The sequence below is a fragment of the Hibiscus syriacus genome, unplaced genomic scaffold (assembly GCF_006381635.1).
Source record: "Hibiscus syriacus cultivar Baekdansim isolate YM2019G1 unplaced genomic scaffold, ASM638163v2 tig00116959_pilon, whole genome shotgun sequence".
Lineage (NCBI taxonomy): Eukaryota > Viridiplantae > Streptophyta > Magnoliopsida > Malvales > Malvaceae > Hibiscus > Hibiscus syriacus.
The window spans coordinates 1,482,890-1,554,978 of record NW_024063485.1 but is presented as its reverse complement, the minus strand read 5'-3'; the positions used below and the strand labels follow the sequence as shown (position 1 = coordinate 1,554,978).

Genomic DNA, 72,089 nt, shown 5'->3' with positions numbered 1-72,089 from the left:
TTAAGGCAGCTCCACTATCGAACAAAATCAGGAAATGGCAATTCACTCACCAGTCACGGATAGCTGCCCAAATTAAAAGAGGTGAACTGCAAACGGGCGACCAGATAGATTCTTCACCATAAATCTCGGATCAAATCATTTTATGGCATTCTATTGATCAAGGGGGACAACTTGTTACATATCTGGAGATAACCTTTGAAAACCACCAGTCCTTCGGCAGTTGAAAGCCCTAAACAGACGTCTCCACCCATTGGAATTGTTAAAGGATCCTAACCCCCGAGAATGAGAGCATAAACGAGACCTTTAAATAAGATTTCTGACAGAACCATGTGATCTATTAGAGAGAAATCTGAGATCTAATTATCAGATCTATTTAACATGTTGAACTATAAATAGTCATAACACCTTTATATATGGCATTGTCAGTTGAAGGCTACTATCAAGCTCGTTTCTGAGATTTTAATGGCTTGGGGTGAACATATAAATAAGACCCCTAATAGCAAGTATTGAAAAATTGAATCATAAGAACAAGTAAAACTAAATAAATTTGCTTGTAAATTATTTTTTATTACGTTTGATAAACTATCTAATAAATACATCGAATTTTAAATAGAAAACATCAAAAAAAAATTATTAAACACCCAACTACTCACACAAAACAAATATGATTATTTTTAAAAGGGTACATGTTAGATTTTAACATTTTCCATCTTGTAAAAAATTAATAAAAGAATAATTAAGTGAAAAGTAAAAACAATAATTTAAAAATTCCACCTCAGTGTCGTCGTCAAATTTTTAATGGTGGGTAATAAAAAAAAGTAACAAAATGTAACGTTAAGTATGATTTAAAAAATAGATTACCAAAATAGAAATAATATAATAGGTGAGTGACTAAATAAATAATTTATTCTTATAAACTATATGTGAATTTATAATTTTGGGCCATGGACAAGTGCCCCTCGTGCCCTTGCTGCCCTGACCACTATGAACACCCTTCAACTATAATTGTACATGGGTTGAAGACCTTCTTCTTCAACATACCCTTCATTATACTTTTAACTCTTTCACATAGAAACATCGATCAACAACCTTCTTCTCACATATTGTGATTCTCCTTTCAAATCAAAAAATATCAACCGCCAACGACCGATGAAACTAATATTTTGCCATCAACACCTATCACAGTTTATTTATTTTTATATGTAAATTCTTAACTATAATTAGTCGAAGAATCATGAAAGCACACAACCTAATTCGTTTTATTAATGTAGAAAATATGGGAATATTCAGTCGGCTATAGACAGTAGTTTTGTTCAATATCATACTTCTTATGTGGTTCAATGCCGTAATTACCTACCAGTTTGTTGACAACTCGTCTTCTTTATTTATAATACTACAAGCCAGGCAGGTTCTTCCCACATCATTGGCTTTTTCTGTCCTTAAGTTCCAGTTTTTCGTAAAAAAAAATGGGGGATTCATCATTGATGATTGCTCTCTTGGTGTAGCCTTTGTTTGTTTTGATGGTCTTTCCTATTGTTGGGTTCATTTTGTTCCTGGTTGTCTTTTCTGTTTGAGAATGGCTTTCGTCGACAAATGAAGTCCCTATGAGACGCCATTCAAAATAGAACACGTACACGAAAATAACGTATCAACGCACTATAAAGAAACACAGCTGAGAAAAGTAGGAGTTGCCATCGAGTAATATAAGCAAACTCATACTGTTTATCTATAAACAGTCACTGTATGCCAAGTAAAATTTCTCAAGCAAAAAGTATACAGAAAAGTGATCCAAAATGGAAGGAGTTGTCAACAGTTTCCTCGTAACGTTTTCCCTCTTGGCTTTGGCTTCCATGTTAGCCTCCGCCTCGGACCCTAGCTCTCTCCAGGACTTCTGCCTAACCCTCAATGGCACAAACCACAATGGTAATGTGGTACACCCTACATTTTCTAAATAGATATATATGTTTCTTTTTTCACTGACCTTGTACATTATTTGCTTTTACTTCAGTGTTTGTAAATGGGAACTTCTGCAAGGACCCAAAGCTTGTCACTGCAGATGACTTCTTTTCAGGACTCGATAATGCTGGAAACACATCGAATGCAGTGGGATCAAGAGTCACTACTACTGTCAATGCTGATCAAATACTGGGACTTGACAAACTGGGGATATCCCTGGTTCGAATTGACTATGCACCTAATGGTGGCCTAACTCCTCACACTCACCCTCGGGCCACCGAGGTCCTAGTCGTGACCAAGGGTAAACTTTACGTCGACTTTGTCACATCCAATCCTGATAATCATTTATTCGCCAAAGTAAGACGGGAAGAAGTGTTTGTTTTTCTGGTCTGTCTCATTCATTTCCAATTCAATATCGGGAATACTGACGCCGTTGCCTTTGCCGGTCTTAGCAGCCAAAACCCAGGGGTTGCAACCATTGGTAGTAGTGTCTGGGTCTAACCCACCTATCAATCCTGATGTTCTTCCTAAAGCCTTCAGAGTGGATAAGAAGGTGGTGGAATTTCTCCAGACCCAGTTCTGATCCAATCACATGAAGCTGCTTTGAGTTTATTTGGTTTTACTATCTCTAATGTACCTCTCATCTGCCTATGTTTATCTTTGACCTTTTTTTTTAAAGTTCATAATTCAGTAGTGTCATTTTCTTCTCTTTTATTCATTTATTCGACTCCCATATTTCATATATATATTTAAGAGAAAATTACAAGATTAAATATCTAATCACTTTAATTAAGATATAATCACTGAAAATTAACTACCGTTGGACCTTTGACGTATTATTAGCGTAGTGCAATAAATTTATAAAATTAAAAAGAATAAACTACACCAAATAATCACTAATATTCAAGTGAGTTTTTATTTTTCCCACTAAAATTTCAAAAATAATAAATTGATCACTAAAATATCAAATAGGTCATTAAACAATGATTTTATATCTAATTTACCCAAAATCTTTCCAATTTTCTCCAATTTTTATATATGCATTTTAATTTTCTAAAAGTAAAACTTTAAAATTAACTTTTTTAGACATGAAACAATCAAACATGAAACTAACTTTTCTAATTATATTACATTTTTTGAATTTAATGAGAAAAAATATATAAAACGTAAACGAAAATGATCAATTTACCCCATATTTAAATAGGGTTACTAGACTATGATCCAAGGATAAAGTTATGACCTTAGTACAAGCTAAAAAGAGAAATCTGATTATGAAAATCGTTATAATGCGATCATTATGCTGCGATCACAATCTAATATTATGATTTGTTATTTTATGTTAGAAATATGAAAGATATACGATGTGTTTTTTCTTTAGGTTGGTGTGTAGGTGTGCTGTCTTTAATCAACAGCTATAATGGCAAAATATTGCCAACCTTGAACTATTCCAATGATGTATAGTACAGTTGTTGAAGAATGTACCTATCCAAAAAAAAATACAAAAATCTAAAGTCATCAGTAGATAAAGAGGAATAGGCCTACCTAGGGATGTTGGGGGGGGGGGGAACATAGATTCCACAGTCACTGCTAGAAGAATATAGATCTACAATTTTAAACAAAACAAAAACCGGGAATTAGTTGCTACCTCTCATGGAAGATGACAACTGTTGCACCAGCTTTCAACCTGCAACAAGCTAGATAGAGTGAAGACGACCTGTTATTATGATTGTGAGCTGTTCCCATCCATCCACGTGATTGCCATTCATTGAACCAGTAAATAACCTGGTAAATAGAATATATGATAGAATAGAACCACAAACAGATTATATATATTTCCCACCTTTAAGCATGTATCTCATTTCCATTGTGATTAAATCACTCTAAAACAATCTCTTTATCCTACAAGGACCACTTTTGTTCTTCTTCCACTATATCATCATTCTTTTATCTACAATTCCCGTTTCGTTCCTATCTATCATAAGGGAAATCAAAGTCAGTCTCAGTGATTTTGAAGTGCTGCGGCTGCTGCCCTGAGCAATGCAGGTTCCACATTTTGAAGTATGACCTTTCCAGATTCCGCACCTGTCATCGTTTATAACTCAAATCGTCAAGCATTCATAACAATAGCCATGCAAAAATATAATAATCTGCAGTGTTGATTAAGCTTTACCCAGCGTGCTGTGTCGAAAAGGGGGCAAGTTAAACGAGCAGCCTTGAGTTTATTGGTAAGAACATGAAGCTTCTGTCTGTTTAATGCCAATGTCACAGCCCTTTCTTCGTATTCCTTCATACTGTAAACGGGGGGAAGAAATTTCAATAACATAATATCGCCGCATACAAATACGAATATACCTAATCGCCAAGGGCAATGTTAAACACCTACCTGTTTACAATCATCTCCTCCCCCAAACCAGTAGCCAAACAAAGCGAACCAGCAACCCTTGTAGCCATTTTCTCGAGAGGAAGAGTCACCATAGGTAAGCCAGCCCATAACACATCCGTGCCGGTAGTATGTGCATTGCATAAAGGGCTATAAAGAAGAGTAATGTAACCATCATTACGTAGCTGCAGATAACAATAACGGTATTAAACAGAGAGAGAAGGGAAGACGAGACTTACGTGTCAAGACAGAGATCAGCTAAAGCACTGCGCCTGATATGTTCATGTTTCATTGCAACATCTGTGAAAATTATTTGCTCTGGCTGTACCCCTTGTGCAACAGCATCTGAAATGAAGATCAACATTAATAAAAATATATATAAAATATATAAAAAGGAAATATTTGAAGGCTTTGTTCTTAAAAGAAAACATAAATGAAGAACCTACATTCTTGCAGCCTCATTTCTCCAGCAGCTGGGAATCTGAGGAGCCAAAGTGCACTATCTGGTACACGCTTAAGAATATTACACCTGAATGGTAAAAGAAGCGTGTAAGTTCAATGATGAAATATGGATATTAAATTCATTTAACCCAGGGATCACCAGCATATTACCAAGTATTAAAGATTTCAGGATCCATTTTATACAATTGGTTGAAACATGCAAAAATAAATTTATCTTCAGGAAGGCCATAATCAGAACGCTTGTGCTGATAATTTGGATTCAACACATCACGATTTTTCTGCAAACGTTAAAATTATAAAATCAGGTCTTTACTGTCATAAGAGTCTACTTCCACTGAATAGATTCTGTTTTACATAACAATTAAAGAAAAGGGGAAAAAAAGAACTGACCTGCTTATAATCATTCACAAAATAGCAATGAGGGAGATGGACAAGTTTCTCAGAATAAATATGTGCATAGCGCAAAGGTGAAACAAACTGAAAACAAAGGAATCGCAGGTTAGACAAAGAACATATGCATCATTGGAGGTTTAGTTTACCTCGAGCACCAATTATTACCTCATCAGTGACCAAGTAATCAATGTAATCTGCCCCAGTAGTCCCAGGGAATCCCATATATGAAACTTGTATAGGTGCCGGTTGCATGGCAAAAATTTCATTCCTTGCACCCTGTATTATTGAGCATAAATTATTTCATATCAGAATTTCACAAAGTGGATAATTTAGAAATGTAAAAATATAACACTTTTTAGCACATTATGCTATTAATAAGACAACCCCAAAAAATTACAAAGAAAAGAATTTCGATTTATTTTTAATTATCATATCATAGTATCATAAATCAATATAGCAAGCCACTGAAAATAAAATTAGGTTCGTCAAAGAATGAGAAAATCGAGCATAACCTTAGTATAACCATTCAGGTTGATAAGAATTTGTATTCCGTCATTGTTAATCATCTTGGCAATCACATCTGATGTCATGGCAGAGACATCTATAAAATGCTCAGCTTCAGATTGGATACGCTGTCTCCATTCAGTGCCATCATTTTGACTCAAGGCATAGCAAAATACCTGCAAACACACCACGCTTACATGTTAATCATGGCCAGAAACTTTTAGCATAACAAGATTACCCTCCCCCAAAAAAGGTAAAGAGAACAACCTCTACATTCTCTCTATCGTGCATGCCAAATACTGATCCCATGAGGTGTGACAAGGGGTGATTGCCGAAGTCACTGCTCACATAACCAACCTTTAGCCTCTGATTTCCATCATCATTCTTAATAGGAATTGGAGCAGGAAGGTTAAAAGGAGGAAGAGCAAAACGTGATGCAATCAAGGAGGAATAAGCAGCATATTTACGGCTGCAAGGGAAGAAATGTTACTGTAAATCTCTAGATTACAACAGCAAAAATACATACAGTGATATGAAAAGATGTTTATACCTTATTTCAAGTGCAAGCATTGGATCAATGGGATATGCTATAGCATGGAAAGGTTGCACACTAGGAAGAACAGACATCTGACATAAAGGATTTTTGTGGTTAATTGCATTGCCGAAAAAAGATAAAATGAATAACATGCATATCAATACTCACATTAATCTGCCTTCGGATAATAGCCTCAACTTCAGTAAACATTTTATCACGATCCTCCCAGCTGCACAAACTCTGAAAATATAAAATCAAATTAGATAGTTGATCCCAATTCAATATGTTTCTCAGCGAAAAGCAAGTTCATCCACGTAGTTATTTTGAAGACCAAGTTCCAAAGTAAATTCCAATCTTGGCCACAGTTCACTCAATAAGTGATTAACTCTTACGAGAGACAAGTATACAGTCAGAATATGATCACCTAAAGAGGTTGAATGCCAAGAAAGAAATTGGCACATCCCAGAAATGCTTCCTACTACTACATAAAATGTTACCTCGTACATGTAAATGTAGCTTTTTCCTAGATTTGAATTCAAAAGTGCACTAAAATTCAAGCCATAATACCTGTAATGTATGTAGGAGGTTACAAGTAGCTTCAGGAAAATCTGGTCGAAGAAGCAATGCCTGCTTATAGCTTGTGACAGCAGCCACCACATGCCCACTGTATTCAAATTTACAGTTAAACCAAACTAAGAATCACTAAATTGCTAGTAAAATGCATTTCCTTCACCCCAAAAAGAAAGAATCTTAAATATGTCATAAAATTTAATCTGACAAGGTAGGATCAGGAAGCACCACATTCGTTTTTCGTCATTTTGGATGAAAACCACACATAATTTTTTCCATATTCTTTCTAACAAAAAAAAATAATTCCATATTCTGAAATCTGAACTATAATGGTTCAATTAAAGACTATACAAAGTGCAATCAACTATAGAAGGATGATGATTCATACTGAAGTTATATTGACATTTAACACCTAGCACAGGGAATGCAAAAAATTAAAATGACAAAAACCTTCACCAAGCAAGGAATGTGAATGTAAACCAATGAGGTGTTATTATTCATTAGCAAAGGGCATGGGTCATAAAGCCAAAAGATATTGCTATAAGCTCAGAAAATAATTCCAAACAAAATCTTAATCAAGGCAAACAAACTCCTTGAGAACCCTTTAAACAAAAATGGGTGGGTGCCAAGGAATGTGACCATTAAAAGAAATTATGGAAACAAAAAAGGTACCTATCTTTATAAGCAGAAGCCAGATTTGCATGGGCCTCAGCCATATTTGGTCTGATATTAATAGCGCAAATATAATCTTGAATTGCTTCACTCACTCTACCAATCTCCTTGTAAGTGTTACCCCTATTTACAAGTCCATCAGCTGCCAATGGATCAATCCGCAAAACCTCATTGTAACAAGATATAGCTTCCATGTAATTTCCCTACAGAATCAATAAATACTCCATAAATATAGAGGCAAAAGGGGCACTATTTAACATCCATTTAGTGTGAAAAGAAAAAACAGAAAATAAAACACCATAGAACCTGTTGCTTATAGATTACTGCAAGGTTATTGAATGGAGCAGATAACCCTGTTGTGACAGCCAATGTAGCCTTATAGTAAGAAGCAGCAGCAGCAACCATGTTCCTGAGAATTCCAAAAAAATCTTGGTAAGAATAACATTCACTAAAAACTCATCACAAGCTGAATCTTAATCTTCAAGGATAGCGTACCATTCCATATATATGTTCCCAAGGTTGGTAAGTGCTTGTGGATGGTTGGGTTGCAATGTGAGACATTGCTTCACCAGCGGAAAAAAAATGGTATGTTTTCAATAACAGTAAATGAGAAATAAAGCTTAGATAGCAGAAAAAACCTACATTATAGCATTGAATTGCCTCGTCGACACGACCCACGTCTTTCAATGCATTTCCCTTCAAGACAATAATTAAATGCAAATTCAAGTTAGCAAACAAAAAGTGTAAAAGAATTACTTCAATCTGATACAAATTCAGAAAACCAACCAAATTATTGTAAGCTTCCACAAATCTTTGATCATATGCAATAGCTTGCTTATAATGGAAGATCGCCAAGTCCAGCTGTCCTCTCTCATAGTATGTACTAGCCAGATTCCCTGCACCAGTCACAAGACTTGTTACCCCGGTGACATAAATTAAGAATATCTTTAACATGTAATAAAGGCTCAGATATCCCTAATCACAAAAATTGGTAGACAAGTATTGGATCATAGTAAGGTCTATAAATCACACTTTATCATGTTGGCTGGGACTCAAACTTCCAAAGATGCAGTGACTTTGAGGTTAATATGTAAGAGAGAGAGAGAGAGAGAGAGAAATCAAAAGATGAAAGGAGAAACTACTGCAGAAAACAAATCACAGTTTCAAAGTAAAATAAAATAGGTCTTATTGACTTTACTCATTTATCTGAACACAACAGTTGAAATAAAACACACACACACATCAGCAATCAAGCAGCCCATTGCAATTCAACTGACCCACATAAAGAGAAAATATAGAGGATTCATGTGGTTTAACAGCACTTACCCAAAGCTATTGGATTGTTCGGCCGAGTCTGAACAGCTTGCTGATAATAGACAATAGCCTCCTGAGGCATTGCCAAAGCCTGGAAAAAGTAAAAATGATATCTTGTTTTTCTCCAATACAGAAGCACCAGTTCAAACACTTTGCAGCAACCCAACATTACAATCACAAGGCAAGAGGGCTTACCTTATAAATGTTCCCAATATTTAAATAGGCATCAGGAAACATGGGTTTGTGTTTAACAGCTTCCTGCCATTTGAAATTTACAAAATTAAATCAATATAAAATGGTTTCTAGAATTGAAAACAAGAGAGCAGAAAAGGGTAGATATATCTCATACAATTTGTCAAAAAACAATTAGCACATGAAACAATGTGCAAGCAAGAAGAAAAATGAAAATTACAGCATTTGAAAAAGAAAAACACCATCAAAAGAAATGATGGAAACAAGATTTAACATACCTTGTAATACTGAAGGGCTCGATTTAGGTCGCCTGAATCCATGAAAAGACCAGCAAGATTTGACCATGCAATAGCAAACGTCGGCTGTATCCGTAGAGCCTCAAGATAGCAACTGTATGCCTGCACAAAATGTTAGATTCTGACAATTCGAGGCTTTTGAACATGGAAGTTACAACAAGAGCAACCATCATCTGAGCCCCTGGCCTGAAGAAAACAACTTGATGTCTGTATAGAACTGTGATATCAAGACGATTCCACACATGAATTACGTCCATCAGTAACTTAACTGATAAAGACAGTAAAAAATCATCTAGGAAGGATGATTTCCACTAACATTTCGTTCTGGCAGGATGGTAAGAATCTAGGCCAGGTTTAACCCAGCAATGAGCATACACACTCATGCAGGGCAAAAGATTAGACAACTTCATCCAAAAGATGGATAGAATGAGATCCGACCAAAATTCTAATTGCAGATGTTCAACATTGGAGTTGCCAAGGGCATGAATGCATCAGTTAAATAATTCAGCCCGGAAATTCACATATATACTACTACTTATGTTGTTGGTTATCAAACACTATAAACATTTAATCCTTCACACTTACTTCTTGAACCAGACCTTGAGCCTTCATTAGATTTCCAAGGTTACTATGAGCATCAACCTGTAGGGTAATCAAAAGATATTTGTCAGAATATCTTATTGAAATGTGACATGATCCGGTTGTTAAGAAAGTAACCAAAACAAGAAATTGAAATGTAGAACTTCCTGTTAATTTGAAAATTAGAACATTTAATTGGATTAAAATAACATATAACGTTGGAAATCCTAAAATTAAGGATAAATTACTCACCTTATTCCTAGAAGTTCCCTTGTACAATAGGATCTAATCTTAGTCTCTAATTCTTAGGGAGTTACTGATTTTTAGGGATCGTTTCCTTATTTATACTTAGACTACTCTATAAAGGTTGTAAAACTATTTAGTAAAAAATAACAACCTTCTTTCTAAGTTTGTTCATAGCATCAGAGCTATAGGAATCATTTGATCATGCTCCTTTCGTCTTTATCTTCTTGTCCTTCTCGTTAATATTTCCTACCTCTTCGATTGAATCCATTTTCCATGGGTGCCAATGAAACTCTATCCGAAACTGAAAACCTCACAAATGACTCAGACTTTTAACCAAGGAACCTCTCAAGGTGACCTTAATTCCTCCCTCATAATCACAAATCATCGTCTAGATGGAAAAAATTTCCTGCAATGGTCTCAATCGGTCATTACGATAATTTGTGGCCGTGGCAAATTAGGTTACATCAATGGAGAAATTTCTCGATCAACCCCAACAGATCCGACTTACGCGACTTGGGAACTCAACAACTCGATTGTAATGGCTTGGCTAATTAACTCAATGGAAGGCCATATAAATCCCACCTATCTCTTCTTCAAAAAGTGCAAAAGGCGTGGGATGCAATCAAAGAAAACTAATCGGGTCTGGGAAACGCCTCCCAAGTATTCGAGATATCACCTTTGTTTAGAATGAACCATACTTTGCAGCATCTCATCTTCATGAGGAGACTCTCAATGAAGATGAGACCCTCAATACTCTTCTCATTATACCTCAGGATCCTGCCTCTACTATCACAAACAAACCTAACAACCCAACAGTCACTGTAATTCCAGATTTAGGAATTGTTTCTCCTGTGCAACAGCAAGAAATTAGCATAATTAATCACACCACTGAAGAACAAAACCAACCTGATCCAGGAAGGAAGCAAGAACAGGCCCCAGAACTTCGGGATTACTCCCGACGACTTTATTCTCCTGAAACTGAAACAGCAATGCCAATTTCATCCCCAGCCGAGGACTGTTCTGAAACAGAAGTATCACCTCCATCACCATCCATCTTCTAATTACAATTCGAAATGGAACAAGGAGTTGTACTCAACACCCTATTTCTCGGTTTGTGTCCTATAAAAACTTATCTAAGTCTTATAAAGTCTGTGTCTAATGTTGATACTGTAGAAGTTCCGAAAAACATAGAAGAAGCTCTTAAATCAACTAAGTAGAGGCAAGATGTGATGGAAGGCTCTCAAAGACAATGAAATGTGGGAAGTCTCAGATTTACCAAGTGGTAAGAAGACCGTGGGATGCAACTGGACCTTAACTACAAAATTTAAACCCGATGGGAATATTGACCGATACAAGGCTCGGCTTGTGGCTAAGGGCTTTACTCAAACCTATGGCGTTGACTACAACAAAACGTTTGCACCAGTTGCCAAGCTAAACACCATTCAAGATCTCCTATTCCTTGTTGCCAACTTGGATTGGCCCTTGACCCAATTAGACGTAAAAAAACGCTTTCCTCAATGCATAATTAAATGAGGAAGTGCACATGGACTTCCCACCCGGGTTTGAAGAGAGCAAAGGCCAAGTGTGTAAGTTAAAGAAGTCCTTATATGGACTAAAGCAATCTCCAAGGGCGTGGTTCAACCGATTTGCAAAGCTATGACTAGTAGAAGTTACATTCAAGGACAGGCTGACCACACCATGTTTTACAAACACTCGAAAAGTGGAAAATGTTGCATTCTCATTGTCTATGTGGACTATATAATAATATTAACAAGGGATGATTCAAGCGAAATTGAAAGGCTAAAAGATTTTCTTAGTGTTGAATTCGAACTTAAGGACTTGGGGAATCTTAGATACTTTCTTGGAATGGAGGTAGCAAGGTCTAAGGCAAGTATTTCCATCTACCAAAGAAAAGTATGTTCTCAATCTTCTTTCTGAAGTTGGTTTGTTGGGATGCAAACCAGTCAAAACTCCTATGGAATTCAATCTTAAATTGGGAACTGATCAGGATGGAGAAGAAATCGATTGGGGGAGATATCAACGACTCGTAGGGAGACTTATCTACCTATCTCACACTCGTCTAGACATAGCTTTCGGTGTGAGTGTTATTAGCCAGTATATGCATGCTCTAAGGGAGAAACATTTGGAAGTTGCGTACAGGATATTAAGGTATCTCAAAGGGACTCCGGATAAAGGCTTGCACTTCAAGAAAACTGCCAAGCGAAGTGTAGAAGTATACACTAATGCAGACTGGGCAGGTGTTGTTAATGACAGAAGTTCTACAAGTGGTTGTTGTAGTTCTTTTTAGGATAACCTCGTAATATGGAGAAGTAAAAAACAGTTTGTTGTAGAACGCAACAGTGCAGAGGAAGAGTATCGAGCACTATCCCATAGTATATGCGAAGGAATTTGGATACAACGACTACCGGGATAACTAAAAGTGTCCTATACCAAACCTATAAAAATGCATTGTTACAACCAGGCAGCTGTCAGCATAGCACATAATCTTGTTCACCACGATCGCAACAAACATGTGGAAATTGATCGACGCTTCATCAAAGAAAAAATTAACTCGAGAGAGGTTTGTGTTACCTACCTACCTACGAGACAACAAGTTGCAGACTTGTTGACCAAAAGCTTGATCAAAAACATGTTTGAATAAATTATTGGCAAGCTAGGTTTGATAAATATCTACAATCCAACTTGAGGGGAGTGTTGGAATTCCTAAAATTATGGATAAATTACTTACCTTATTCCTAGGAGTTCCCTTGTACAGTAGGATCTAATCTTAGTCTCTAATTCTTAGGGTGTTACAGATTTTTATGGATTGTTAAACTATTTAGTATAAAATACAACTTTCTTTCTAAGTTTGTTCATATAATCAGATCAAAGTATACCAAATGAGGATTTAATTGCAGAGCCTGACGGCAACACTGAGCAGCCTCATTAAATCTTCTCTTCCGCATGTAAGCACTAGTTAAATTTGACCATGCATCAGCGAAGTTAGGTCGAAGCTGCACCGATACAAGTTCAAACAAAGATCGGCAAACTAACAAAAGATTTCACTTGAAAATGAGGTAGACAATACACTATTAACAAAAAGCAATTTGTATAACCATATACAAACCTCAATTGCAATCATATAGTACCGAATGGCAACATCAGTATCGCCTTTTTCCTACATATTAGGGCAAAATACATCTTTGTCAGTTCTTCAAAAATCTTACTTTTTAAAACTCTACTTTTAAAATATTGATATAAAGATTAATAAGTACCTTCCAAGCATTTGCCATGTTCCCATAACACTCAGCAAAGCGAGGCTCAATTCGAAGGGCTTCTTCATTTTTGGCAATGCACATGTCATAATCATGCAACTGAAGCATAGACAATGGGATCATAAAACTACAAAATCAGTATTCTATAAAAAAGAAAATGAAAAAGAGGACCAAAAGGGAGACTTTTTTAACCTGATAATAAATAGCACCCAAAAGGAGTAAATTATCGGTACGAAGTGGGTTTTGGTCATAAACAGCATTGCTATGACCCAATGCTTGTTTGTAGTTTCCAGATTTGTATAATTGATGAGCTAGAGCCAACTGCACATCTTCATTAACTGCACCAAGATCAAACCAACAGCGGCAGAAACAATTAAGAAAAGCATGGTCTATTATTTATGGTAGCCATTTTATAACAACTCTAAAGGCCTAAAATCATTACTTGTATTTTAATTTTAAACAATTACAACATACGTATGTATAATGACGATAATACAACGAAACCCTAAAATTTTAAATTTATGCATCAAAATACGACTTTAAAAAAGGTAAACGCAAATCTAACTGAAAATACATTATAGTATTAAACACAAAGTTAAGATACGAAATTCGAAAACCAGGCTTTTAAAAGGAAAGGTAACAAATACGGAAATCCCAAAAATACAAAATATTAATTTTAAAAACAACGAAGAAGACGAACCTTCAAGTGAATCACGTCCATTGTGAGGCACGATACCGAGGGAAGAAGCCGGATCCAGCTTGACCCCATAAAAGGCAGCTTTTCCGGGAACCACCGAGGAAGCGTCGGAGATAACATCAGTACGATTGACGACGACGCTTCCGTAGGAGGAAGCCCTAGAGATCCCGACTCCGTTGCGCAGCGACAACATCACCGATCCCCCTCCTTCAACAAAAACCAATCATAAAAAAGGGTAAAAACAAAAAGAGCGATGAAAATCGATCAGATCGAAAGGGTGAGAATGAAGCGTTATCCTCTCCTTCCTTCGTTCCTCAATCTCTCTTACGGAGCTTTTGTTTCTTCTTCTTCTTTTCAGAGAAAAAGTAGTATTATAACAATGTAAAGAAAGAGGGGACAAATCAGAAGCGTACAAGTCGGGGAGAGAGGAGATCCGTTAGGTTATACGCGGATAACCAGAAGATTCGTCTGCTACTGACACGTATCTCTGTGCTTGGGCACTCGCCAGATTGTCTTTTGACTTTTGTTTTCCCTTCACCCCACCACCACTAATCTTCTTATTCATAATATTTCTAAATTCTAATCTTTCTTCAAATACCACTCTTATTACTCATTTATATTATTAATGTTTTAATTTTATTAATTTTAACATTGATATTTATATTTAACTGTAATAATATCACTCCTGCATTAATCTATTAATGAGATCATAACATGTAATTTTTATGCCGTAACAATAATGACGTGGCTCAATCATTAAAATGACATCGTTTCGAAGTAATTGTTTTGATGTTCAAAAAATCTAAAATGATATCGTTTTATTAGAGTCATTTGATAAAAATTGTTTCCCATGAGATTTAAAGTAGATTTATTCATAAACCATTGCTAAACAATCAACCACCTTGTTAACTTAATAATTGTTGTATTCTTAACAAAATTAATATATATGTTAAACAGTAATTATATACTTTCATCTTTCTCGTCAATACAAATTCAAATACGCTTCAGTGATGTTAACAAAATACTTGATGAAATGTCAAGCTCATGATCTTTCAACTTTATAAATATCTAACTATCATTACTGACGTCTTACTGAAATTCAAAACTTTTAAATATAACAATTATCTCTTAATAACTGAGATCATTTGATTTATAAATATTAAAAAATATTAAAAACATAATAATTATTATAGAATATTGTTGATATATATAATATATAAGTATGTTAGAAAAATTGTCTTTATGCAACTATATAAGCTACTTTAATGGCTAAAAGGATTATTGATATCTTTAGATGTCATAAGTTCAAGCATCAGAGATTGTAAAATATATGTCATGTATTGACATTCACTACTAATATTATAAGAAGAAATTTACAAATAATCATTAAATTATATTAAAATTATTATTTTAGATACTAAGCTTTCAAAACTTCCATAATGAGCATTAAACTTTAGATTTTGTTACAAAATGAACACAATACCATTAATTGTCATTAGATAGGTGATGTGGCATTTTAAATTAATGAAAAATAACTCATTTGACCCTTTAATTGTAACTAAAATTTCATTTTAGTGTTAATTTTAATTGAAATAATTGTATTAAATCGTTTGAATTGAAAATAAATAAAGTAAATATTATTTTATTGACATATTATAGATATTGAGTTTGTATCATATAAATTATTTGATACGTTATTAAAAGTTAATGATTATTTTGATTATTTATTTAAATATGGATGTATGATGAACTAAAAAAATTCATAACATTATATTTTGGGTAAAATGCACAAAAAGTCCTTGAACTTTTAGGGCGCTTGCATTTTGGTCACCCAACTTTTAAAACTTGCAATACAATCACCGAATTTTTAGTTCGTTTTCAGTAGTCCCTTACATTACATCATGTTAGTTTTATACACATTACCTCCCGTTATATTCTTATTCTTTTTCTTCTTCTTCCTCCTCCCATTTATCTAATTCTCGATTAGTAAAGGCAAAAAGGCACCCAAGGTCCTTGTACTTTAAAAAAATAGTTTGGCCCTCGTCCTTTTTTTTCTTAATCAATGTGACCCTCCAACTCTAACAAAAAACTCAATGTGATCATTTGACCAACGTTTTTCGTCGTTAACCAACAGAACCATTATTTTTTGCTAACGTGACATGTTAACTTGCCCAACTCACCCTTTTAATGTTGTTAGAAATTGGGTAAATTACACAATTTATCATTTAACTATCTCCTCTCTTCTATTTTGGTCACTAAACTTTAAAAGTATTCAATTTAATTAATCAACTTTTGAATTACTCATATTTTAATCACAATAACTTATTTATTATTATTTATATATGATGTGACATTTATTAATATATGATTAAAATAATATTAATCTCTTTTTTCAATCTACACGTTTCAATCTCTCTTTGATTTCTCTTTTTCCTGTGTACATAAACCTCACAAATCCCCTCTCAAACCCCTATTTTCTGTGCCCCTCTTTTTCTTTCTCTATTTCCACCATAATTTTATATTTCCTCCACATAAAGAAGAATAAGAAACACAACAATGGTGAAGTTCTCAAAGGAGCTTAAAGCTCAATTAATCCCAGAATGGAAAGACGCCTTTGTAAACTACTGGCAACTCAAGATACATGTAAAGAAGATCAAGTTCTCCGGGAACACTAAACAACCTCCCTCATCGCATGAACATGAAATCTTCAGTCGCTCCATTTTCGACCCGATTCACTTCATCGCCATGAAAGTAGCTTCGTGTTCATCCAAAAACAAAACTAATGAGATCATCTAGGTGATTACAAAACCAGCAAAAATGGGGTTTTCCTTGGCTTTACAATAAGCTTATTCGACACGATACTTGCTTGAATTGACAACTATCGATCAACGCCTGATGCTGACCAAGCACGTGCATGTGGAGAAAGATGTTGATGTGGTTGTCTAGGTCATAGTACCTAATGACGTGGCACTATCATGTTCGATTTTTTAAAATAAAAATATAAAATATTATTATTAATATTTAATTATTTATTACCAATTATAAGTAACTTTGATTGGCGTTGGTTTAAAGGAAATATTAAAACTTTAATGGTGTTGGTTTGAAGGAAATATTAAAACCCATTATTGGGAGAGAATTTGAACTTGGGTCTACGGTGTGAAATGACAAGGATTTTACCGTCATACCAAGCTACGTGCTTGTTTAATTAATGAAACAAATAGTATTTAATAAATACTTAAATCTGAATTTCAAATTTAAGTATCTCCTCTACATTAAGTTAAAACCCTAGCCAAAGATCAGACATTGAAGCATAGAACGACCTAACAGCAGAACTGGAAGCCAAAGAAATTGAAGAAACTGAAGCAGTACCTGAAACATTGTCCGATCACACATCTCAAAGAGTTGAAACCTTTCTCAAAGATGATGACAGTTTAACTAATACTTTCACGGAAGAGAAATTGGAGGAGAAACTTCAAGGTTCTACCCGCACAATTTTTTTCGAGGATGACGAGATCAGAACTGCATCCCCAACTGAGAAGATACAAGATATGCAGAATGATGGTGGAACAAAATATCGGAGAAGATTCTTTAAACACAAACACAACAGAAGAGGTACTGCATCAGGAGGATGAAGCTCTTGCAGAAGATAACATTGACAATGTTTCTACTCCAAATATCCTGTCAGAGAAGCCCGAGGAGAAAATTCAAAATCCTGCTGTCACATTACCGTCCGAGGAGCATAAGCACGAAACAATCAATGAAGTTGACAAAACTGAAATGAAAAATGGAGATTCCCACAGAGAGGAGGCTGTAGAAGAGAGAATCACAGAAAACGATGAGACAAGAAAATCACCATGAAAGGTGTGAATATATCGGGCAGTCCGCCGTCGAATCTCTACGGGTTATCTCTCTCGTCACAGGAACCGTCACTCAACATTTGAATCTCTAAGGTTGGGAATCTGAAACTGCCGTTGAAACAGCCCGAGCACAAGTCGCAGCTCTCATCGGAGCTTTCCCTAAAGAAATTATCTTCACCTCCGGCGCCACCGAATCGAACAACATCTCAGTCAAGGACGTAATGCTTTTTTATGAAGAAAAAGAAGAGCCATGTCATCACGACTAAAACGGAGCACTGGATTCTTGCCGGCATCTTCAAGAGGAAGATTTCGAGGTAACTTATTGCTTGTTGGGTCTGATGCGCTTATTGATTTAGATAAATTAAGAAAAGAAATCTGGCCGGATACCAGTTTAGTTTCTGTTATGGCTGTTAATAATGAAATAGGTGTGGTTCATCCTATTGAAGAAATTGGTGAGTTGACAATGAAGGAAATGGAGTATGACGAGAAGAGGATCAAAAGTTTGCAAGAAAGGTTGTTGAATGGGATTAGGGATAAGATTGTTGGGGTGGCTTTGAATGGGAGTATGAAACAAACAGTTTTTAAATTTGCAATTCAAATTTAAGTACTTTTTAAATACTATTTGTTTCATTACTTAACCAAGTAAGGAGTTTGGTCTAATGGTAAAATCCTTGTCATTTCATACTTTAGACCCAGGTTTGAATTGTAACATCCCAAACATCGTGTCAGTGACTAAAATGTAAGAATATAAAGTTTGATGGTTTAATTTGAATTAATCGATTAGTTCAAGGACTAATGTTGAAAATTTGTGTTCAGAACTAGTTAACAAAGATGGAATAATGGAAGGGAAAAGAGGTCTTTTAGTAGGAAATGAATTTAAAATTCATTTGTAAAAGATATTTTAAGCTTTGGAAAATGAAAAAGAGGATATTCTGGAAGCTTGGCTCAATTTCTTCTCTTTCTCTTCCTGTAACTCCATAGATAAGGAGAGTTACTTTTAAGTTGTTTGTTTCTTGAAATTTTAAGTTGATTTTTGGTCTTTGGGTGATACATAAGCTTAAGGAAAGCTTATGATTGTTTAAAACTAAAAGATGAGTGAATTATTGATAAATTTGTGAAATGGGGTTTTAAGGGATTTATTGATATGGTTTAGTTATTGGATTTCTAGTGATAAATTTGACTTGTCAAGGGTCTAATTAAGAAGTTAAAAATATTAGAAATGATTAAGAATATGTTTGAAATATGGTATGATCTTTATTTTTTAAGAATTCCATAAAGAAATTTTGATATTATAAGAGGATTATTGGATATAAGTTGATTAGGATAAGTGTTAATGAGTTTGAGGAGCTGAATGGAGCTAAGGGTAAGAAGTTTATACAAATTTGGGGAAAAATTCGAAGTGAACTAAATGAAATCTGGGAAAGGGTATCGGTACTGGAAGAACATTATCGATACTATAGTGTTAAATCGAAGGAAATAGGTTGAATTTGATGAACAATATCGGTACTGATTAAATTAGTATCGATACTGAAGTGGGGTATCGATAACAATAGTAAGGTATCGATATTATTATTAAGTATGAAATTCCAGAATACCAAAATGGTATCGATACCGAATTGGGTATTGGTAGCACATAAGAAAAGTATCGATAATGTAGGAGGAGTACACATATTAATGCATCTGAAATTTAAAATGAGAGTTTTAGTTTTGTTTTTGTAAATACTAATTGGTTATACGTTAATGTAAAGTGGTATTGATTTTGGGATATATCTACATGTAGATTTGGATAAGAAGTGTATCGATCAAAGTGATATACCAAAGTGATTTAGCGAATGAATAAAATGATCCATTTAGGACTTCATTGAGGCAAAGGTAAGTGCAACTCATTTGTTTTATATTAGATTCGATGACGGCTTGCGATAAGCCAACTTCAGAGTTTTCGATCGAAAACGGTTTTACTTCTGTTATGCAATATTTTACTATATTTTATTCAAGTTATATTTCTTAATTTATGTTTCGATTTTTCTATGTACATGATTATGAAAATATGATATGTGAATATGCATACGAAAATGCTCGATGTGAAAGTTCCTATGTGAACAAGGCAAACTCTGAATAATGATATGAGAAATAATTTTATGGTTAAAAGCCCAAGTTATATATATGAGAATTAGAGGTATAATTGATATTCCAAGAGTCGAGGGTTCTATATGGTCCTCCCGGACAAAACTATGTGGTCATTCGGGACAAAACTATGTGGTCCATTGGGATAATCCTGTGTGGTCATTCGAGACAAATATGTCACACTTCGGTGCAATTTATGTGAGCAGTGGTGATTGGATTAGTGCACAACCTCATTGTACTGAAATACCTAAAATTCTCAGTAGTATGTATTGGGCCAGTAAAAAAATAAAACAAATTTATATAAATCGAATAATGTATAAAAGTATACAATCTTGTTATGAAATGCAAAATTTGAATCCCTTATGTAATGTTTCTATGAAATGAAAAAGAATTTATTTTATAATGTTTTATCTTACTTGTACTTGCCTCACTAAGTCAATGACTTAGCGTATGATTGTTTCACACATAGGTTCGAAGAAAGCATAAGATTAAACTAGGAAATGACAACATACCCTTGACGAGGATCAGATCAGAACAATTTAAACGTAGGTTCTATATTTTGTAATTTTTTGGCATGTATCATAATGTTTTAAATTGTAATGCTCTTATTCGTTTTGTATTCATACAACTTTATATTTATGTAAATGATCAAATGATGTATTTTCAGTTTGAACTTTTAATAGAAATTTTATTAGAAGAGTTTCACCACTAAAATACGATTTAGAGTTTAAATTTTGTATATATTTTTCAAGAGAATATGTTTTGAAATGTTGATGTGACACCTCGGATTCGTATCCAGGTTGGGTATGAGTTAAGGGTGTTACATTTATTGGTATCAGAGCTAAGGTTTAATTGATTTTAAGTTCGAAATGATGTCGTTTTTGTTTTAAAAAGTGTACATGCCAACTAAAAATTTAAAATCTCTGATATGATAAAGAAATTAGTATGTTGTCCTTACTAATAGAATAATGATTTGATCTTAATAGATGTCGGACTATGAGGACTCTCGAAGTGAAGCGGGAGATAGGAATGAGGGTAGTAGTAATTCACCTACCACAAGTAGGTAGGGTGAGGAACAAGCGCTTCAAGGAGTGTATGTATAAGATCAAGGGACCTTTTCCCATACGTTGGATGCGATTCTGACGCATTTCCAACCATCTGTTGCCTCAACTACTTAAATGAATGTGGCTAATGAGCTAAAAAGACTGGGAGCACTTGAATTTAAAGGAGAAGCCAATGAGGGCCCCGTTGCTGCTAATCTGTGGCTAAATGATATTAAGATTATGCCAGAGAGTCTCAATTATTTTGAAATGGAGAAGCTGATGGGGTAGTTCCATTACTACTAGGACAAGAAAGAATAAAGTGGACTAATGTGACGATGCGAGCTACAAGGGACCAGGTGATATATGGTCATTTTTTCTGGAAGAGTTTAAGAGCGAGTACATTGGTGATCAATTCATTTGTCAGATGAAACAAGAATTTATGAGTTTGGAGAAAAGGAATAAAACTGTGTATAAGTACGAGAGTAAGTTGAACAAGCTGAGCAGATTTGCAACATAGTTGGTCCCTACGAAAAAAGACTCATGTGATTGGTTCGTTGAGGGTTTGTGCCATCAATTAAAAGAGATGTTGTTAGCACTGAACAATTGTTCATTCCAAGAGGTAGTGAATAGAGCCAAATCCTTGGAGCCATCTCAAAATGAGATATTTGACCTCATACTAGAACAGAGTCAGCTGCATCCTCAGGTAGAGGATCCAATCTTAGAAAATTTAGACAGACTCAATCAGTGGAATCGGGAGTGGAAAAGTCAAATCAATGTTAGCATTGTGGTAAACAACATAGTGACATATGTCAAAGAGTTTCTGGAGCATGTTTTAAGTGTGGGGAGACAAAATATTTTATTCGGGAGTGCCCAATGATGGCCGGAAAGCCTACACAAATCGAGAGATCTACTACTGCACCTTTGAGAGGTAAAAGACGAGGTCGAGGAAGGAATCAGTCCGAGTTGACCACTCAACTTGAAGTGCGCTCTACTGCACGAGTGTAAAACCTTAAGACTAGTGAAGATTATGATGATCTTGAAATCATCGCAGGAACTTTTCAGTTAGTTGGTAAAATTATTTTAGTTTTGATTGATATGGGATCAAATTACTCTTACGTTAGTAGTAAACTGGTAAATGATTTGAGAATTCGATTAGAACATATTAGTAGTGAGGTGATTATGACTAACACATTTGACGATTTCAAGGTTATCTTGGGAATGGATTGATTGTATCATTATCACACCAATGTTGATTGTCAATTAAAGTGAGTTGTTTTGAGAAGTCCCAATGGATCGGAAGTCAGAGTAGTCAGCAAGAGACTCAATCCCTTAGCTAATGTGATATTCGTAGTATCAGCTAAGAAGCTAATGTTACAAGGGTGTCAAGCTTTCATTGCCAATGTGATAGATATTCGAACCAATGAGAGAAAATTAGAAGACATTCTGACTGTTCGAGACCTTCTCAAAGTATTTCCTAAGGAATTACCAAGATTACCTCTAGACAGGGAGGTCAAGTTTCAAATTAAGATCTTGCCAGGATTAGCACCAATTTCGATAGCCCCTTATCGAATGACCCTGAAAGAACTGAGTGAGTTAAAGATTCAGTTGCAAGAGCTTTTGGATAAAGGATTTATTAGACCCAGTGTATCGCCTGGAGGTGCGTCGATACTATTTGTAAAGAAGAAATATGGTTTGATGCATCTTTGCATTGATTATCGACAACTCAATAAGGTGACCATAAAGAATAAGTATAATCTCCCAAGAATCGACGAATTGTTTGATCAGTTAAAGGAAACTTCAGTATTTTATAAGATTGATTTGCGTTCTGGTTATCACCAGTTGAAGATTCAAGAGAGGGAGGTTGCAAAGACAACTTTTAGGATGAGGTATGATCATTATGAATTCCTAGTAATGCAGTTTGGGTTAACTAATGCACCTGTCGCGTTTACGGATCTTATGAATAGAGTGTTTCAGCCCTATCTTAATCAGTTCATAGTTGTCTTCATTGACGATATCTTGTATATTCAAAGGCACATGAGGAACATAACACTCATCTATGGGTGATTCTTCAAACGCTACGAGACAAGAGACTTTAAGCTAAACTGTCTAAGTGTGAGTTTTGGCTATCAAAAGTAACGTTTCTTGGACATGTGGTTTTTGCATAGGGGATTTGGGTGGATCCTCATAAGATAAAAACTGTATTAGATTGTGAAATTTCGAAGAATGTATCAGAAGTTCAGAGTTTCCTAGGTCTTACAGGTTATTATCGAAGGTTTGCTAAGAAGTTCTCGATGATAACTTTGCCTTTGACCAAGTTGTTAAGAAAATATGTGCTTTTTTCTTGGACCCCTGAATGTCAAAAGAGTTTTGAAGCATTGAAGAAAATTTTAACGGAAGCTCTGGTATTGGTCCAACCAGAATTTGGTAATGATTATGTGGTTTTCAGTGACGCATCCCATAATGGCTTGGGATGCGTATTGATGCAGGAAGGTAAAGTGGTGGCTTATGTATCGAGGTAATTGAAATCGCACGAGAGAAACTATCTGAAGCATGACTTGGAGTTGGATGCAATAGTGTTTGCTCTGAAGATATGGCGTCACTACTTATATGGTGAGCGTTACTACATCTACATGGATAATAAGAGTTTAAAGTATTTGATGACTCAAAAAGAGCTAAACTTAAGACAACGAAGATGGATTGAGCTTCTCAATGATTATGATGTGGTAATTGATTTCCACCCCAGGAAAGTAAATGTGGTAGCTGATACTCTGAGTCAGAAGACGTTTTCAGCTTTGCAAGCCTTAGATACATGATTTTCATTAAGTAGAGATGATATCTTATTTGCAGAGTTAAAGCTTAAGTCGAGGTTACTGGGTCAAATTAAAGATGTACAAGGTAAAGATGATAAATATTTGGAAAGAAGGGAGCAAGTGAGAAATGAGGAGAATAAGGATTTTGAAATTAAACTTGATGGCAATTTATATTATCGTGAGAGGCTTGTTATTCCAGATGATGAGGAATGACTTGTTGTTAGAAGCTCATTATAGTTCGTTGACTATGCACCCTAGCGGAAGCAAGATGTATATGGATCTTAAAAGTCGTTATTGGTGGCCAAGAATGAAAAGAAGGATTACAGGATTTGTGTCCAAGTGTTTGACATGTCAACAAGTAAAAGCTGAACATCAGGTTCCTTCGGGTTTGCTGCAACCAACCTCCATTCCTCAGTGGAAATGGGAAAATGTTACAATGGATTTTGTAACGAGATTACCTTTGACTACGAATAAAAGAGACTCAATCTGGGTGATAGTTGACCGATTAACCAAGTCAGTACATTTCATTTCTGTTCGAGTTGATTTCTCTATGGACAAGTATGATAAATTGTACATCAAAGAGATTGTTCGACTTCATGGTGTGCTTGCTTCTATAATATCCGACCGAGATCCACGATTCACTTCAAGATTTTGGAAGACTTTACACGGAGCTTTAGAAACTCGATTGAACTTTAGTACATCCTTTGACCCTCAAACAGATGGATAATTTGAATAGACTATCCAAATCCTAGAAGATATGCTAAGGGCATGTGTTATCGAGTTCAAAGGATCTTAGTAGAAGTATTTGCCTCTTGCAGAGTTTGCCTACAACAACAATTATTAGTTGAGCATTAAGATGACTCCTTATGAAGCTTTATACAGGAGAAAGTGTCATACACCACTAAATTGGTACGAGCTTAAGGATCGGGACGTTCTTGGTCCAAACTTGATCAATAAGGTAGAAGAGAAAGTTCAAGTGATCCAACATAATCTCAAAGTGGCATTCGATAGGCAGAAGTCATATGTCATTTAAAGAGAAAAGAATTGAGTTTGAAGTTGGAGACAAAGTATTTTTTTAAAGTCTCTCCTTGGAAGAAAATGTTACGTTTTGGCTAAAAAGGAAAACTTATCCCTAGATTTGTTGGCCCATACAAGATTGTTAAAAGAGTTGGACTGGTAGCATAGCAGTTAGCTTTGCCACTAGTGATGGAAAAAATCCACAATGTCTTTCACGTGTCTATGCTTCGGAGATATCGATTAGATCATTCGCACATCATAACACCATATGAAATAAAAGTTCAATCTGACCTAACCTACGAGGAAGAACCAATACAGATTTTAGCATATGAAATCAGGCAGCTAAGGAACAATACGATTCCATTAGTTAAAGTTCTCTGGAGAAATCACAAAGTATATGAAGCAACATGGGAGCGTGAAGAATATATGAGACGATAATTTCCCCACCTCTTTGCGTAGCGAAAAATTTGAGGACGAAATTTTTTAAGGGGGAGATTTGTAACACCCCAAACATCGGGTCAGTGACTAAAGTATAAGAATATAAAGTTTGATGGTTTAATTTGAATTAATCGATTAGTTCAAGGACTAATATTAGAAATTGTGTTTGGGACTGATTAGCAAATATGGAATAATGGAAAAGCAAAGAGGTCTTTTAGCATTAAATGAATTTAAAATTCATTTGTAAAAGATATTTTAATCTTTGGAAAATGAGAAAGAGGATATTCTGGAAGCTTGGCTCACTTTCTTCTCATTCACTTCTCATAACTCCATAGATAAGGTGAGTTACTTTTAAGTTGTTTGTTTCTTGAAATTTTAAGTTGGTTTTTGGTCTTTGGGGTGATACATAAGCTTAAGGAAAGCTTATGGTTGTTTAAAACTAAGAGATGGGTGAATTATTGATGAATTTGTGAAATGAGGTTTTAAGGGATTTATTGATATGGTTTAGTTATGGGATTTCTAGTGATAAATTTGACTTGTCAAGGGTCTAATTAAGAAGTTATAAGTATTATAAAGGATTAAAAACATGTTTGAAATATGGTATGATTTTTAGATTTTAAGAATTCCTTAAAGAAATTTGGATGTTATAAGAGGATTATTGGATATAAGTTTATTAGGATAAGTGTTAGTGAGTTTGAGGAGTTGAATGGAGCAAAGGGTGAGAAGTTTAGACGAATTTGGGGGAAAATTCGAAGTGAACTAAATGAAATCTGGGCAAGGGTATCGGTGCTGGAAGAACAATACTGATAATATAGTGTTAAATCGAAGGAAATATGTTGAATTTGATGAACAATATCGGTACTAATTGAATTAGTATCTATACTGAAGTGGGGTATCGATACCAATAGTAAGGTATCGATACTATTATTAAGTATGAAATTCCAGAATGTCAAAATGGTATCGATACCGAAGTGGGTACCGGTACCATAGAAGAGATGTATCGAAACTATAGGAGGAGTACCTATACTAATGCGTCTGAAATTTAAAGTGAGAGATTTAGTTTTGTTTTTGTAAATACTAATTGGTTATACGTTAATGTAAAGTTGTATTGATTTTGGGATATATCTACGTGTAGATTTGGATCAGAAGCATATCGATCAAAGTGATATACCATAGTGATTTAGCGAATGAATAAAAGGATTCGTTTAGGACTTTAGTGAGGCAAAGGTGAGTGCAACTCATTTGTTTTATATTAGATTTGAGGACAGCTTGCGATAATCCAACCTTAGAGTTTTTGGTCGAAAACCGTTTTACTTCTTTTATGCAATATTTTACTATATTTTATTCAAGTTATATTTCTTAATTAATTTATGTTTCGATTTTTCGATGTACATGATTATGAAAATATGATATGTGAGTATGCATACGAAAATGCTCGATATGAAAGTGCCTATGTGAACAAGACAAACTCTGAATAATGATATGAGAAATAATTATGTGGTTAAAAGCCCAAGATATATATATGAGAATTAGAGGTATAGTTGACATGCCAAGAGTCGAGGGTTTTATGTGGTCCTTCGGGAAAAAAACTATGCGGTCATTCGGGACAAAACTATGTGGTCCTTCGGGACAATCCTATGTGGTCCTTCGGGACAATCCTATGTGGTCCTTCGGGACAAATATGTGGCACTTCGGTGCAATTTATGTGAGCAGTGGTGACTGCATTAGTGCACAACCACATTGTACTCAAATACCTAAAATTCTCAGTAGTATGCATTGGGCTAGTAAAAAAACAAATTTATATAAATCGAACAATGTATAAAAGTATACAATCTTGTTATGAAATGAAAAATTTGAATCCCTTATGAAATGTTTCTATGAAATAAAAAAAGAATTTATTTTATAATGTTTTATCTTACTCGTATTTGCCTCACTAAGTCAACGATTTAACGAGTGATTGTTTCTTACGTAGGTTCGAAGAAAGCAGAAGATTAAGCTAGGAAATGACAACATACCCTTGACGAGTATCAGATCAAAACAATTTAAACGTATGTTCTATATTTTGTAATTTATTTTGGCATGTATCATAACGTTTTAAATTGTAATGCTCTGATCCATTTTGTAATTATACAACTTTATATTTATCTAAATTATCGAATGATGTATTTTCAGTTTGAACTTTTAATAGAAATTTTATTAGAAGAATTTCACCACTAAATTATGATTTAGAGTTTAAATTTTGTATACATTTTTCAAGAGAATATGTTTTGAAAAGTTGATGTGACACATCGGATTCGTATTTGGGTCCGGTACGAGTTGGGGATGTTATATTTATGAATCCTTGCATAATGAGCTCTTAATATTTCCTTTAAACCAACACCAATAAGAGAGTTACATGTATCACTCTCTAATTGGTAATAAATAATTAAATATAAATATCAAGAATAATATTCTTATTTTTAAAAAAATATAATATGGCAGTGCCACGTCATCAGGTACCATGATCTGAATAGCTACGTCAACATCTCCCTCCGCGTGTATGTGTTTGGTCAGCATTAGATGTTGACTGTCAGTTGACTAACGATTTTAATATGGGTTGTTTAACCCAAAATTAAACGTTGAGTGGTCAAATGTTCTAAAAAAACAATTCGCATAAGTTTGACACTATTATCAAACATTTAGGGTTATTTTATTGTATTATGCCTTTTCAATAACCGTAACAACCTTGCTGCACTGAAAGAGGAAAATCCTTGGGCATTGAAAGCTGCAGCAAGCCCAGCTCGCTTGGTCTTCGAATCTTTGGAAGGATTTTACCTTTCAGAAGTGCCAAATGCAGATGGAAAAAAAGATTCAAATCTACTGCGGATTAGGCGAACCTGTATTATGTTGATGAAATGTCTTAGCATCTTGCTATCTAATTTGAATATGGTTTATGTTTCTCTAACCTAAGAAGATATTAAAGACCAAGCAAAATTAATTTCCGAGGAATGGAAACCGAAGTTGGATTCGCTTAACATGGATGCTAGTAATGGTAACTCTTTGGAAGCTCATTTTTCTGCTGCTTCGCGCCACTTTCGGTGTTGGTTCTGACTTCAATGAAGAACTTCCGAGACTGATACCAATAGTCTCTCGTCGTCGACAGGCAGCTGATCTCTGTCGTTCCCTTGGCTTGTCTGAGAAAATGGGAAGCGTAATTGAAGTTCTCGTGAATAGTGGAAGACAGATTGATGCAGTTAACCTGGCTTTTGCATTTGAGCTGACACAACAGTTTTCACTTGTACCTTTGCTGAAATCCTACTTGAAGGATGCAAGAAAAGCCGATTCACCTGTCAAGCTTGGAAATGCCTCCCCCACTGCCCAGGTGTGATCTTTATCCCACTTCTTCTAGGTGATTGGCTTGCCTAATATGGACTGAATATACTCAGTTGAACATTAACCGAATGAATGAAATACCGTCTTCTGAGTTTTCAGAATGAAGTTAGTGAGAGAGAGTTGACCGCACTAAAAGATGTGATCAAGTGCATTGAGGAGCATAATCTCGAGGAGCAATACCCTGTCGATCCATTTAAAAAGGAGGAGGAGGAGATATAAATTAACGAGAGGTAACTTCAAGGACCGTATTAGAAACAAATTAAAAATTCAGTGATTGTATTGTAAGTTTTAAAAGTTGGATGCCCAAAATATAAGTACCCTAAAAGTTTAGAGACTATTTTTTTATACTTTACCCTTATATTTTTTAAAAAATATTTTTAATTTAAAAAAATAAATTGTTATTATATATATATATATTGAAAATTTTTGATTTTTTTTATTTTCTTTGAAATTATTACTTAAATATGTTGAAATATATATATATATATATATATATATATATATATATATATATATTTATATATATATAAAATTTTAGTTATACTTGAGGGGTCAAATAAGATATTTTTATTGGTTTAACATGCTACATCACCCCTTTAACAATATTTAATATACCTTATTCATTTTTTTAATAAAGAATAATGTTTAAGGTCTATTTTATAACTTTTTAAAATATAATGATAAATAATATTATTTTAGCAAAATTTAATGACCGTTTGTGAATTTTATCCTATTAAAATATTAGTGATGCATATCAGTGTGTGTCATGCATTGTAGATTCATTCTATTTGTAAAGTATTTATATAATATATTTTATAAGATTTAGTTTCTTTTATTTTAATATCCAATATTTCCAAATATATATTTTTAGTTTGCAATCAATTTTCTTTCAGTAAATAACTTGATGTGTTCTTTTCTTTCTAAAATATGATACTAATCATAGTATTATTAATGAAATTAATAAAAGTATTAACATCATAACATATAATACTGTTTTAAAAAATATCAATAGTATTGAACTTACAAGTAGGTAGAATTAATTAATCCGTTAGAAGTCACTTTGTATAAATATGTGATGCTTTGTAAGTTAACATTAAAGTGAATGAGATGGATGAAATTCTTTAGGGGTGTTTGGTTCAAGGATTGTGGGATTCCCATGGGATGAGAATCCCACATTCCCATGTTTGGTTGGCTGGGAATCTCATTCCCGATAATGTTTTATTACTAATAGTAGATTTTTTTGGGTATATTACCGGGAATGTCATTAGCTCCCTTCCCTTAGGTATTGTAACATTACCGACGTTTTGGACTAAAATGCCCTTAAATTTTTATTTTTTTCAAAAATATCCTTCTTATGTCATTGAATAATAAAAATTCTACGAATGTTAAATTACAAATTTATCCTTAAATTATTTTAGATTTACAAAAAAAAAAGTCTATAATTAAAATTTTATATGAAGTTCAGGGGTTAAAAAAATTTTACCCTTTCATTAAACCCTTTTTATATTTTTAATTTTGTAAAAAAAATTATAAATATTATGAATTTAATTTTTAAAAAAAATATATATATAAATATTTTACAATTTGTAATATTATACAAATATATAATAAGGACAATTTGGTCAAATATACATTCCAATAATCTTTATTCCTTTAACCAAACATGATAATCTTACATTCCTGCTAAATCAACCAAACACAAAATACAACATTCCCAGTAATCTTATTCTCTGGTAATGTTTTATTCCCACTGGTAATCTTACATTCCGTGAACCAAACGTACCCTTATACTCTTGTTTTTATATTTTTTAATATGGTATCAGTTGTGTAATCATCTTTTTCTCATTCATAATCTTTTGGGTAAACTACGCATTTAGTACCTAAAGTTTCACTTTTGGTACGTTTATGAACTTTCAATTTTTACAAAATTATACTTAAAGTTTAATTTTTGTGTCATTTTAATACTCGTCGTTAATTTTTTGTTTCATTTTAGTACCCCTTTGTTAAATTTTTATTTCATTTTAGTACCTAAACTTTTAACATCGGGTACTAAAATGAAACAAAAAGTTAATTTTATGTACAATTTTGAAAAAAAATTAATTTTTTTGTACTAAAACAGAACGAAAGTGATAGATTAAGTACAAATTGTATAGTTTACCCTAATGTTTTTTTGGCCAATTGCGTTTTCTAGTCCGACCAAAGTATTATTGTAATTATATATAGAAATAGTTGACCTTCAAAGCAAAGGTTTATTTGTTTAGTCGATTAGAGCGTTGTGTTAACAATGCGCAGGCCGCAGGTTCAAAACCTGCATTGGCCAAATATCTCTTTGTTTACCAAACGACGCCGTTTCATTTTTTTTTATCTATCAAGTAGTAAGTTTGTTGAAATCGATTCTTATTTCAGAGATCCGAATTGTATCATTTTTTTTGGAAAACCTTTTAGTGACTAAAGACCGTAAAAATTGTGTTTGTGTGGTAATATTAATTCCTATAAATTACTACTTCGTTGTATATATATTATAATTAATTTATTAAATTTATATTTTCATAAAAGTAATTAATAAAAAATAAACTGATATATATATAATATAATTAAAGTTAATTAAACCGATATAAAATATATAAATTGCCATGTTTGAAAATGGAAATTAACCAAATTTTAAATTTTAAGGGGCTGGTCACGACTTCTGGAGCTTGGGTTTCTGAGTTTGACGAGATACAACATGTGGCAAAGGAATATTTCTCTACTTTGTACACGTCGTCACAGCCACAACCGGTTGCTCAGATTCTGGATAACATTACTCCGGTGATAACCATTTCCATGAATGAAACTCCTACGGCTCCTTATTCACGTGAAGAAATACATGCCGCTTTCTTACAAATTCACCCCCAACAAAGCCCCGGGGATTGATGGCCTCCCTGGAAGCTTCTATCGAGCATTTTGGTCGACGATTGGTGAGGAAGTGATAGATCTTTGCCTCGAGGTAACTTCTGGACACAGGTCCCCGGCTGAAGTCAATAAAACAGTTTTTGTGTTGATCCCAAAGGTATTCGATCCCACCCATATGAAACAATAGAGGCCAGTGATTACAAAATTGTGCCACAAAATTGTAGCCAAAGTTATTGTCTATGTTGCACTGATACGGATACGGAGACGGATACGGGGACGGGACTAGGACAGAAAACGATAATTTCTAAAATTACATGGTACGGGGACGGCAATGGTACGTCATATAAAATAATTTTAAAATTATAAATAGATGTAAAAAATTATAAATAAAGTCAAATATCAAGACTCAAACCACAATATTAAGTTTAGAACAATAAAATCCATAAGCAAATCACAATATTAAAATGTCAAATCTCAAGATTCAAACCATAATGTTAACTCTAAAATAATAAAATCCATAATTAAACCATAATATTAAAGTGTCAAATCTTAAGACTGAAACCATAATATTAAGTATAGAAAAATATTAAACGCCGTTAACTATTTAATGGTCAAATGACAAAAACCACTCAATATAATACGTTAAGTGAGAAAACTGTAAAAACTTAAAGTACAATGAATTAAATATGAGAGAGAGTAAAATATAATTACCAAATTTATAATTTACTCTTATTTTATATGTTTTAAAATAATTGTTGATAATCTAATATTTATTTCACATCAAATAAATAAACCCTAAAAAGGGGTGAATTCACGAGATAATGTTCTCGATTTTTTTTTTCACGATATGGTGCACATCCCAGATTAATTGTTGAAATGGGGTGAATTCTACAGTGATGCCATAGGACGCCATGCAATCCAGGCGATCTTGTAGGACGCCATGCAATCCAGGCGACATACGGGAACATACGGTTCTCCCCATGCATACGAGCCAATGGTTCTCCCCATGCATACGAGCCATACGAGCCAATGGTTCTCCCCATGCATACGAGCCATACGAGTGCGAGCCATGCGAGGTGGCCATGCAGTGGAATAGAGAGGAGGTTCTCCCCATGCATACGAGCCATACGAGCCGATGGTTCTCCCCATGCATACGAGCCATACGAGTGCGAGCCATGCGAGGTGGCCATGCAGTGGAATAGAGAGGTCGTTCTCCCCATGCGAGGTCCCCATGCATACGAGCCATACGAGTGCGAGCCATGCGAGGTGGCCATGCAGTGGAATAGAGAGGTCGCCATGCAGCCTAGGCGACCTTGTAGGTCGCCATGTAGTCCCGGCGACCTTGTAGGTCGCCATGTACTCCCGGCGACCTTATAGGTCGCCATGTAGTCCCGGCGCCATTCCCATCGTCCATTCCCATCATCCATTCACATGCAGCCCCATCATCCATTCACATGCAGCCATATAGATTCCTTCACGTGTGCATGCTGCATGCCTACGGCTCCCAATGAAACCATGTGAACCATTGCTGCATGCATGTGAAATAATTGGTACAATAATTGAAGCTGCAATTGTACAATTATTGGTGAAATAATTAAGGCAGTCGGTTGGTGAAATAATTGAGGCAGCCGGTTATAAAAGAAAGAAAGAAAGGGAGAAGAGATTGTAGAAGAAAGGGAGAAGTGATTGCAGCCGAGAAAGAAAGAAAGGGAGAAAGGAAAGAAAGAAAGAAGAAAGGGAGAAAGGAAGGTAAGAAGAATTCGAAAGGGAGATAAGGTAAATTTTTTGTATTTAAATTAGTTTATTATTATAAATGTTTAATTTGTTAGTTTAGGGTTTAAGGTAAAACAAAAAGCAGCTAATTAGTTTGTTAGTTTAGGGTTATATGATTGTTAGTTTAAGTTATAGTATACATAAATTAAAAAATATTTAATTAGTATATGTTTGATAGTTATATAGTTAAAAAATAATTAATTAGTTTGTATTGTTAATAGTTAGTTATATAAAAAAATTATTTAATTAGTTTGTGTTAGTTAAATAGTTAAGTTATATTTGTTTGTTGAATTTATATTATATAAAAAATTAGTTAGTAAGTTTATTAGTAGTATATTATAATGAAAAAATAGTTTATTAGTTAGTTTTAGTTATATAGAAGAATATTTTATTAGTTGTTCAAGGGTTTAGCGTTTACGTTTAACTTATATTTTAAAAAGTTTAGTTTGTTAGTTTATTAGTTTATTATATTATAAGCTATTATATTAAGTTTAGTGTTGTAAATTAGTTAGTTAGTTTATATTAGATTATATTAAATGATTTTTTAAATATTGTTGTTTAATTTTTTTTACAGATTCATTCCAATGGCTGACCAAATTCCACTGTTGAGGCTTGACAATGAACATATTTCAAGTCATTTGGGAATAATGGTGAATAAAATATTTGTTTAATGAATTATAATTAATAAATATTTGAATATTATTTTATGATTGTGATAATTTTTTGAAATATTTAATTGTAGGAGGACGAGCAGCGAGTCCTTCGTCTTCGACTACATAAAGTGCCCAGCCACACCCACTAATAGAAGAAAATTTGCAAGAGGCTGGATTTTGGTATATCACATTTGTGCGAGATTACAAGTTGGTCCCAGGTTTGATCAGTGCGTTGATTGAACGTTGGAGACCAGAAACGCACACGTTTCATTTGCCGTGTGGCGAATGCACGATAACTTTGGAGGATGTGGCAATGCAACTCGGGGTCCAAACTAATGGGATGCCGGTGGTAATGTCACATGAGTTTAATAAGGTGGAACAACTTTGCAACTTGTTTCTTGGGAAAGCGCCCGTACCACCAGAGTGTAAAGGGTGGCGGGTGAGGTTGTCATGGTTGAAGAATGAATTTCAACTTCAATCAAATAGTACGGAGCACGAAATTATATGCAACACGAGCGTATATATTACAATTGATTGGGGGAATTTTGATGCCTGATAAATCCGGTAGTTATGTTCACACTCAGTATCTTCTTTTTTTAACAAATTTGAGAATTGTAGGCAATATAGCTGGGGTTCGGCGATATTGGCGTTCTTGTATCGTGAGATGTGCAAGGCGTCATTAGTCGTGAATGATAATAATACAGTAGAAATCGGTGGATGTCTATTGCTGCTACAATCATGGGCTTGGCATAGACTTCCGTTTTTGACACCGATTAGTCGGACTGCGGTTGACTTTCCACTTGCCGGAAGGTAATATGAATCCTCTATTTTAATATAAAATATTAATTAAAAAATATTTATTTGATTAAAATTATTGAACAAAATGTCTGTATTTTGTTTTGATTGATATACAGATGGAGGCATAAAATTGAAGGCACAGGGTTGGTGCACATTAAAGACAGTTGAAGATCGACATTAAGGCCAAAAAGGAGGTATGCATAATTTGTATTTTTTATTATTTAAATTAACTATATTATCTGATTTAAATAAATTTTATTGTTTTTGTAATTTTACAGTTTAATTGGAGACCATACATGAATGAAGAATTATTTGCGTTGATACCGCACGATATTTTAGATGGGTTTCAATATTGGTGTGCTGTTACACCATTGATCAATTTTGCTTTTGTTGAGATCCAATTTGGGGATAGAGTGCTGAGGCAATTCCACTTCCACCAACCTATTCCGCGGAGTCCATGGGATCATGACCTCCTCCAAAACTTAGATGGTCGTCGTCCAGTGAATTGGGTTGAGACGCATGACGAACTGCACAGATTTGATGGTCGTCGTAAAGAAAGCGTTAATTGGGTTGAGAAGCATGCAACCTACATTAATGCTTGGAACATAGGGCTTCATTCATGCCAACTCTTGACGCCATTCAAGACGACGACTTTAATTTTGAGACTTCGGCTTACCTTGCTTATTTTTGGATAATGGAAAGCCGTTCCTCACAACAATAGTAGAGGCGACAATTTTTGAGGTTTAAGAAAAGATTTGGTAAAGCTGAATACTCTCTACCGAGTGGGAGTGGGAGTTCATCTCTACAAACTGAAGCGGAAATGACCGATGTGGATAATAGCGCACCACAATCGTTGCATCACGCATTTGATGATTCTACTGGCCCGGCATACATACCAGAGTTTGTGCAGCCTGAGGCACCCATCTATTCTCCTACGTTTTCGTCGACGTATGACTTTGAACACATGACAGTTCAAATACCCCCAATGAATGAGGGGGATGGGTACAATACTCCTGAGCCACAACGGCCACAACGTATCAGACGTCCGCCCCGACATTATCATTCAACAACACCCCGACATCGACAACAATTGTAAACTCGTTTGCTATTTATTACAAATTATTTATTGAAATTAGACTACTTTTTTTTTTACCTTAACAATGATTTTTAGTATCAAATCATTACTAGTATCAAATAATTAGATATTTAGTAAATCAACTATTTTAAATCATTAGTATCAAATAATTAAATATTAACAATAAATCCTTATTAATAATAATTAGTAAATCATTGATATCAAATCATTAAATATTTAAAAATCATACATAAATTCGACTATGTATAAATTTAAACTCAGTAATCCACACTTGTACACTCATTTGTTAGTATTCTAAATAATAACTAAATAATTATTATAAAATAATTATTATAATGATTATTATCAAATCATTACTAAATCATCAAATCATTAAATATTTAAATCATTATTAAATCATTTTTATAATGATTATTACTAAATCATTATTATAATGATTATTATCAAATCATTACTATAATGATTATTATCAAATCATTACTAAATCATCAAATCATTAAATATTTAAATCATTATTAAATCATTATTATAATGATTATTATCAAATCATACTATAATGATTATTATCAAATCATTACTAAATCATCAAATCATTAAATATTTAAATCATTATTAAATCATTTTATAATGATTAATAAATACATAGAAATACATATATGATTACTAATGATGAGCCTATATCTTGGTAAATTAGGACAATTGTTTTTTGAATGACCTTCACCCCTACATAATCCGCATCTCTTTGCTTGACCTCTCTCTATAGCATGAAAATCCATACTGGTATGAATTCGAGTGGACTCAGGTCGACCCTTTGGACTTCTGCGAAGCATTGGATTAGGTAGCCATTCATCATGATCCTTTTTGGGCCAATATGATTCATTCGGGATCTGTCTGAACACATAGCTGTAGACATTTAATATCCTACGTAGGTGGAAGCATTCATCAACATAAGTGTATGCGCTTACACCAGCATACATACATGCAGCGACTGCATGAGCACATGGATATTTCCATGCCTGAAACGACCACAATCACACCATTTGTGTCGTAAATCAACTCTAAATGTTTGGTCTTCTCCTCCGACGTTACGACGTATGCACGACACGACAAAAGTATGACCAACTCGGTCGAAATTATGAACAACCATTGATGTTGCCAATCGCTCATTTGCTTCCATTGATTCCACCACTGTAGGAGCCCAAGTTTTACCTCTATTTATGAGACTCTCAATTTCCTTGCCTTTGTCCGACCAAACTTTACCCAGTCTAAAGTACGTCTCTTTCACCACACTCGCTATTGGGAGATGGCGTGTACCTTTTAGTACCGAATTAATGGCCTCAACAAGGTTTGTGGTCATATGTCCGTATCTCCGACCTTCATCGTATGCTTGCGACCATTTTTCCCGCGGTATTTTGAAGCCCACTTCCAAACACGCTGATCATCGTAAAATACCTTCAAATTCTCCAATCTCTTGTCAAAATTTGGTCGACGTAGTTCGTATCCTGTTCCATAATATATTGTGTTAAACCGCAATTAAAAAAACCACGTAAAAAATACACAAATATTGAAAATAAACTTACCCATGCTGACTATCTCGCTACGAATATGTGCGTTATGAAACTGGTCGATACTATTCTTGCCAATATGACGGATACAAAATGTCGGATATGCATACGGAGGTATCCAACGACTTCCTGGTCGTTCAATTGCCGCCAAAATACCCGTTCCTCTATCGGATATCAAACAAACTCCATCTTCACGAACGACATATTGACGTAGATTGGTCAGAAAGAATCCCAAGCCTCTGTTGTCTCTCCCTCAACAATGGCGAATGCAATTGGGAAGATATTTCGCTCACCATCTTGAGCAACTGCCATCAAAAGTACATGCCTATATTGACCATACAACCACGTACCATCTACTTGGATCATACGTTTGCAAAATGGAAATCCTTCAATACATGCCTTGAATGCCCAAAATAGTCTATGAAATATTTTCTTCCCTGGCAGAAGTTGACCTTCTTCGTCATATGCGGGCATGGTTTGAGACTTCACTATAGTTCCTGGGATAAATCGCTTCATTGCTTGTAGCAAATGTGGTAGCTCATTGTACGATGTATCCCAATCTCCATACGTCAACTTCATTGCCTTCATTTTCGCATTCCACACCTTGCCATATTTTACTTGATATCCAAATTGGCTTCGAATAGATGCAGCTAACACTGAACAAGATATCCTTGGATCCTTTTCAACCATCGCCTTCACGTATTCACATATTACATCGGAGTCCAATAGTCGGTGGTCTTGTTCGATGGAGTTTCGCAAACATGTGTGCGAACCATTGTACCTCGTGATGACCCAAACATCGTGCCTTTGATTTTTCGACACTCTGATCTTCCACTTGCACTCTGGGCCATATTTTACACACTTTGCGTATAGGGTTTTCTGGTTGGACTCTGCAACATGGACATCAACATGGCATTTGATGCAGTACTCTTTAATAGCCAGCGTAGCTTCATTTTTTCCTCTGAATTGCACCCCAACTGAAAATTCACCAGAATTATCGAATGATTCAGTCATTTGGTACGGAGGTAAATGTGGCATGTCTGGGAATTCAGGTGCCCTCATTGCATCATAATCTATCTCGTACATGTGAGGAGTAGCTTCATACGGTGTCGGAACTTCATCAATTGCACCTCCACCAAAAATATTTTCGTCGCCGCCCAAAACGGGTTCTTCAGTTTCTTCATCTTCGCTTGAATCATCATGAATTTCTCCCCATCGATTTTCAGCGTCAATATCAACAACCAATTCCGGTATGTTTCTCGTCTCATACTCTGCTGCTATAGATGTCCCCCCGACTTCATTTACACTTTCCAATAGTGCCATAAAACTGTTCGGGAACCTGTATGTCGGCTCCTCAAACTGACTATATAAAGCCATTTCAGATGGATTTTGAGCCACACCTCTTGATGACCCAGGAACATCACATATGTTACGCACATCAACAAATAATTCAATAACTGCTATATTGGTTGACTCATGTAATCCAACCATGGTTCCAATATCATCATCTTCTTCAAGTGGAACTGCAGCATATCTGACTGGGTTAGAGCATATCATAAACCTATACCTCAAACCATCCACTGCAGCTCGAATTTTTCTTTCTATCTTATGCTTCATTTCTATAATGTGATGTCTTTTTTGAACATCATATTTATTGTTTTTTCAGACTGAAAAACTACTCCGACCTCATTTTCCATAATCTGTCCATTATAATGGACAATCGTGAAAAAGTTGTTGCTCATTTCTCTACAAATAAAAAATAAATTAATTTAGATTAAAAATTAGATAAGATAATTTCATAAATTATTAAATATAATAATACTATTATATTAATGATCAAATAAAAGTTATTATTTAACTTGATTGATTGCTTACTAATAAACCTAATAATGATTTGATAATTACTATTAATCTAATGATTTGATATTTAATGATTTAATAATAATATGATTTAGTCATAATCACTAATAATTATTTATTAATATTTAATGATTTAGATTTGATACTAATCATTTAGTAATTATTACTAATAATAATGATTAGTTTGATAATATTTTTTTTAAAAATATCAAACAAATTTGTTAGGCAAAACTGTCGAGATAATGTTCTCAAAATAATTATTTCGCGAGATAATGCGTTGTCCGGATTATTTCATTCAATTAATTTTTACTTCTTACTAATATACACATACAATGTAAATTAAACAAAATATTTTTAAAACAACACTAATATTTTAAACACAATATTTTTAAAACGGAAATTATCTCGCACAAATTAGTTTTATAAATCTAATATAAACTTACTAACTAACTAATTTACACATACACAACAACAAAAATGGACAACAAAAATAATAAATTACTCACGTCTTTATGCCTTCTTCCTTTACTTTCTTTTCCTGCCTTGTTTCTTTCTTCGAATCAATCTGTACGTGGGCAAATATTGTAAAATAATGTCATGTATGTGTAAACAAAATATTTATTTAAACAACAATAGCTCCCACAAATTAATTTTATATAATCTAATATATTATAATATACCTTAAAGTAATAAACTATTTCTTTATTATAATATAACTTAGTTAAAATAACAAACTAATTAAGCACTAATTAATTTTATTATAATATAACTTCAACTTCAACGAACAACCTAATATACGTTTAAAGACACTAACAAATTAATTAATATTTTTTATATTTAATAACTTAAACTAAGAAACTAATTAACTAATTTTTTATATAATATAATATATAACTTAAACTAATAAACTAATATAATATAACTTAAACTTACAAACTAATAATTTATACTAACAAACTAATTAACTAGATTTTAGTTTTAAGTTGCACCCGAAACTAACAAACTAATAATTTCATATAATAAACTAAATTAAACAATAAAAAAATTACCTCAACTATGTTTGAGCCTTTATCTTCTTTTCTTCTTCTTCCTTTTATTTCTCTCGGCAAAATTTATATGTGGTGGTTCTTATTGTGCTTCTACCCTATACCCCATATCCTTTATATAAAACAACTGAGCGTTAACTATTGAGCATTGAAAGGCTCACAGCTAAATTAACGCTGCAATAACGTAATTATAGATGCAACACATACAGGTACGGGTGCAGGAATCTCTGAGCTATGATGCAACGCATGCATGCAAGCTATGAGCTATGATGTAACGCATGCATGCATGCAGCAGGACCTTGGTCGCCGAGACTCCATGGCGACCACCGTGACCTACGCCGTGCATATCCATGCACAGTTCCCACGTCCAATGCACCATCCCTTCCCCCATGCATTCCCACCCCATGCATTCCCACGTCCCATGCATCCCCTCCCCATGCATTCCCACATCCCATGTTGATCCCTCCCCCATGCATTCCCACCCCATGCATCCCCTCCCCCATGCATTCCCACGTCCCATGTTGATTGCATGCATCCCCTCCCCCATGCATTCCCATGTTGATTGCATGTCCCATGTTGATTGCATGGCCCTATTCTGTAATACACACAGGTCGCCCGGATGCCATGGCGACCTCCAAGGTCGCCCGGATGCCATGGCGACCTCCAAGGTCGCCCGGATGCCATGGCGACCTCCAAGGTCGCCCGGATGCCATGGCGACCTCCAAGGCCACTGTAGAATTCACCCCATTCCAGCAATTAATCTGGAATGTGCACCATATCGTGAAAAAAAAAATCGAGAACATTATCTCGTGAATTCACCCCCCTAAAAAGGTTATATATCCACCATCTTCCTCCCATAGTATTTATCTACAAGTCTCCATTTGCTCTCTTTCTTCTTTCCTGCAACTTTCTTTGGTTTCTCTTTAATTTCCTCATAATCTTGCACAAGTCATGGCCCTTTTAATTAGTCTGTTGCTGTTCTTGGCCATGACTGGCCGTTCAAGTAAGTTCTTTGGATTTTCCTGTTAAAGATTTCCGAGAAAACTCACAGATGGCATCTTAATGATCGATTTTTTGCTTGGGGTTTTTGTTTAGGTGCTACTTATTGCTTATGTAAAGATGGAGTTGGTGATCAAATGCTTCAGAAGACATTGGATTACGCGTGGAGCTGGAGCTGTTTGTTCTGCGATTCTCCAGGAAGATGGTTGCTTTAACCCGACACGGTGAAAGATCACTGCAACTACGCCGTCAATAGCTATTTCCAGAGGACCGAAACGTCTCCAGCGAGCACCGAAACGTCCCCGTATCGTTCGGCCGTACCCTGCCACCGTGGCACGTCCCCGGTACGTATCCTGGCCGTCCCCGTGCCGTCCCCGTGCCAGGGAAGTTTTGGGTACTTGAAACGCCCTTCCTCTGCCGTCCCCGTGCAACGTAGGTTATTGTCAATCGACTTCGTCCTTTGTTAGGGTCTTGCATCGATGACAATCAAGATGCTTTTGTGCCTAACCGTTTGTTCTCTGATAATGTTTTCTTATGAATTATTTCACTACTTGTGCAGTGGACCAAGAGATTTAAACCGTGGGACAGCATTGAAAATCGATATGGAGAAAGCATATGACCGTGTTGAGTGGGCTTATCTTCGTGATGTTTTGTTTCAGTTGGGGTTTGCTCCGATATGAGTGTCTCTAGTCATGGCTTGTGTGTCCACGATAACTTACCAAATTCGAATTAATGGAGCTCTTCCTGAATGTTTCAGTCCCAAACGAGGAATACAACAACGGTGTTTCTTTCCCCATTTCTGTTTGTTATGTGTGCTCAAGGGCTCTCCTCACTCCTGTATTCTGAATAGTTGCATGATTGTATACGGGGGTTGAAAATATGTCGCCAAGGTCCGAGAATTACACATTTATTCTATGCTGATGACTGGTTGTTATTCCTTCGTAACGAAGCCACTAAGTTTAATCGGGTGCGCGAGGTACTTGATATTTATGAATCGGCTTTGGGACAGCCGGTTAATTTTGCAAAATCAAGCCTCTATTTCATTCCATCAACGCCCATGGAAACTAGAGACCAGTTGAGTAGTCTTATTGGGGTTCAACGAGTTGAAGATCCTGGTTTGTATTTGGGAATGCCATTACTTGTAGGACGTAATAAAACGTAGCATTTGGGTATCTTCGGGATAAGGTTCTAGCTCGGGTTCGGGGTTGGAATAAGAATCTCATTTCATTTGGAGGCCGATCAGTGTATATAAAGTTTGTCAGGCAATCCTTACCAACATATGTGATGGGTTGTTTCATGCTTCTTGATGGTCAAATTTCGGATATGACATCAGCCCTACGTAATTATTGGTGGGCGGGAGCTAGTTCCGACCGGGTATGGCCATTGGTAGCATGGGATACTATTTGTCAACCCAAGTGGGTGGGGGGTTTTGGTTTCCGAGACTTCCATCATTTTAGTCTTGCTCTTCTCGGCAAGCAGATTTGGAGAAGTTTGCGTTACCCGTCAAGTCTTGTGATGCGAGTTTTAGTTGCCAAATATTTTCCATCGGGTAATATATTTGATTCATCTCTTGGGAACCATCCTTCATATTCCTGGCGAAGCATCTATCAAGCAATGCAAGCTTTCCGTGGAGCTTTCATTGGCCTGTCAGTATGAATAGTTCTGTTCGCATTCACATAGATAATTGGGGAGGCTCCAGTCCTATGAAACTTCAAACCAACTATATGGATATAGTCCAAAAAATCCTATTAAATTTGGTGATTTCATGGTTCTCATGTTGCACAATGGAATGAATCTCTTATTCGTCAGGTTTTATCGCCATCGGATGCTAACTTCATTCTCATTGTACCATTTCGTCGATGTCCATGGATGAACTAGTGTGGAGTGGGCATTCTTCGGGTTCATATTCAGTGAGATCTGGGTACTCTTGGCTTCATCGACCCTTGATAGTTTCGAATGATAACTCCCCACTTTAGCTGTATTTATCTCGTTTAAAAACATTCCCAAAGGTAAGCGTTTTTGGCTGGCGAGCAACGCATGAAGCTCTACCTGTCGGCGTATGTCTGTCACAGGCTCAACTTTCTGATGCCCGTTACTGTATTTGTGATGAGGCACATGAAACTATCATGCTGACATGTCACGGTTGGAGGATAATAGGAGAAACACTAAGCGAAGGGCATTGGGGATTCAGAAAATGAATTAGGGATTGTGAAAGAGAAGAAAAAGGAATTACAAATTACAAATTCTAAAATTGAGAGGCAATGAAATGAGTCAAGTGATATAAAATGAAGCTAGAGAAAGGAGGCCCAAAACTGGAAGCCCAAGAGAAGAATCTGCCCTGGCTATCAAGCAAACGTTAGTCTTAGTACACTATAATTATATAAAACTATGTACTAGAGGAGGAAAAATCCATCTGATGAATGAATGAATGAAAATTTTCTTTGTTGTATTCTCCCTTCTTCTTTTCTAAATCCTTTCATTTTCTTCGATCTCAACTTCTCTATTTCTCAAGTTTCATAACAAATTGGTATCTAGAGTCACAACTCTTGGCAAAACAATATATGAATCTTCTACTCTTTCTGTGATTCAACAGCAGATTGAAGACTTATCAAAACTGGTGAAGCAAGATCAGTACATGGAGACAAGGATTGCAATGAATAAGGGCTATTTGGAATAGATTCTAAGGGTCTTGACTGGAAGGACAAAGATCAAGACCAAAACAGCTCTGAAACTGCACAGATGTTACCTGTGGCAATAGAAGACACAAATGATGGGTATCAAGTGTTTGAAAAAATTCCAACAAAAGTAATGGATGGCATTACTCAGCACTTGAAAATTGATTCCTCACGTGAGTGGTCTGAAGAACAACGACAAGATTGGATACTATATGAACTAAGTGGACAATGTCTGTTGTTTGGTCCCGATCTTCCTAAAACATAAGAAATTATTGATGTTTTGGATACATTCAGTGTCTTGATAGAGCTTCTGACAGACAACTTTGGAGCATACATTATTTCAATGGCAATTGCCCCTGCGAATGTTCTTGTTGTTGAGCTCTTGCAGCGTGAATGCCATATGAAGCAATCATTAAGAGTTGTTCCACTGTTTGAGAAGTCAGGTTTGTCTATATCAGTTCAAATTACTACTTTTACGCCTTCCATGGTTGTTTTATCCAAACTCTTTGCTGGTATGGACTCAGAAAACCAGTTCATTAATTTTTCTTCAAGACAAATGTGGCTCATTTTCTTATGTGTCAAACAGTAGGTCACTCAAATAACTTTAATTCTATAGTTCAATCAATGTTGGGGAAAAATTATTTGATGGTGTTATGAATGTCAGTGAACATATATCAATTCTTGATCCTTATGTGTTTAGAGTTTTGTTGATGGGAAGGAGTATAATTTATTTGGGTAAGAATTGGAGTGTGAATCAAAGGTTGCACCTTACACTTTATATTCTATTGAAATTGGGTATATAGAGCAATTTCAGTGTTTATGATATGGTCAGTGTCAACCAACCTTTTTATAGTTCACATCAAATTTGCTACTATGTTCTTGGATTAATCTATAGTAACTGGGCTCCTGTTCCTCGAGCTATGAAAGACTACATAGCAACATCAAAGCCTAATGACTATCAAAATCTTCATACAACAATAATTCAATTTTTTTTATGAAATCATGTTTTGCCTGGAATTTCAGATTAGAATTGAAGAGATGGATTTGATAGCTGAAAGAGGGATTATTGCTCATTATAGTGGGAGAGTCTTTGTTACTGGTCTAGTTGGGCATGCAGAGCCAAATGCTCGAAGTACAAGAGGGAAGGCAGTTTGCCTTAACAATGCAAACTTAACACTCAAGGTTGGGTGGCTCAATGTAATTAGAGAGTGGAAAGAGGAGTTTGTTGGCAACATGAGTTCTAGGGAAATTGTGGATACCATCACCAGAGATATCTTAGGTAGTCGTGTCTTTTTATTTACCTCAAGGGGAGATATTAAAAATCTGCCTAGAGGGGCTACTGTAATTGACTATGCCTACATTATACACACTAATCTTGGAAACAAAATGGTAGCTGCAAAGGTCAATGGTAATCTTGTTTCTCCAACCATGTACTCACCAATGCCGAAGTTGTGGAGATTATCATGTATAACGCGCTCTCAAGTAAATCAGCTATTCAAAGGCATAAACATTGGTTGCAACATGCTAAAACACGTAGTGCCAGACGCAAAATTGTGACATTCTTGAGGGAGCAAGCTGCACTATCTGCTGTGGAATTAACAACAGAGAGAGTAAATAGCTTCATTTCTGACTCTAAAGAGGAGAGTGAATCAGAAGAGTTTTCCAGACAGAGTAAACCTCTATGGGAGAAAATCCTAGGGAGCGTTGTGGACTCTTCATTCCAAGGAAGTTGTGACGACGCCTTGACTGCAAAAGAGGAAGCTTTTGGACCCTTAAGGTCAATGGGAAACTTAACAAACATTTACGACTTGTGAGTGTGAAGGCCAATGGGACCATGATATCACGAGACAATGGTGCTGTGAAACTGATACCTACAAACATCATCAAAAATCACAGCCCGACGCATCAACAGATTGTTGCAGCCTTTGTCTTGCACCCTCCAGGTCTTGAACATTAATCCGGAGGTTCAGAAACTTGGTCTTATGCTTGAATAAGTAACTAAGTTGTCGAGCAGTAGGATCGACAGTGTACTCAGCAGATTTGGCAGCAAGAGACCAAAAATGGAAATGAAAGCCTCCATTTTCCACCCTTGAATATAAAGCAGAACAAACTATAGAACTGGGAAGCAAATCCTTAGAAAAACAAAAGCACTCGCTGCAGTAAAAGAACAAGAACATATTCAATAACAAAATACAAATTTGAAACAGTGGAATATATGTGTGTTGAAAATACAAAATAAGGCATGAAACGTAATTGAATATACTAAAAGAGAAGAAACGATTCCCCTTAGGAAGAAGAGTCTTCAGAAGGTACATGAATGAACAAAAGGAATGAGTAGAGTGCTACAGCTGTAAAGCACATAAAATGTAAACATAAAGAAAACGTAGGCCGAAAACAATTAAGGCCCTTAACCTTTAAGCACGTTTTATATAGCCCACACTAGCTAAACGGGTCAACACTTAAGATTGACCCCCCATAGACTAGTTGGGCTTAACAGAATCAAGAAAACGGATCCAACAAACTGAACCAAAAGCAACAGCAATAACCAACTTTCAACATTTCTCCACTTCAACCAAACTTTAACTTCAACAACCACCTTGACCTTCAACATTTTCCCCGCTACAGACCTTTCTTAACCAGAAAACAAAGCCCTGACAGCAGAAGAAACAAACATCATTTGGAAGCAGAAAGAGTTTTGCAAGAAACAACCTTAAGATTCTTTCTTAGTTCCTGAAACCGAGCAGGAACATTGTTGACCTCCAGCATTTTACTTAGAACTTTTTCATGAACAAAGTGAACATCAAGGTCCACATGTTTGATTTTAGCATGCAGAACCGGATTGGCTGCCATGGCAACAGTACTTGTGTTATCACACCAAATAGTTGACTACTTTACAAATTTTAATCCCATGTAACTGAGAACAGCCTTCACCCATAGAGTTTCAGACGTCGCATCAGCCAAGCTTCGATATTAAGCTTCATCCGTGGACCTTGATATCGATCGTTGTTTTTTTGAGTTCCAAGACAACACGTGTTGGACCAGAAAAACGCACCAGGAACGGAATGACGAGCGTCTGGGTTACTTTCCCAATCTGCATTAGTAAAGGACTTTAAAGAGAAATCAGTTTGCTGAGGAGCAAGCCAAAGACCATACTCTAAGGTACCTTTGAGATATCTAAAAATACGTTTAACACCTGACCAGTGAGATTCACAAGGACTCTGCATAAATTGGACAACTTTATGAACAGAAAAAGGATATATCTGGCCTCGTGTAACAAACGTACAACAAAGCCCCAACAACACTCCTGTACATCTGAGCATCAACAGGAGCCCCACCACTAGTCTTACTCAACTTAGGAACAACTGGAATAGGAGTGTCAACTGGCCTGGCATGAAGTATGTTCAACTTATTAAGAAGTGATGCAGAGGGATCCGAGACAGATGATGCTGAGCTATTAGATTGTACCTTGATGGCGCTGAGATACCATGAGTTGGCAGATCAGCGCAAAGGCAGGAATTGATTGTGATATGTTCTTCATTAGGACCGTTTTGAGTGTACTTCAGTCTTTTGACCATAACTTTGGCTACGGGCGTTAGAATCGCGCATAAGACCCCAATCCGGAAAGCTCTTTTTGACGCGCACGCTGTCCACATTGAGATATACTCCATGTAGCCTTTTTTTCGACCTCAAATTCTGTCGTTTTCCCCTCCGAATCACTAGCTTTAGATATTTTTTTACTATTTATGGTAATATTTCGATTGTCAATTAGGAAGTCATTTTAAATCCGATTTCGGCCGGATTTTTTGCAGATTGCTTATTTTATTTTGAATTTCAATTTAGAGTGATTTTTGGGATTTTGCTATTTTTTGTAAAATTCCGATAAACAAGATTTTTGGCTATAACAGCCCGACTTGTGGACTGATTTTGGACAGTTTTTGATTTTATAATATTTTATTAAACTCTAGAGACTTTTTTCTCTGGTTTTTGAGCGAATTTTCTCTTGTGAATCATCTGTTGGAACTAGCCTACATGATAATCGTTATTCTGTCTGACGTTAAGAAGCTCTTCCACATACTTCCTTTGGTTAAGAAATAAACTGGTGCTAACCTGAACTACCTCAATCCCTAAAAAATAATGAACAACTCCCAAGTCTTTTAATGAAAACTTCACATTAAGATGCTCGATAACTTGCCGAACAATAGCATTAGATGACTGTATAATCAAAATGTCATCAACATAGACAACAATATACAACACATCATCATTAGTAATTCTAAAAAGCAAAGAATTATCATCCAACGATGAATAAATACGAATTAAACGCAGATAATCACGAAGTTTATCCAGCTCGAAAGAGTATTAGAAAATCCTTGTAAGTGACCTTTTCACCCGGCTTGAATTTTCGGAAGGGATATGCATCTCCCAGATATTCTTATTTCCTTTCACCCTGTCTAGACTGTCTTTCCTAATCTCCCTGTATTCCAAAACACTCCTTTGTCTTCTGTTTATCAACAAAACATCCTTATATGATTTCTCATCCCTTATACTCTTCGGAAGTTCATCTTTCTCCTTAATCTTTGAAATTTCTTCTATATTCTGCCTTGGAGTCTTAGTCAGTGGTCGTTTTGTTCCCACTATCCTTGATCGAGCTTCCTAATATTTTGCAACTCCTACTGATACTTTCCTGCTATCTATCCACGATTCGTTTATATTATCTATTGCCTTCCTCAAACCTGCCTCATTGTCAAACTGCACAAAAGCGAATGAAGAGGATTTGGATTTTGGATTTTTCATTTCACTTGGAATGAAAACTCACACTAGGCCCTAGAAAAGAAACAATTCCCTTAACGCTTGTCTTGAAACTCTCTTACTTAGATTATCGACAAAAGCGGTCTAAGCTTCGCCGGAGAACGATTGATCTTTCAACTTTTCTCTCTCTCCGTCTCTATCACTCTCACTCATTTTCTTGCAATTACTAAGACACTAACATTTTATATTAGGTAACTTCTAAACTAGGTAAAAGACTAATTCTAATAATAAAAATAATCCCTTAAATTTAGGAAGTTGCATAAACAGCGGTCTTGGCCATTGATGAGGAGGGCATTGAATCATTGATATCAGAGCTTCTTAAAGGAGTTGGTGATAGTGAGGTTCGTCTTTATGGCTCTCTATCTATGATTGACAGACAGATGCGATTGCTTTTGGTTTAAGTATCAATTAGAAAGTTCATCTTATTTGATCGACTGACAGACGCTAATGCTTTTGGTGGTTTCAGGCATCAATTAGGAGAAGTTCATCATATTTGATTGGATACTTCTTCAAAAACAGCAAACTTTATCTAGTTGATGAAGCTCCAAACATGATATCTACCTTAATTATTTTGCTTAGTGACACAGATTCTGCCACTGTTGCTGTATGTTATGGGCTATTCCTTGTTGTTTGTTGTTCATTTATAGCCACTCCCACTACCTTGCATCTCATGTTTTGTTTGACAGGTTGCGTGGGAAGCTTTATTAATGGTTGTCAACTCAGTTCCAAAAGAGATGCTTCCGTCATATATAAGTTGGTACGTGATGCTGTATCTACTGCAAGAGATAAGGAGCGCAGAAGAAAGAAGGTGAGTTCGTGTTGTTTTCTCACATGGATGCTGTTTTATATGTGAATGTTGTGTGGAAAACTAAGAAATCTGAACATCTCTTTCTTTTGTTTAATCCACTTGCAGGGAGGCCCCGTTGTCATTCCTGGATTCTCTCTTCCAAAAGCGCTTCAACCACTGCTTCCAATATTTCTTCAGGTATTCCTTTTCAACTCTGCAATGTGTGGTGTCATCACCTCATGTTAATACCTGAAAATGTTGGATTGTCCTCAAATATGCGATGTAAATTAGTGCTGGTATTTCTGCTTGATCATCTCTATGTCTGGAGTTTTCAAGTTCATTTCTTCATTCACGCATATTATGAACGGATGAAAGAAGTGTTGAGAAAATAATTTCTATGACAATTACCATCATAAATGCCACTAATGGATATGGCAAATGTGTAATCTTCTCTATCCTACAATAACTTTACAATTTGTCTTCAGCATCTTACTTGTAATGTTCTTTTTGCATGTTGAAATCATACAAAGTTGGAATGATGCTTAGATTGCAAGGCAGTTGCTAGCTTGAGTATTCTTTCCTTTTTGAGTTCACATTTGTTTCAAGAGTGAATACAATTAATTAAACTGTCTTCTCTGGAACTTTCTTTGTGAATCAGTGAAATATATTCTTTGTTTCGGCCTTGTTACTGGATACCTGTTTTCCTCTGACCGTGCTATATATAATTAATAATTTATTCCTGATTGTATCTGCAGGGTCTGATTAGTGGGTCAGCTGAACTGAGACAGCAGGCAGCCCTAGGTCTTGGGGAGCTTATAGAAGTGACTAGTGAGCAATCACTGAAACAGTTTGTCATTCCAATTACTGGGTATGCACTCTAAGAAACCGACATTTAAATAACTAAAAAAGATGTCACAAAGAGAGTCGAGCACAAATGAACTGCCAAAATGTGTGCAGACCAATGTTTGGCTGACTTTTCAGCCTGGCTTGGTTCCCTGATGATGCACCAAAGCCTGTTTTTGGCTGAGGTTGTCTCCATGGATTCGGTACTTCTGTTGGAGTAGCTAACTTCTATATCTCTATTGGCCAGAGGGGGAAGTTAATACTATATTCTGTGCCTGGATAATGTCGTCAACTTGGCTAATCTGATAGTGATAAGGGGGCATCTTTTGGTTCATTTTTATGCAGTATGGGAGCAGCAGTGGAGAAACATTGAAACAAAAGATTAAATTGATATAAAGCTGATTTAAAAAAAAATAGGTTTAAGGATTTAGAACCACTAGCTTTCAGCATAATATGTCTTCTTAAAGTGTATTGAAGACTTCTGTACTAGGGTTTCATTCTTTAACAAGTGTAATCCTAGCCTTTCTATACTAATAAGCCCCATGTAATCCTACTTATCTGAACTTGTTAAAAATATCATTTACATGGCACGGTATCACTTAACTAACTCTTACAGGTAGTATAGGCGTTCAATATTCATGTTTATTTTATAGCATCTTTAAATGAAATCTTGTCTCTTTTTTGAAAGATTTCTTTCTATTTTTGTGTCGAGCTTTTGTTATCTGCCTGTCAATCGCATCGATCCTTGCTCATATTTGTAATTTTTAGTATTGAGGGCATATTTCCTTTATGTTGTTTGAATCTAGTGTAAAATGGATTCTGTCAATGCCTACCTTAATAATTTGATTGCAATGTCATATAAATAAAAAAATTAAAAGCTTCAACCACTAAATCTGGACCTCTGTTGCGTAAGTGTATTTTAGTACTGCATAATTTAGGTTAATCTTCATTAATGGCCTGTGAAGTTCTTAAATAAAGTATCATTTTCCCCTAAGATGAATTCATACTATTTCCTTTGTTGACTGCTATTCAGTGTTTTATAATCTAATGTATTTTTTCCCATTTTCTTCTGTATCATAACTGCAGGCCACTTATTCGAATCATAGGTGATTGTTTTCCTTGGCAAGTCAAGAGTGCTATTTTATCTACATTGAGTATCATGATCCGAAAGGGTGGGACCGCACTGAAACCTTTTCTTCCTCAGCTGCAAACAACATTTATCAAGTGTCTGCAAGATAACACAAGGTCTTTTTGAAATTTGTAGCTGTCTAACAGTACTGATATTCATTTATTTATTATAATTCTACTGTGTTTAGTTCTCCCTGAAGTTAATTATCCTTCCCTTTTATTTTCTTTCATTTTTCCATGTGATGTTAGCATGTTTCCGGGCTTGCTTGTTGCTTTTTAATTTCTCAATTGTTTGAATGCAGGACTGTTCGCTCAAGTGCTGCCCTCGCACTGGGTAAGCTTAGTGCATTGAGTAGCAGGGTTGACCCATTAGGCAGTGACCTCCTATCTAGTTTGCAGGTGATTTTTAGCATTTGGTTTCTGTATGGCTAATTATCTTATAGATGGATGATGTTAGTCATTAATAATTAATTTTCAGGCATCTGATTCTGGAGTAAGGGAGGCCATATTGACTGCTTTAAAAGGTGTTGTAAAGCATGCTGGTAAGAGTGTAAGCCCAGCTACTAGGACTCGTGTCTACGCACTTCTCAAGGATTTGATTCATCAGGATGATGACCAAGTTCGAGTGTTTGCTTTTAGCATACTGGGTGTTTTATCGCAGGTACTTGACAGATTGAACCATTAGTCAAGTTGTATCCTTTTAGTTTTGTTGCTATTTATTCTCACGGACAATGCCAGAAGAGGGCATATTTTTATCCCTTTGGCCATAGTTGGTGATGTATTCATCAGTTGTACTAGTGGCGTGTTACCAGATAGATGACATGTACAGTATTTTCTGTGTTATTGATCAGTTTGCTTTAAATAATGTAATGCAGTATATGGAAGAATCTGAGCTGTCAGACCTTCTTCAAGAACTTCTACAACTATCCTCTTCTTCAAGCTGGGCTGATCGTCATGGTGCAGTTCTTACGTTCCATGGTTTTCAGAACCGGACCGGTTAACGAACCGGCCATGCTATCGGTTCAATCGGTCGAATCGGTCCGACCGGTCACAAGAACCTGACGATGTCATAATTATTTAAAAAATTAAATAAAAATATCAAAAATATTTAATAAAAAATAATTTATTATATCACAAGTCATATTCAAAGCAAATCATAACATATATAAGTTAAAAACCATAAAATCAAGTGAAACAAAATGATTCAAATTAACTACAACATGATATTTAAGGTAAAACATATTAAATAATAAATATAATTATATAACTATAATTAAAAAATAAATTTGGGGCTAAAAAAAGAGAAAATAACTTCAGTGACCAAAAATCCCAGATAATATACGATTTTGACCAATTTTTTTTGGATTTGCGAAAATGACCAACAAAATCGCAATGCGATCTCTAATTCGTATTGCGATCTCCACTATCGCAAATTCGCGTTGCATTTCGCGTTGCGATAGTTGGAAATCGCGTTGCGATTTTCCATTTCGCGTTGCGATAGTTGAAAATCGCGTTGCGATTTTCCATTTCGCATTGCGATAGTCTACAATGTCGTTGCGATTTTCCAAATTCGTTGCTATAGTCTACAGTTGTCGTTGCGAAAGTCTACAGTTGTCGTTGCGATAGTTAAAAAAAAAAATTATTTCTTAAGAATTTTCTCTAAAAAGATAGTATCTGCGCGGACGTGTCGAAGACACGTATTACCACGACCACGACCACGACCACGACCACGACCACGACCACGACCACGACCACGACACGAGACGAGACGACGAGACGAGACGAGACGAGACGAGACGGACGGCGGCGACGGCGCGCGAGAGTCCCCCTTATTCTCTATCACTCAACAAGGAAGTGGGAAAGCCAAGCCTTAAATACCATTCTCAATAGTGTTTCCAATACTATGTGGGATTTGAGCATTACCAACACTTGTTCCCATACTATGTGGGATGAGCCTTAATAGTGATATTATTTTTGAATGTTTTGCTTAAAATTGCAATAATCGCGATTGATTGTAGATTAACTTTTAATTATGACATATTTAATCGTATAATACTAATGCAATTGGTTGCTGATTCAGTTGTTTAAGGTGCATGATTGTTAATGTTTCTGAATAATCACATTGTATTGGAAACAAGTGTGGTAATGCTCAATCCCACATAGTATGAAAACACTATTGAGAATGGTATTTAAGGCTTGGCTTTCCCATTTTCTTGTTGAGTGATAGAGAACAAGGGGGACTCTCGCGCGCCGCCACCGCCGTCCGTCTCGTCTCGTCTCGTCTCTTCTCGGGTCGTGGTCGTGGTCGTGGTAATACGTGTCTTCGACACGTCCGCGCGGATACTATCTTTTTAGAGAAAATTCTTAAGAAACAAAATCTTTTTTTTTTAACTATCGCAACGACAACTGTAGACTTTCGCAACGACAACTGTAGACTATCGCAACGAATTTGGAAAATCGCAACGACATTGTACACTATCGCAATGCGAAATGGAAAATCGCAACGCGAAATGGAAAATCGAAACAAATTTTGAATTTGGAAAATCGCAACGATAACTGTAGACTATCGCAACAAATTTGGAAAATCGCAACGACAACTGTAGACTATCGCAACGCGATTTTCAACTATCGCAACGTGAACTGGAAAATCGCAACGCGAAATGGAAAATCGCAACGCGATTTTCGCAACGAATTTGGAAAATCGCAACGACAACTGTAGACTATCGCAACGAATTTGGAAAATCGCAACGACAACTGTAGACTATCGCAACGCGAACTGGAAAATCGCAACGCGAAATGGAAAATCGCAACGCGATTTTCAACTATCGCAACTTTAACTGGAAAATCGCAACGCGAAATGGAAAATCGCAACGCGATTTCACTATCGCAACGCGATTTCAATTATCGCAACGCGAATTTGCGTAGTGGAGGATCGCAATGCGAATAGAGATCGCATTGCGATTTTGTTGGTAATTTTTGCAAATCCAAAAAAAGTTGATCAAAATCGTATATTATCTGGGATTTTTGGTCACTGAGGTTATTTTCTCCTAAAAAAAATCATAACAAAATGATATTGTTTGGTTTAATTTTTTTTAAAAACAATCCCACATGGCTAAGAAACATAGAATAACATCCCAAAAGTCTAAAGAGTAAAAATATGAGAACAAAACAATCCCATATGGCTAAGAAACATAGAAGAGCATCCCAACTAACTTCTATAAATAATAGAGGTAATTTGACATTCAAAATCATGGAGTCTTTTGGTGAGCATTGAGTGAACTATTCTTTCACTTTAATCAAGCTCGAATTTTAGGCTTTAATCGAGCTTCTAAATTTTTTTTAGTTCAAGCCTTTCGAGTTCAAGTTTCAATATTATATTCGAGTTCGAGTTGAACTTGATAATTTTTAGCTTGTGAGTTTGAGTCGAGTTGAGCTTACTTTTAAAGTTTTCAAGTTCGAGTCGAGCTCAGCAATACTCGAGTTCGACTTGGCTCGTTTAACAAACGACGTCGTTTGGTTTATTTTATTTTTTTTAAAAAAATACAAAATTGGTGGTTTTTTCCGGTTTTTTCTGATTTTTAGCCGGTCCGGTTCGAACGGTTCAGCGGTTCCGGCCGGTTCACTAGTAGCGGTTCAACCGGTGTAAATTGAACTGGACTAGGTAGTGGTTTCCGGTTGAACCGGCCGGTCCGGTTTTCAAAACAATGTTACGTTCTCCTCCTTGCTCAGGCATAATCCTTCCGCCATTTTTATGTCTCTGGAGTTCCCATCTATTTTACTCCATCTCAAAAGCTTATTGAAAGATGAAAAGTGATAACCATCGTTTTGCTATCAAAATAATTCCAGCTTCTTAATAAATAGAAAGGAAAAGTAGTATAGAGAAACAAAGTCTATCCACAGGGACTATGATTTTTGTGATTTAGTAAAACTCTTTGATTTAGAGGATGATAGAATTACAGATAAAATTAAAAAGATATAATATAATAAAATAAATAATAATAAATAAAAGGGAAAAATAATAAAATAATAAATAATAGTAATAAAGATTAAAAAGAGTTTTTAAAATAAAAGATAAGAATTAAAATAAAAGAAAACAATTAAATAAATAATTTAAAGAGAAAGAGAAACTTATAGTGAAAACAACCTCAGACTTCAGTTTTGCCTCAAATTCTTCGGATCATCGAAACTGATTTTTACTTCAGGATTCACGTCGGTTACTACAAGAACAATTCCTCGATGTCGACTAGGATTATGCTAAGTGTGTTTTCAGGAAGTTGAATGTGCTTCAATAAGCCAATCCTTATTCCAACGTTAACCATAACAATATCCAGACCAATGTTGAAAATAGTTTTGATTTGAAAAATAAGCCCAGAAAACAATTCTCACGTTTGGAATTTTGCCTCTGCTTTAGCCCTCGGCTTAAAAGATATTTAGCTAAGCATGACCAAAGTCATACTTAGCATATTTGAAAACAAAATTGTAAAAGGAAATAAAGATGATATGCGAAAAATAGAGAGAAAGCTAGAGGAAAAAAGAAGATTTTATTCTCAGATGAGAGAGATATCTTTCTAGACTTACCCTGAGAGGGTATTTATAGTCTTCAAATTCCTAAAAACAAGCTAAACAAATAACATCTTAAATCTTAATTAAAACACTTAAAACTATTTAAACTAAAATACCGAAAACAAAGATAAAATAAAATATTTAAAATATTATCCTAAAACTTAATTAAAATACTAAAACCTATTTAAACTAAAATACCTAAAACAAAGATAAAATATAATATTTAAAATATTATCCTAAAACTTGAGTTTAATCCAAATCCGAATTACAGAAACTTGCGGCCAATCCATTCGTGCTTCTAGAAACGCTGACTGGATCTTCTAGAAGGTGCTGATGTCATCGCCTCGTCGGATGTTTCATGCCCGAATTCATGCCCACTAATCTAGCCTTGATTCCGAAATTAAAAAAACTGCAGAATTCTTTCCTTTTAGTGCAATTTCTAGAATCTGATGTCTTGCACAGAAAATGAATCAAAACGAACAAATAAGCCATAAAAACCAATGATTAAAGAGTAATTTAAAAGCAAAATATTAACTAAATTAAGCAGTTATCAAATTCCCCCTCACTTATTCAATGCTTGTCCTCAAGTATTCCTTAATTAACATATAAAATCATAAGTTGCTATCTTCAATTTCAATTTATTCATCAAACTTCCAATTGAATTTAAGTCCATGACATTTGTCGAATTCAAGTTACAATCAAGCAAAGAAACAACTAAGAAAATTTAAAGTAAGCAAGATATCCCAATTAATTGTCAACTTTAATGAAACATGACTCAATACCTCACAAAGATTCACACATATCCGCTCAAAGTGTTTGAGGTAAATGAAATCGCTCAAACTGAAACTAACCAAAATATTGCCATAGGCTTGGAATCCAATCAAGTCTCCACTACTAAAAGTGAACATAATGCAATAATCAAGGGGTCTTTAAATAAGGTGTAACAGGGTTTAGGTTAGGGTAGGGAAAAGGCCAAAAAGAAATGTTTAAAATACCAAAACAAGATATCAAAATAATTAAGAACAATCCACGAATTAACATGAAGTGCAATGAAAAACAAAACAAGGAAAAAGAATAGATGAAAGACAATTGAAACGATCGATTTTTCCTTTCTTTTTTTCGAACAGAGGATTTGTTTTTTATGCTGTTTGAAACAATGAACAACTTTTTTTTCGATTTTTTTTCGAAACAGTGATATATATATATATTTTTATTCTGGAACAAGAGTGATACAAGATCTCAAGTCTCGGTAAGGGTATGAAATGAGAGGAAAAATAAAAAGAAAGGCTTCGGGTTTAATTGAGGTGTAAAACAAAGAAAGGGAAATAGACTCAAATTTGGTTCACTAGGATATATAAATGGGTAGGCTTTTGGGGAAAGTGGTTTATCCTAGGTGCCCCTATCACATTAAACATTACGTTCAACATGTAGTCTCGAATTGATTACAAGTTCTAGAACATCCTAATTAGTTCGGCACACACAAGTCAAACAATGAGTAAGAAAGAAATGTATGCTCGTTAAGCTCAAATCTTACAAGAAAAGTTTATCTGCACTGAGTCAAGTTCATCTCTATCGATAAAAGCATGAAATATCAATACTCAACAAAAAATTCACCAGCTATACCAATCACCAATCATGCAAATTAAATTCGATCAAAACATGATCACAATCCAAAAGGAAGCAAGAGTATAAAGCGAAGTTCAAAACTAGCAACCAACGATCCCAACATACCAACATCAGAATAACTCAATTTCAAACAATTAAACAAATCAAGGAAAAATTTGATGATATGCTTTTCCTTCCCCTCACTTAATCTTTTTGTCCCAAAACGTATATTAAATTGAAAAACAAAGAGAGGCAAAAGGAATACTCCCAATCTAGTGGCGACTGCGGCCACGACCACGTCGAAACGAGCTGTTGTAGAGGAGAATGTCCGATCGAGAAGCCACCAGAAGATATATTAAAAATTTATTGCACTGTTTGAATCTGCTGTGTTATTTTCTGCACTGTTCGAACAAAAAAATTTTTCTGCACTGTTCTGTTCAAACTTTTCTGCACAGTTCGAACCAAATCTATTTTTTTCCTGCACTGCATTGTTCGAATCTTTTATGTATTTTTCTGCATTGTTCAAATCAAATAAGTTTTTTCTGCACTGCATAGTTCGAATCTGCTCAAAAAATTAAATAAATAAGTAGAATGAAATAAAGTTTGCTAAAACTAAAACAAAAATAAAACGAAATGAAATAGAACGAAATGGGTGGCCTCCCATCAAACGCTTTTGTTTAACGTTGTTAGCTCGACGACCTGAATTTTCAGAGTGTGGGTTCCTATAATTTGATTTCTTCGATTAGACCAACCAGAGCATTTTCATAATACAACTTCAATCTTTGAGCATTAATTTTAAATCAAACTCCTGAGTTATCTTCAATTTCAACAGCACCGTGAGGAAATACTTGAGTAACTGTAAATGGTCCGAGCCATTTTGATTTGAGTTTTCCTGCAAAAAGTTTAAATTTTGAGTTAAATAAAAAAACCTTTTGACCGACAAAAAGTTTTAAAAGAAATTTTAATATCGTTAAATTCTTTTGTTTTTTCTTTAAATATCTGAGCGCTGACATATATATTTCTTCAGATTTCTTCAAGTTCTTGAATGTTTAATTTCCGAGCTTCACCAGTTGCATCCATGTCCATGTTACACTATTTAACGGCCCAATAAGCCCGATGTTCTAACTCAACTGATAAATGACATGGTTTACCGAAAATAAGCTGGTATGGTGACATGCTAATGGGACCTTTATAAGCGGTTTGATTACATCAGTTAATTTTAAACTCCAATCCTTTCGGCCCAGTTTAACAATTTTTTCAAGAATTATTTTAATTTCCCGATTTAATACTTCTGTCTGTCCATTTGTTTATGGTTGGTAAGCACTGTCAATTCTTTGAGTTACTCCAAATTTCTTCATTAGCGATTCAATCACTCAGTTTATTAAATGTGTTCCTCTGTTTCTTATTATAGCCCTTGGCGTGCCAAACCTGGAAAAATAATATTTTTCAAAAAATTAACTATAGTTTTAGCATCATTATTCTGAGTGGCCTTAGCTTCTACAAATTTAGAAACATAATCTACAACTAAAATAATATAGGTATTTCCAAATGACAAAACAAAAGGACCCATATAATCTATTCCCAAACATAAAAAATTTCACAAACTTATATAGAATTAAGCGAAATTTCATTCCTACGGCTTAAATTACCTGTACATTGACATCTTTCACAAGTTTTACAAAATAGATAAGAGTCCCGAAATATGTTAGGCCAAAAGAAAACACATTCAAGAATTTTATGAGCTGTACGTTTTGGCCCAAAATGACCACCGCAAGAGTAAGAATGACAAGTAAAATTGAATTTACCTTACTTTCGGCAATACATCTACGAATTACCTGATTCGAGCAGTGCTTCCATAAATAAGGATCGTCCCAAATATAATATCAGGATTCACGCTTAATTCGATTGATTTCAGCTCTTGGCAAATCTAATGGTAACTTACCTGTGGCTAAATAATTAACCATGTCCGCAAATCATGGGGTTATTCTTTGCGCCACCATAAATATTTCTTCATGAAATTCTTCTCTAAGGGGTAGGTCAGATATGGAAAGGGGAATTTGACTCAAGTGATCCTCTCATAGATTTTTGCATCCATTTTTGTGTTTAATTTCCAAGTTAAACTCTAGTAAAAGCAGGCTCCATCAAATAAGCCTCGACTTTGCTTCCTTTTTGCTCATGAAATACCTTATAGCTGCATGATCAGAAAAAAGTAATTTTAGTGCCAAGCAAATAAGATCTAAATTTTTCTAAAGCAAAAATTATAGCAAAAAGTTTTTTTTCCATAGTCGAATAATTTTTTTGGGCCGAGTCCAAAGTTTGGGACGCATAGGCTATGACATGTGGCTCTTTCCCTATTTTCTGACCGAGAATGGGTCCAACGCTAGTATCTGATGCGTCACACATAAGTTCAAAGGGGTAATTCCAATCTGGCGGCTGAACAATTGGAGCTGAAATAAGTTTTTTGTTTAATGAATCGAAAGACTCCTTGCATGTAGAATTAAAGTCAAAGTCTTGATCCTTTTAAAGAAGATTGCATAAAGGTTGTGCTATATTCGAAATGTCTTTAATAAACCTGCGGTAAAATCCTGCATAACCATGAAAAGAACGAAATTCCCTCATAGTGTTGGGGTAAGAAAGTGAGCGTATAATATCTGTTTTAGCTTTATCAACCGCAATCCCTTTGGAGGAAACAATATGACCTAAAATTAAACCTTTATCAACCATAAAATGACATTTTTCATAGTTTAAAACAAGGTTATATTCTAAGTATCTTTTAAGCACATTAGTTAAATTATCAAGACATTCGTTAAAAGAATTACCATAAATCGTGAAGTCATCCATAAAGACTTCGATCCCCTTCTCCACATAGTCGAAAAATATACTTAACATGCATCTTTAGAAGGTGGCCGGTGCGTTACAAAGACCAAAGGGCATCGTCTATAGGCAAATGTACTGAAGGGACAAGTAAAAGTTATTTTTTCTTGATCCTTAGCGCTACTGGATTTGGAAAAGCCTGAAAAACCATCAAGGCAACAATAATGAGTTTCCCCAGCTAATATTTCTATCATTTGGTCTATAAAGGGAAGAGGAAAATGATCTTTTCGAGTAAGAGAGTTCAACTTCCTATAGTCAATACAAACTCGCCATCCATTTTGAACTCTTGTTGACACTAACTCCCCTTCTTGATTTTCGACCACTGCGACTCCCGTTTTCTTGAAAATCACGTGAATTAGACTTACCTAATTACTATCCGATATACGATAAATTACGTCAGCATCAAGGAGTTTCTAAATTTCCTTCTTTACTACCTCCATCATCGGTGGATTTAATCGGCGTTATCCTTCTCGTGATAACTTTTCTCAATCTTTGAATTTGATATTGTACATGCAAGTCGAGGGACTTAATCCTTTAATGTCGGTGATGGTCCATCCTATGGATTCTTTGTGAGAGCGCAACACTACTACCAAAGCTTCCTCTTGTCATTCGGACAATTTACTTGAGATGATCACTGATAAGGTTCCATTTTCGCCCAAAAGGCATATTTCAAATGTTTCAGCAATTGCTTCAATTTTACCTTAGGTACCTATAAAACAGAAGGTAAAATTTTAGTTTTATAGGAAGATAAAGAAAAATTAGAATTAATTGAATGAATATTTTAAAACTCCCTTTTTTCCTCTTCGAGGCAAAGTTCAGGATCATTGGAAATATTATAAGAAAGATTATATTCAATATATTCATCAATTAAAGGATCTATAACATCAACAGAATTAATTCTTTCAATATGATCCTGACATCTCATTGTTTTGTAAACATCAAATTCAACGATCTCACCATCAAATTCCATCGTCAGTATACCACTTCTAACATCGATCTTTGTATGTGCAGTGCTTAGGAAGGGTCAGCCTAAAAGTACCCCGGAATAAGTATCCGACCTGTCATTTTCCATGTCAATGACATAGAAATCTGCAGGAAAAAAATAATACATTGACTTTTACCATGACATTTTCCATCACTCCCACTAGATAGATCAACCAACTGTATGGTTATTCATGTTTCATTCAAAGGCTCGTTAGTAATCATTTTATAATTAAAAAATGACATAACATTAATTGAAGATCCTAAGTCACACATTGCACGTTTAATTTTAAAATCACATATTTTACAAGGTATAGTGAACATACCTTGATCCTTCATCTTTGGTGGAAGATTTCATTGAAAAAATGCAGAGACATGTTCTCCCAAATTTGCCTTTTCATGCCCCATTAAATTCCTCTTTGTAGTGCAAAGTTCTTTTAAAAATTAGGCATACCTTGGTACTTGTCGAATTACTTCAAGAATAGGTTTCTTGACTTGAAATTTTTGGAACACCTCCAAGATCTCCCTTTCTTCATCTCTTTTATCATGTTTCATCAACCTTGATGGGAAGGGTGGTGGCGTGATTTCATGAGAAGAAAGAGAAAGATGTGAGTCAGACGTACCTTGTATTTCTAGAGATGGAGTTTCCTCTTATTCTTCCTAATGTGCGGTTTTTCTGCTTGAAGTTTGGGTATGATAACTGATCCATGTGCGGAGTGTGATGGAACTAATATTCTCTCTCGGATTTACCGTTTGAGAATGTAGTCTTCATTGTGATTCCAATTTCCCCATAGTTTGAGCTAGTCAGCTTACTTGGTTATCTATCTAACTCTTGAACATGTGTCTCGGTTCAGCTTTGGAATTTTTCCTAGGATGCAATGATCTTTTCTTGGGATGTAACCATCTTTTCTTTTGAAATTGCTAACTTTCATATGATTTCTTCCATTAATGTCTTTTGTGTTTGCAGATGAAAAGGAGGTCTTGGTTGATAGGCTGGCTTTTGATTTGCCGCATAGCTGAAGTTTGGGTTGTCTCGCCATCCTGGATTGTAAGTATTGATATATGGGTTGTATTGTCTTTGTGGAGAACCTGGAAAGTTTCCTATGACATTGATTTATGCATTGCCTCCTTCTTGTATCAGCGGACAATAATCCGTCGGATGGTCTAGCTTCGTGCTTTTCCCACATGCTTTTGTTGCTCCAGATTTTCCTGCAACAAGTAAATTAACTACTTCATTTTCAAGAAAAATGTACTTATCTCGTGAACCCGTCGGCTGGGTTCACTTGAAAACTGTTGAGAGTTGGCTGCCATGGTTGAAATAAATTATCTCACTGTTGTTGGGGTCATGTTGACTAATGTTCCTCCACTGGCGGCATCTACCATTTTCATCTCCATTGGTAAAAGACCCTCACAAAAGTATTGAATAAACATTTTCTCACTTAATCTGTGTTGCGGACAATGTATGCAAAGCTTTTTAAATCATTCCCAATAGTCTTAAAGACTTTCTTTGCTCTTTTACTGAATGGAAAGAATGATCTTTCATAACTTGTTTGCTTTAGCAGTTGGAAAGAACCTGTCAAGAAAAATTCTATTCATGTCAGCCCATGAATTAACTGAATTTGGAGGTAAATAAAATAACCAATCTTTAGCCATGTCGGCTAAAGAGAAAGGGAAAGATCTCAATTTAATTTGATATTCGGTAACTTCTTGTGGTTTGATGCTAGTGGAAACCATGTGGAATTCTAACAAGTGTTTGTGCGGATCTTCAGTGGGAAAGCCGTGGAAAGTGGGAAGAAGATTAATAAGTCCCGTCTTTAATTGAAACGGAGTCCCGCCACTAGGAAAATTAATGCATAATGGCGTCTGAGTGACAGGAGCTATGGCTAGCTCTCGGATCGTTTGTTCTTCTTCTGCCATCGAGATTTGATCTTCGTTATATGCGTCTGCTTTAGAGTTTGTCTCTGAATTTGATTATGTTTCTGAACTTTGCTGTTGTTATTATTATCTTTTTCTCTTTTCTCGAAGCGTTTGTACGTGGATCCTTCATGCTCATGCTTCAATCTCCGGGTCTAGATATGCTAATTCACCTGAGTTTCTTCTGACCATAAATAAAAAACTAGAAAAATAAATCAGTACTTGCCGTTAGTCCCTAGCAATGGCGTCAATTTGATAACCATTGTTTTGCTATCAAAATAATTCCGGCTTCTTAATAAATAGGAAGGGAAAGTAATATAGAGAAGCAGGGTCGATCCACATGGAGTATGATTTTTGTGATTTAGTCAAACTCTTTGATTTCAGATGAAGATGAAAAGATATAATAAATAAATTAAATAATAATAATAAAAGGGAAAATATAATAATAATAATAGTAATAAAGATAAAAAGGGGTTTTAAAAGTTTTTTTTAAAATAAAAGATAAGAATTGAAATAAAAGAAAATAATTAAATAAATAATTTGAAGAGATAAAGAGAAACTTATAGTGAAAACAACCTCAGACTTCAGCTTTGCTTCAAATTCCTTGGATCATCAAAACTGATTTTTACTTCAGGATTCACGTCGGTTACTATAAGAACAATTCCTCGCTGCTGACTTGGATTATGTTGTTTCAACAATAACTGATTAAATAAAAGAAATAATTAAATAATAATTTGAAGAGATAAAGAAACTTATAGTGAAACAACCTCAGACTTCAGCTTTGCTTCAATTCCTTGGATCATCAAAACTGATTTTTACTTCAGGATTCACGTCGGTTACTATAAGAACAATTCCTCGCTGCTGACTTGGATTATGTTGTTTCAACATAACTGATTCAGATCTCCGTTTCCTCTTAGCAAACAATTTTGCTAAGTGTGTTCTCAGGAAGTTGAATGTGCTTCAATAAGTCAATCCTTCTTCCAACGTTAACCATAACAATATCCAGAACAATGTTGAAAATCGTTTTGATTTGAAAAATAAGCCCAGAAAACAATTCTCACAATTGGAATTTTGCATTCGCTTTAGCCCTTGGCTTAAAAGAAATTTAGCTAAGCATGACCAAAGTTATACTTAGCATATTTGAATAAATTTTAAAAGGAAAAATATGATATGTGAAAATTAGAGAAAGATAGAGAGAAAAGAAGATTTTATTCTCAGATGAGAGATATCTTTCCAGGCTTACCTTGAGAGGATATTATACCTTCAAATTCCTAAAAACAAGCTAAAGAAAATAACATCTTAAATCCTAATTAAAAACTTAAAACTATTTAAACTAAAATACCTAAACAATGATAAATAAATATTTAAATATTATCCTAAAACTTAATTAAAATACTAAACCTATTTAAACTAAAATACCTAAAAGAAAGATAAATATAATATTTAAAATATTATTCTAAAACTTGAGTTTAATCCAATCTGAATTGCAGGAACGTGCGACCAATTCATTCGTGCTTCTAGAAACGCTGAGTGGATCTTCTAGAAGGTGCTGACGTCATCGCCTCGTCGGATGTTTCATGCCCGAATTCATGCCCCTAATTAGCCTTGATTCTGAAAATAAAAAAGCTGCATAATTATTTCCTTTTAGTGTAATTTCCAGAATCTGACGTTTTACACGGAAAATGAATCAAAACGAACAAATAAACCACAAAAAACAATGATTAAAGAGTAATTTAAAATCAAAATATTAACTAAATTAATCACTTATCACCTACCCAGACAATATGTCACACTACAGACACTTGATCCAAAACACGACAACCTTAATACGATAAGCAAACACAGACTCACTTCAACTCCTGAAAAGCTTCTTGAGTTGCTTTGTTCCATTCGAACACCTCCTCTTTGCGAACCAAATCGGTTTAAGGGTGCTGCCAAAGTCGAACCCTTTAACAAACCTATAATATCCTAGAAAGCTTCTAATTTCTTTCTTTGTAGTTGGCACTGCCCAAGCCTGAATGGCTCTCACTTTACTCGGCTCACCAAGTGGCCTAAATATTCACTTGCTCTTGTTCAAAGGTGCCTTTACAACATTTTTCTAAAATCCTCTATCATTTAAAACATGTAGACACCTCAAAGGTGCTCCAAATTTCTTGTCAATCTTTAAATATATAGGTCAAAAAAATTCATTCATCGTTGCTTGAAACGTCGATGGGACATTAGTCTGCCCGAAGGGTATTACGAGGAATTCATAATGTTCCTCATCGGTGCAAAAGGTTGTCTTTGGTACATCATCGGACCTGACTGTGATGGTACCATGCTAAGAAATCAAGTTTGAAAAACATATTGAGATGCTCCATTCTCGTCAAATAGTTCATCTATTGTAGGAATCGAAAACTTATCTTTGGTAATGATAACGTTGAGAGCTCGGTAGTCTACGACCCTACGCGGAATCTCCACGTGATGTCTTTTTTTTAACTAACAAAACCAGGGAGGACTCCATCATTTGTTTTACATGACGTTTGATCTCACCCATTTTGAGAACATGGATACCGATACTATTTGACATTCACCGATGGCTTTGGTAATCTTCAATAAAATCAATACAGTTTCATATTGAATCAGGTATTGGTAATGGTTGCAACAGCCTATGACACGCTGCATTAATGTATTGACTGGCGGGCGTATGTGTTCTTCATGTGGAAACATTTCCTTGAAGTTTATGTCCTGATGGTCCATCTTGAAATTTATGTATTTTCCATATACGAAAAAATTTATGTCATTAATACATATGTGTCTACCCTAAAAATATTTTTGGATACAACACTGATCGTATTTCTACATTTGACATGTAGATCATCCTCGAATTAATTACTTGATTTCTCTATTGAGACCATTTCTTCGACAAATTCTAAATCTAATTCTAATTCTACCTAGAGAGGAAGGGTACTGTAGGAAAAAGATGAGGAGTGTTCCTAGTTATAGTTAGTGTAAAACCAATGACCTAAAAAAAATACAAGGGAACAATGATGAACACTTGGCCAGCTAACTATAATTGCTGAACTAGTCACCCTCCATTGTTGCTTCGATATCAGAACAACTTGATATCAGAATTGCTTTCCAATCCTAACCATATATATGTAGGTTAAGCGTCTGAATTTAGCTGAAGCAGTTGGGATAATTTAGTAACTCTCACCCAATACTTCTTGATCTGTTGCATAAGATGAGTGTTTAAACATGGTGAAAACATTGTACTCCACTATGGGAAACTCTTGAAAGTGAGTCTACCACCACATTGTGATAGGCATTTTCATACAAAACCTGAATCGTGACAGTCTTTCAATATAAAAAAGTTGCATCCCAATATCACATCGTCTTTATTAACCAACGTTGTTGAGTTGGTGCAGTAGTGTTTTGATCCAATGAGAATTTTAAGCTATCACGTTCAGATTTTGCATGAAAATATATTTACCCTATTTTTTTTCCATGCATTTTAATTCTTCCATTACTCGATTCGTAATGATATCCATTTACGCACCGCAAAAATTGTATTTATAAAATAGTTTAAATTTATTGTCCGAAACTGGAGATTTTATTTAATTTTAGAAACGATGAATGTTGTCCGAAAAGAAGAGCAGATCAGTTTCTTCAAATTTTAACATTTTAATATAGTAAAAACGTTGTCCAATGTACCATAATACAGTAAAGTTACTAAATTTGGAACTGGTAAACAAGTATATAACTCTTTCCGATCTCTTCTCCCAACACAAGCGCAAATAGGGCTTCAATGATAGTATCAAATTGGGTTTTTCTTCTTTTAAAAATATTTGATACTAATCTTTGAGTCGGCAAAATCATTTCTTTTTCTGGGAAAAAAGAGCAGAAGCCAAATGAGCATGGAGGAAGAAAATGATGATACTATGGATATGTGCATTGTTGGTGAGCTCAACGCTGGTTGAAGACGCCAATGCTATCAAACTAAAAGCCATTATAAAGAACTGGGAAAAACACTGAGGAGGCCTGTTCAAAATCAGGGGACGTGTGGAGTTCCGAGAGTGAGTAACAACCATGTCAGGATTCCGACTGTAACAGAGACTTAAGGTGTGGACCTGGCTGGTGACACCGTAGTTCTAAATTGTGGTTACAATCTCCGTTGCAGTGACGGCTGAGGTGTGGCGGTTGTGGAAGCTGTGGATGTCACGACGTGAATTATTTCTTAAAAGTGAGTATGTTCTTATGTTACGAATGTGGTTTATGATCACGATGATCCTGGAAAAAGTTAATACGACCATTATTGTATTGTGACCACAATTTAATACTATGGTTACGGATACCCCTGCACTGAACCGAAAAAAAGGTCCTTTTTTTTCATGTATTCTATAATCAAAATCAATAAACAACAATCCTTGTTGTTGTTGTTATTAACCTTTTGGTTCTACAATTTTGTGTGTCAATAAGAATCTAATGTACTTTATATTATCTTACTAGGCATGTGATATACAATGTGAATACTATCAAATTATACTACAATATATTTATTTGAAAGAATTTAATAGAAATACTGATTGAGTTTAATTTGATTGACGATGTTATATGTAGTTATACAAAAATACATGATATTTGTCATAACGTTTCGAAAAATCAAAAAATATTTTTCAGGTTTGTCTTGACTAAAATTGAGATTTCTTTTAAAATCAAAAGTGATTCGAGAGAGTCACCACTAGTTTTTTTAAGGTGTGATTAGATCACCTAAAAACATTTAGTTATTTTAATAAAAAATTATCTTAAAAAATTATTAAAAAAAACTTTTAGTTTGTGCACTAAAAAATAAGTTCGGGAGTCGATTACGTATAGGGAATGATTAGACACCCACAATGCCCTAAATTTGATACATAATCGATTAATTATTATCTTTCCAATAAAAAAAATTAAGAATTCAAATTTTAATTTAATTTATGAATTATTTTTCAATTGAATAATTACAATATTATTTAACCATTTAAAGTTCTAAAGAGAAAAGTCAACAATTCGTTGCATTTGATTAGAGAGAGTTACCTCTGAATATGAAGTAGAACATTGTCATCTCTTTCCAATCAAAACAGGGAATAACTAATATTTCTTTTCAAGAACTTAAGATTTCTAAGGTAAAAAGAAAACATTTTAGCATTTCGATGAGAAATACCCTCTAATATGAAGTAGAACAACGTTTTTCTCATTTCCAAAGCAAAATAAGAAACATCAATATTTTATTTAGGATTTAACATTGGTTTTTATTCGCATTGAGACTATGCACAAAAAATTTATTACCTAGGATTAAAAGCTTATTTAAGATGGATAAATGATATCAAATATTTACAAATCGAGATTAGACATTTAAATAGGGTCAAACAACCTATCTTCGTTAAATTTAAATAGAATATCACTCTTTTCGCTCTCTTGATCAATATTAAGGTGTTATCATCTTCTTTTAAGTTCATTGGAGGATATTTGATTATTTTAAATTCAAACTACCATTGGGTTAAGACAACCATTTTTGATAATTTAAAATAATTAAATATTACATTTTAATTCAATTATGAAATCATTCAAGTTATGCTCGTGAGGATATCATGCATAATTAAAATAATTAATTATTACATTTTAATTCAATGAATATAAATTATAATTCATATCTAACATAAAAGTAACAAATAATACAATATATTATTCAAATACACAACATAAGTATTACTCATATACTTACTATATTAACAACGACTAAATTAAGAACAAACATGTCAACATTAAACATTAAACGTAATTAGTTACTACAGTAGAAGTTGTTATAAATTACAAGCGAAATAAATAACTAAACATTAAAAGGAGATTATTCTAACATAAAATATGACATTTAAGGTCATACAAAATAAATAATAAATATAAATACTCAGTAAATAAATAAATTGATAAAAATATATAAAAATATTTTTTATTTTTTATATTAAAAGGAAATAAACCAAATTATACTAAAATTCTAAAATTAAATTAAAAATAAAAGAAAAAACCATTAAGAAACAACGGAAGAGATCTAGAAAATATAAATGAATATCAAAAATAATGAAATTAAAAGGGGGAAAATATTTAATAAAATATTTTTAAAAAGAAATTAAGTAAATTAATAAAATTAAAACGTAAAAAATAAAATATAACTAAAAGTTTAGTTTAAAAGATCTATCATCCTTTGTCATTTGAGAGATCTAAAAAAATCTCTTTGAAAATTTTGTTCTCATTCATCGGCTCTCTGTTTATCCTTCGATGGAGTTTTTTTGAGTGAAAATTAGACCAAGATTGACTGGAACAGTAAGAACACAAGAAAAATAAAATAAAAAATAAATATAAAAATAAAAAAAATAAAAAAATAAAAAGATATATCTTCAATTCTCACTGAGAACCATCATGGAATGCTATATTTGGAAAACTCTATTTAAAAACATTTTCCTTGTTTACGAGTATTCTCTCTTGTGACAATATTTTTGAAAGAAGAAAAAAAATCAAAGCCAAAATTGACCGGAATCACAAGAATATAAGTGAAAAAAAAAAAACGAAATACTTTCAAACCAAGTTTCTCTCTTATTCTTAGGACTATAGCCCTCAAGTATCTCTCCCTCCCCTTTTTCTCTCTTTTTACTCAGAAATAAAAAATGAATTCTATTCCTTAATGAGATGAATAAGATCTCTATTTATAACTGAGTCTCCTTACCGCCAACGATTTAAATCATTTACATTGATGGTTAATATCAATATATATATATATAATCCCTCTATTTAAGGAAATTAAATTAATCCTATCAATACATTCCATTGATAGGAGATTACATGTGGTATGGATAGAAATCAAAAAGACATTATTTTGATTATCATTAAACATATTGATTTTCTTTCTATTCGAATAAAATTGACCACACAAAATTGAGTAATTACAATTGTCCTTCTTTGCTCATTGACATGTAACGGGAATAGAGCAAAGACAAAAGAATAACCAATTTTATTTGACCGAGATGAGTCTAATGTTGAAAAGTTGATATACTTCATTATCACTTTGTGAAGACCAAACCTAGAAAGTTTGATGATTTGCTTCACCGTTACTTTGTAGAGTTCAAAATTGAAAAAAGCTGATTGATTTGCTCCATCGTCTTTTCGTGAATGTCAAATATGAAAAACTCCAGTTGATTTGATTCCTTGTCTCTTTGTGAAGGTAAAATTTGAAAAACTTTAATGATTTGATCTACCATCTCTTTGTGGAGATTAAATCTGAAAACCTTAATGATTTGCTGCACAATATTTTCGTGGAAATCAAATCTAAAAACTTTAATGATTTGCTTCACAATATTTTTGTGGAGATCAAATCTAAAACTTTATTTACTTCACCATCTTTTCGTGAAGATCAATATGGAAACTTTGATGATCTACTCCACCATCTCTTTGTGGATATTAATATGGACATTTTAATGATTTGCTTCACCATCTCTTTGTGAAGATCAAATCTAGAAAAATGTGACTATTTTCTTTGCCATCTCTTCATGAAAATCAAATATGAAAACGTTAATGTTTTGCTCCACCATCTCTTCATGAAGATCAAATCTAGAAAGGTGATAATTCCTCCACTGTCTCTTCGTGAAGATGAATCTGTAAAAGTTGATAATTTTCTCCATTGTCTCTTTGCGGAGATCAAATATGGGAAGATGATTATTCACTCCACTATCTCTTCGTGAAGGATGAATCAGGGAAAGTTGATGATTTTTTAACATTCATTTGTTTATGCAGGTTATCATGTATGTAATGATCTTATGAATGCCTAAAATGTATACAAAATATAAACCTTTGACATTATTCTTTCTTATGCAAGAACCACTTCTTCCATTAGCTTCTTTTAATGTAGTCGTTGATTCACCCCGACTCATTAATGGATGTCCTTGATCTCTTCCAAAGTTGATTGTTCACTCTATACTCCTTGGAAGCTCCTTAGATCATTGTTCATTTCTGAAATTTTAATCATCATGGAATAAAGCTAACGAATGCGCCTTTGAATGCCTTTGAAAGAAGTGATCATGGGTTCTTGACTAATGGTGAGATTTTCTGTTGTCATTTTGAAGGATCGCCTTTTTTATATTGTTTCCTTTTGTCTGAATTACGTACTTAAACCAATATTAGCCTCCAAACACTTATATTTTTCAAAACGTTTTTATACAGTAATACAAAGTTACCTCTTATTTTCAAAGTAAATAAACTTTGTATTTAATTCTAATACAGAGTGCTAAAAATGGGACTATCGAATAAAAGAACTATGTTTTGTTCATATAAATATAAATGGTTTTTTTAGCAAGTATATGACAAACATTTGAAAAATAAAAACAAATAGGTGCCCTTTATATCAAGAATATTAACTCCTTTGAATTGCCACACTGTAGAATAACTTCAAGTGTAGCTTCTGTCGAGGGGATATCGAAGGTTGTGATA

General features: G+C 34.7%; 2 protein-coding genes and 2 pseudogenes across 3 annotated transcripts; 3 read left to right on the top strand and 1 right to left on the bottom strand.

Moving 5' to 3' along the window:
* The first annotated feature begins 1,793 nt into the window (after window positions 1-1,793).
* Window positions 1,794-2,539, top strand: LOC120189816 (annotated as a pseudogene).
* A 1,198-nt stretch (window positions 2,540-3,737) lies between these two features.
* LOC120189849 (probable UDP-N-acetylglucosamine--peptide N-acetylglucosaminyltransferase SEC) lies at window positions 3,738-14,446 on the bottom strand. Of its 2 annotated transcripts, none has more exons than XM_039193014.1 (27): window positions 14,111-14,446; window positions 13,567-13,712; window positions 13,375-13,473; window positions 13,227-13,277; window positions 12,997-13,113; window positions 9,860-9,916; window positions 9,257-9,376; window positions 8,982-9,044; window positions 8,799-8,877; window positions 8,259-8,368; window positions 8,115-8,168; window positions 7,968-8,035; window positions 7,779-7,881; window positions 7,473-7,675; window positions 6,798-6,894; window positions 6,399-6,470; window positions 6,246-6,322; window positions 5,963-6,164; window positions 5,704-5,871; window positions 5,357-5,467; window positions 5,189-5,275; window positions 4,949-5,076; window positions 4,783-4,865; window positions 4,576-4,681; window positions 4,340-4,486; window positions 4,127-4,247; window positions 3,738-4,038 (listed from the first exon to the last, which is right to left on the bottom strand). In XM_039193014.1, exons 1-27 carry the CDS (start codon window positions 14,262-14,264, stop codon window positions 3,925-3,927), a joined length of 2,937 nt encoding a protein of 978 aa, XP_039048945.1. In that variant the 5' UTR covers window positions 14,265-14,446; the 3' UTR covers window positions 3,738-3,924. The 2 variants fall into 2 exon arrangements, with proteins under 2 accessions (XP_039048945.1, XP_039048944.1); XM_039193013.1 differs by having other exon boundaries at window positions 14,075-14,445.
* Window positions 14,447-27,834: 13,388 nt separating this feature from the next.
* LOC120189815 lies at window positions 27,835-28,951 on the top strand (annotated as a pseudogene).
* Window positions 28,952-48,390: 19,439 nt separating this feature from the next.
* On the top strand, window positions 48,391-62,699 carry LOC120189814 (protein ILITYHIA-like). The gene is made up of 10 exons (XM_039192995.1): window positions 48,391-48,461; window positions 49,486-49,502; window positions 49,585-49,706; window positions 49,812-49,883; window positions 50,441-50,553; window positions 51,615-51,773; window positions 51,959-52,055; window positions 52,135-52,317; window positions 52,532-52,634; window positions 62,647-62,699. The coding sequence occupies exons 1-10, from the start codon at window positions 48,391-48,393 to the stop codon at window positions 62,697-62,699; spliced, it is 990 nt and encodes a 329-aa protein (XP_039048926.1).
* Window positions 62,700-72,089: the final 9,390 nt, after the last annotated feature.

Excerpts from the sequence above, each read along its gene's own strand:
- LOC120189814 (XM_039192995.1), top strand. The coding sequence starts at position 48,391 with ATGAATAAATACGAATTAAACGCAGATAATCACGAAGTTTATCCAGCT. Across the intron at positions 51,774-51,958 it reads TGTCTGCAAGATAACACAAG|GACTGTTCGCTCAAGTGCTG; the intron begins GTCTTTTTGAAA and ends GTTTGAATGCAG. Across the intron at positions 52,635-62,646 it reads TGCAGTTCTTACGTTCCATG|ATGAAAAGGAGGTCTTGGTT; the intron begins GTTTTCAGAACC and ends TTGTGTTTGCAG.
- LOC120189849 (XM_039193013.1), bottom strand. The coding sequence starts at position 14,264 with ATGTTGTCGCTGCGCAACGGAGTCGGGATCTCTAGGGCTTCCTCCTAC. Across the intron at positions 7,676-7,778 it reads CAGTAATCTATAAGCAACAG|GGAAATTACATGGAAGCTAT; the intron begins GTTCTATGGTGT and ends TTGATTCTGTAG. Across the intron at positions 6,165-6,245 it reads ATGCTTGCACTTGAAATAAG|CCGTAAATATGCTGCTTATT; the intron begins GTATAAACATCT and ends CTTCCCTTGCAG.